Source organism: Emys orbicularis, chromosome 6 (assembly GCF_028017835.1).
Source record: "Emys orbicularis isolate rEmyOrb1 chromosome 6, rEmyOrb1.hap1, whole genome shotgun sequence".
Classification (NCBI taxonomy): domain Eukaryota; kingdom Metazoa; phylum Chordata; order Testudines; family Emydidae; genus Emys; species Emys orbicularis.
The window spans coordinates 69,824,615-69,896,703 of NC_088688.1; the positions used below are offsets into that span (position 1 = coordinate 69,824,615).

General features: G+C 40.7%; 1 protein-coding gene across 1 annotated transcript; it reads left to right on the forward strand.

Annotated features, from left to right (window-relative positions):
* Positions 1–10,158: 10,158 nt before the first annotated feature.
* Positions 10,159–60,025, forward strand: WDR36 (WD repeat domain 36). Its single transcript, XM_065406359.1, has 23 exons — positions 10,159–10,350; positions 13,191–13,218; positions 15,289–15,389; positions 15,870–15,987; positions 17,351–17,483; positions 20,694–20,751; positions 22,260–22,392; positions 23,176–23,351; positions 23,596–23,716; positions 29,102–29,167; positions 32,594–32,677; positions 36,537–36,691; positions 39,988–40,102; positions 40,735–40,900; positions 41,171–41,279; positions 42,261–42,340; positions 48,751–48,858; positions 51,261–51,358; positions 52,109–52,251; positions 52,914–53,033; positions 53,294–53,375; positions 56,456–56,643; positions 59,139–60,025. The coding sequence occupies exons 1-23, from the start codon at positions 10,159–10,161 to the stop codon at positions 59,286–59,288; spliced, it is 2,724 nt and encodes a 907-aa protein (XP_065262431.1). The 3' UTR covers positions 59,289–60,025.
* Positions 60,026–72,089: the final 12,064 nt, after the last annotated feature.

Consider the following 72,089-nt stretch of genomic DNA (forward strand, 5'->3'; position numbering starts at 1 on the left):
GTCTCCAGGAATTAAAGATTAATCTTTAATTATAGGTTATGTCATGTGATGAAACCTCCAGGAATCTGTGGAACCAGAACTGGCAATCCTACTTACCAGGTCCTGCCGGCTAAATGAATTAGCAAAGGCAGGTTGTGCGGAGCCCTGCCTTGAAGGCTTTCGCAGACTCGCAGAACTGGAGGGCTACAAGGGACCCCCAGAGGTCAGGAAGCCCAGCCCCCTGCACAGACCCTAGACCTCAGCTGAAGGCGGCTGTGCAGTTACGGGCCTGCCCGAGCTGTAGGACTGTACGGTTCCTCCCCTCCCGCCCTCGCTGGGTCCCCGCTCTCTAGCCGTGTTTTCCGGGAGAGCGGAAACCCGCCCCAATGGCTCAGTCAGTCAGTCAGTAATAAACATGCCTGGGCTCGTCCTCAGCTTTCGCGCGCCTAGAGCAAATCTGGCACGCGCGCCAGCTGCCCACTCGGGCTTTCTTCAATGACTCACGTCTACGAGTCATCCCCTAGGTGACTCCAACTTCCTCTGAAACACCGGGTCGCGCTGAGTTCTGAGTGGCGGCGGCGCTTTGACAGCCCCGCCGAGGTCACCTTATACAGCCCCCTGCTTCGTCTCTCGGCGCACACGCGTTGGAGCCAGGGGCCAGCTGCCAGCTCACTGCTGCCCCCCGCTGCCCGAGCAGCCGGGTCATTGCACGCTTACCTGTTTGTCTGGAGAGCTTTCCAGGACACTTTCAATAGCCCCAATCTTGGGACACACACTTCAGTATCTTAGGAGGGCAGGGCTGGGGGTGTCGTGGGGAAAGGATTCTGGATGGGCACAAGGGGGATTTGGGAAGGCCAAGTTGTAGGATCTCTCTCGATACACACACAGCTGCTGTTCTTGTTGATGCCATTCCATTGCTAGCTTGTTTATGCAGAGACGCTAGTGTATTTACAATTTGTGGCAAGTTTCCCTCTCTCTACGGTCAACATTTTGATTTTTTTACTGAGAACTTATTTGGACAGGAAAAGGCTGTCTGGATCATCAGACGGGGTGTGTGTGTGGGGGGGGGGGGAGTAAAATCGGTCAAACTTATTAGTAAATTAATGGCTCCGGATTGGAAACTGTTTCCAAACAGCCTATTCTCAACCGCAGGAATTCAGAAGCCCCTGAACTAGAGCCCATCCAATACACACTCTGCTGATGCTACACTCTTCCTTTCCGACCAGGCGCTATATACTGCCAATTTCTCCTCACGCTGGGGGAGTCCCCGGCATAGCGCAACAGCTCTGCACTGGACAGCAGTGTGCATAATATAGTATTGCATAGGCAACATACTCCTCACTAAATACATCTGAGCAAGACGCGTCTCCGCTGGCACACAATTAATAAAAAGGGGAACAATCAGCGAGTGTGCTTGGCTCTGTGTTCATTCCAGGGCTGCAGACAGTGTGATTACCGGATGCAAATAGACATCATCTGCCCCGTCGGCTTTTTAATTGTTACTAGGTTGGTTAAAAATCCTGCAAATAAGATTTTTCTTTGCGTCTTCGCTTTTGAACAGTGTTTGGAGGCTTGCAGGTTTAGTGGGGAAAGCACATATTGGCCAAGGACTATCCCGCTCCAATCGTGTCCAAATCTGTACTGGCTACAAACCCTTCTCTGGGGACTGCCAGGTGTCCGACTGATCTGCTTCTAACAGCATCAAGCCGAACACATAACATTTCCTTCCGGACAAAGTATATAACCCTAACTTTGATCACGGTCGTGAAAAGGCTAATGTCAGCACATTCATTATACCCTCCTCTGTGTGTATGTGTGTATATTCTTTAAAACCGACATATATTGCACCCAAATATTGGGTGTGCATCTGTCTGTCTGTCTATTCAGACATACATATGGATATTCTGCTTCAAAGGTATATGGAACAAGCTGCAATTGTTGAACTCTGTGCACTTACTGCAAGAGTTGTCTTATTTTTTATGGAGGTGTCCCCGGATTACAAACTTTGTTTGTACTACAAGATTTCTCTATTTCTTTTTAAATTACAAATTACACAACTTCATTACAATACTATGAATAACTATTTTACAGCCCAGGAAAAGAGGTGAATGAGACATCGAAATGAGCCCCAGCTATGGCATTTGAAAATACCGTAGGCGTTCAGATACATACAATATATATATATGAAGCCAGCAAAGCATTGAACCCCAGCACTGAAAATCCAACTTCAAAGAACATAATGGGTAATCATCATGTTTCTCTAGTACTCAGAACTACAAGTATCACTTGATTTACTTATTCTACAGAACTACAGCTCTTAAATTTTTAGTTTCGTTGCTGGTAATATAGTTCCTGATAACTAATGCTGGGTGTTTGTTTTGTTTTGTTTTTTTCCTTCTTGTTCTTCTTCAACAGTCCTCCTTAGGTTGATCATCTTTCTTCAGCTTGCTGACTTAGTGCTGATGTCTACTTACAATTTCAGTAACTGTAACCATGAAGCCATAAAAGATGAATTTCTTAACGTTATCTTGGTACATCTGAAAAAGGTACCGTAGAAAGTGAGTTTATAAGGTGTGGTTGTTTGTCTTACAGCATCAAATGGAAACTGGTGGTACAGTAGCTGCTTCTACAATTGTCTTTAATGTTAGTCGAAAGATACTTTTAGAAAACGCTGACTGGTAAATCTGGGACCTGAAAAGCTTAGAAGATGGTTTTCTCCAGACAACTCCAATACATTTGGAGAGGAGGGGGAAATCTTCCCCTAATTTCCCAGGGTGACATGAAGCTGTGTTGGGCAAGACACAGTCTCTCTCTCTGTGTGTATATATATAGTTGGAGGTAAGTGACATGTTTCTAAGGGCACAAGCTGTAGGAAGAAAATACAAGAGAATAATAAAAAAGTGTAAAATAAGGACAAGCCGATTTGCAAAATAGATATAAAACCAAAAACACGATGTAATTTCGAACTAAACAGGTCTGAACGCCTCTAGCTAGGACTTTGGCAGATAACCTAAATAAGCTGAGATAAGTGATGTATCTTTGAGGGCACCAGATAAGGGAAGAAAACACAACCGTATATACAGCTGTCAAGATCATTATAATTGATGTATAAAATAGATACAAAACGTAACAATACTTTAGAAAGCTCTCTGATATAAATTGTTTTGCATGACCCTCTAGTTCTATAACCGACTGTTGGTTAATTAATACATAAGATTATGATATTCTTTCTTTCTAGCTAAATGATCAGGATTCTCACGGATGCGGGGAACAAGTGAGTGTTGTGTATAGTATGTTGGTATAATAGGTCATTGCTTTCTGAAGCCGTGCAATGATGGTACCATGGAGAGGTACCAGAGGAGCCAGAAGTTTGAACTAGGTGAATAAATCCCAACATCGTTAGTAAGCGACCTTTTGTTTTTTTTAATTAATAACATATACATATATTATATATATGGGGTGGGTAAGCTATTTTGAATGACAACAACAAAACAAAAAGACTAGAAGATGTAAGGGTGGATACCCGAGTGTCTCTCGCCTCCCTCACTGCGTTAAAAGATGTAATTGGAAGCGGGAAGAAGGTAGAAATTTATGATTATTTCTTCTAAGACAGCAAGTGATTTCAGACAGCTGGTTTAGAAGGAATACGGTTAAGGAAAGAATAAGGAACAGCTGGTTTAGTAGTGCTGGGACAGCTATAATGGGTGCCATCTATCGGCTACTATGCGCCATTACCGCCTTAGCGCTGCTAGTGTATTAGTCACAATATTGCTTCTCTTCGAACATATCAGGAAGGCGAACTGCTGGAATGTATACAAAACACTATCAGATGCTGCCTAGCGGGTTCACAGAATGAGGATGTCTGGACCTTAACTCATAACATTCTGACTGCAACTTGCGCGGATTATTTCCCAGGCAAGGTAAGAACAGGACAGAACCTATAGCATGTCTTTATTTTCTTCTTGAATGTTTTGAGTAAGGTGGAGAGCGCTTATTTTCACTTTCGGAAGTCAGCTTGGGAAATATGCAAATCACTTACTACTTGACGCTGCTTCTAAAGCCAGAGGTTCTGTATTTCGCTCCTAACTTAGCTGGACTCGAAGGCAATCAAAAAAAGGCAAAGGACAATACTTCCACTAAAGGGATTATGCCAAAGATTCGTGGAGCAAAGTGAAAAAGACAGGCCCATAGACAGGGCCGGTGCAAGGAAGTTTCACGCCCTAGGCAAAACTTCCACCTTGCGCCCCACCCCCCCCAGCCCTGCGGCAGCTCCCCGCCCCCCCTCCACCCTGAGGCGCCCCCCCCCGTGGTAGTCCCCCCTGCCCTGAGGCACCCCCCCCCCGCGGCAGCTCCCCACCCCCCGGCCCGGGGATCCGTGCGGCAGCTCTGACCCAGGGGAACCCCTGGGCTGCCGGCGGCACGCTGACCCAGGGGTTCCCCTGGGCTGCTGGCAGCGCGCTGACCCAGGGGTTCCCCATGGCTGCTGGCGGCGCGCTGATCCAAAGGAACCCCTGGGCTGCCTGCCGGCGGCTCAGACTCCCTCTCCCTTCCAGCGCAGAGGCCGCTGTAAAAAAAAAAAATTGGGGGTGCTGCATTTTGGTGCCCCCAAATCTTGGCACCCTAGGCAACTGCCTAGTTGGCCTAAATGGTAGCACCGGCCCTGCCCATAGATAATTGATTCTTTCCCAGAGGTTTCATTCAGACGCAGACACCTGGTCGTCCCAGAGCACTGTTCTGCAGCACCATACCTCTCCGGTCTTGTTTACTCAAATCAGACTCTTAATTCCCTACTGGCGAACTGATGATATCAACAGTGGAAACTATAGAAAAGTGGTAAAAATATCTAAACCCATCTGAGTCCTGTCTGTACTCAGGGCCAGCTCCAGGGTTTTGGCCGCCCCAAGCAGCCAAAAAAAAAAAAAAAGCCGCGATCACGATCTGCGGCGGCAATTCGGCGGGAGGTCCTTCGCTCCGAGCTGGAGTGAGGGACCGTCTACCGCCGAATAGCTGGATGTGCCGCCCCTCTCCGGAGTGGCCGCCCCAAGCACCTGCTTGACAAGCTGGTGCCTAGAGCCGGCCCTGTCTGTACTACAGTTTCTATTGTTTCTATTGTTTATGGAGTAACACCGGTAATGAATTACGGGTCTTATTTTTGCCTGTGTAGAGGAGTCTTAGAGGAAATCTTTTTCCTTTTTAGCTTAACGGTTAAATATGTTTGACATCCTGCTATTTTCCCCAAAAATTAATCTGTAGTGTATCTTATGGCTATTATTTCCCCCCTGCTTTTCCACACATATTATGTCTGATTTCCAAGATAGTCAATCCTATCCTAGGAAACACTATTTCACTAGGATGGTGGTGAAGCACTGGAACGGGTTACCTAGGGAGGTAGTGGAATCTCCACCCTTAGAGGTTTTTAAGGCTTGACAAAGCCTTGGCTCGGATGATAGTTGGTGTTGGTCCTGATTTGAGCAGAGGATTGGACTAGATGAACTCCTGAGTTCTCTTCCAACCCTAATATTCTATGATTCTATCTTTGGGCTTGCCTTTACTATGTATATTTTAATTGGACCTTGTTAATTACCCACTAGCTGGAAGTGGTTAACACTGGGCTGATCTTTCGGGTAAACCAAAAACGATTTTTAGCACAGAACAAACATGTAGGGGAGTCCAGATTAGCCTGTGCACACGTGTTAGCTATCAATTAACTGGAAATAAAAATTCTAGTGTAGACATAAGGTTAGAAAGTAGCTAAAATCAGTAAAGTGACCATGTAAAAATAGTGTCTTCTCGCTCAGAGCTGCTCCCCTTCCACATACCGAATCACAGTTGCTTCCTTTTACTGACAAAAATAAGTTGTTTACAATTTTTCATTCTTATTAGCACGCAAAACCACTACAACTATGGGAGAGTGAACCAGGTTCTATTATGGCTCATGCATAGTAGACAGAATTAACTAAAGGACAAATAGTCTGGCTATTGTTTCAGAGGATGTGTGGGGGTAAAGATTCCTGGTCTTTACATGCAAAAGGAGGATGGATCTAAGCAGTGACAAGATCCTTTAACCCCAACCATCTACTGGCCTGCCCAGGTCTCACTCTCATCAGCTCAATGTTTATGGCCATTCAGGGGTCCCCACGTTGTGAGAGGGCTATGCCATGTGTTGGTAGTCCATCGCTGATGAGGATGACGATGCCGTGCCATGAAGGTGGTGTGTATCCCCTGCATTGCCTCCCTCTAATCCTGTCCGGTTTGTGCAGTTGAACCGCTCTTGTTCACTGCCAAGGGCACCTCCATGGTCTCAGAGACAGAATTTGCCTCTAAACTTCAGCAGCAGAACTGATTACAACTGGTGATGTATGAGCCAGAAAGAGCAGCTTGACTTTCTGAGCCCAGGTTGAGTTTCCAGCGCTGGAAGTTAGTGAGAGGGTAAAAACCTCTGTGTAAACCCAGCAATTTGTTCAATGCTGTTTTTGCAGTGTCATGTTTTAGAACATAACCACACCTTAAGTTACTGCCTGGCAGAAGTGGCTTTTAATTAAAGGTTGAGAGAAATATAATGAAGACTGATGGAAACCTTGGGGATACTTCAATGTTGATGCTCAAGATAGGGGCTGGGTTCTGTAGAAGTTTTACTGTATTTGGACTAACCTCCTGCTTGTTGTACTCATGCAAGTAGTCAAAGAGGCTGCTTACCTCACTCAAGAAAACAGGATTTGGCCTTTTGTAAGTAAAAAACAAAAGTACTCTCTTTAAACGCAGCTGTCCCCCACTGCCTCATGTATTCAGTTTTTGTGGCAACAACACAGTCCTTTCTGTACTAGAAGCTCAATACTGCTCCTGTTAAGTGACCGGCAAAATCTCACTAATTTCAACAAGTAGGATTGCACTCCTAGGGTAATCTGCTCAATATATGTTGTTGTTCAGAGTCCCAAATGCAGTTCAGCTAGCACAAGACCCATGTGCCATTTAGGTCCTATTTACCTCTATGCATGGGGTGAATTTCACCCCCAGTGAATTGTGATGTGGTGGGTTTTAATATTGTTAATTAAAGTCATTATTTTTCAGCTATGTTCCAGTGTTCATAATAATTATGCTATTTTTCTTGTGCTTCCTCTGAATGTATTAAGTTCTTATGTATCACAAAAGGAAGTTAGCATTTTAGAATGAATATTATTGGTCAAACTATTGGAAGAAACTAACAATTTAATCTGAATTATAACTCAAGATGAATATCGTCTTTGCACAAATCCTTTACAATCAGAAATGCACAGCAGACTGATAATTTTTTAGATGTAAGAAGAAACAGCATCAGTATGAAAATCACTCTTGGGGCTTGATCTAGCATTCTTTGTACAGCCAGAACTCCCACTGACTTTGGTGGGAAAACCGTTAGCCAGTGTCTTTGATCAACCCTGTAAAATGTGATTACAGTTTAAAGTATAATTCACTGATCTCTGCTCTCATGGTCAGCAGCATGTTGAATGTCAAGAACCTAGATCCAATATCCATCGAATGAAAAAGCGAAAGAGATCTCTGAGAGCACAACCATGTGAGAAGCACAGACTTCAAGAACTACGGGCAGTATTGAGGAGTTATATAAATATCAAAAAATAGGTTTTAGAAATATTTATTACCAATGATGCAAATTTGTAAAGTTGTAAATTTTACAAATGATTTTTTAATTCAAATTTTAAATGTTTTTAATTTATTTTGTAAAAACCTTTAACATACAATTTGCTAAACAAATAGCTTACAACCATAATGTAAGGATTTATTAATTAAAACAATTTTAATTTTGGGGAGGTGGTGTTCCTACATTGATTGAAGAACCCCTTCCGCATCTGTGCTACAGGATTATGCCAGCATAGCTACAGTGTGGTAGCTATGTCGTTATAGTCTGCATAGTGTAGACATGGCCCTTCTCATTATAACAGAATGCCAGCTGTGCTATAATAAAGATTGAGAACATCTTTCTGTTTAAAGATTGACTCTTAAAGTTGCTCTAAAATCCACATGCTTCTTGTAATGCTTTGAAATGTGATATGCCTCAGGTGGGTTTATGGTAGGGCTATTGATCCAAATTTGGGGGCATTCACAAAAGGGATCCCAGAGATATAACTCCCCGTCCCCTACAACCTCCCCCCCCATAGCATTTCTTAATGTTGGCAGATTTAACCAACTCTTTTGTGTAGCACTGCAGATCAAACCATGCCCCTGAATGTGCTCAAAGTGATCTCAGTCACTCAACATTTACTCCATGACACTCACTAAACCGATGGAGGAGCACCATTGAAAATGATACTCAAACTAGTCTGGTGGTTACAATAACTTTAAGCATGTGAGAGAAGACTGGTGTGCCTCTCTTCTCCCAAACCACGTACCCAAAATAGCATCCCCTCCACTATTTCCATCTTAACCTCCCCTTCCCTTTAAACCATTAGAACTTCAGAAGCCAAGTGTACCCAAAAAATGTTCTGGAAGGGTACGAGACACCATCAGGCAACCTTAATTCTGTATTAATGAAGCTTTTTCTTAGTGGATCTCTTCTCTTCCCACCACCAACCCTTCCATTTAGGGTGTCAGCCATACATCTCTACAATGGGAAATAGAGATCTTCCTTCTGAGTGGCTTGTTCTTCTTCCTGTGCTTCTATTTGTCGTCTCAAAATACATTGGTACAAAATATATTATAAAAAAAATCAGGAAAACACTCTTTCTCACCTATTTTAGGTGAATTAATATTGAAGCCCAAGAATGCATCTATTCTTTGCAGCCTGTTGGAAATTAATCTAGACTCTCTGTAACCACATTTATGGCTGCTGTATCTGTACTAACAGCTTTTGCAGCAACCACAGCTATGGCACCCACAAAAGGCTTGAGGTTCTAGGAACAGTTCCATGGGCCTTGAAAAATCCCCCGAAAGCATGAGTCTCAGGTCAAAAGCCTGAGGTTAGGCAGGTTTTGACAACCATTATTTCTTTAGTTTTCAGCTTTTCTTTTCTCTGTCACAAAGATTTGTCCATTGAAGCTATTCTGGAGCAAATATTTCTGAAGTAAATAACACAACAATAACATGCTGAGAATTAGGGTAGCCACCTGTCCATGTTTTTCCATACTTGTCCCTTTTTGGAGGTAGTAGCTGTCCTGGGAAATCTATAAGGGTGCTCAGTAAACATCACCATCTGTTCAGTTTTTTGGGCTCAGGATCATCTCGGACGTTGTGTTTTGTTTTGGCTTTTTGGTACCTCAGTGGTGGCAACCCTAGAGAACGTGATTTGTGTGAAACTAAGGGGAAAAACCATCAATCCGATCTAGATCATAAACTCCTTGGGACACCAGAGGGTGTCTAAAAACTCAATCGTACTGAGTATCATTGAATTCTTACTTCTGTGAAGGGTCCTACTAAAATCAATGGGGATGGCTCATGTTAGCATCAAACACTATGCAAGTTTGCAGGACTGGGCTGTTAGCTGCATCTCATGCAGGACGGGACACAATGTCAGTGATTAATAAATAGACTATAATCATACAAAACTGACAGATGCTTTTCCCCATGACAGCGTTGCGGCTCACTCTCCTGCTTTTTTAAAGTCTGGTAATATTTGTTGTTTTTCTCAAAGCCTCAGCTCTTGGAGTCAGGTGATGAGACTCTCAGCTTGCACCTTTAAATAAACAAGATCCGAGCCCTGGTGGCTGTGGAGCAAAGTCTGAGCCCGTCGCCTGGGACGGGAGCCCGCATTTCATTAGTCGGGATCTCAGGCGGCCCGATCTGGGAGCAGGTGGGGCTGGCACAGGACCGCGCGTAGGGACACGGTGTCGGGAGCCACGAGGATGGGCGCGCTGGAGTACGGCTCAGAGAACGCGGTGACGCGAACACTGGCTACGGCACGTGGAGCTCGACGGGAAACCAGTCGCCGGGCAGGGGGCAGCGCCTGCGCAGACGCGGTTGGCTGTGGGGGAGGGTCTTTCTGCCCCCAATCGCGGAAGGCGGAACGCGGAGCACGCAGGCGCGGGGGGGGGAGCTTTCGTGGACGCTCCGGGGCCGCTGGGCTGTTGCTAAGAGCCGGCGGCTGCCGGTGGCGCCGGAAGGGGCGGGGCAGGGCTGGGCTGTTTCCGCTGCGCGCTTGGACGGACGCGTGCTTTTGTGGGTGCGGGCGCCGGCGGCCTAGCCTGGGGGATGTCGCGTGCGGGCAGCGCGGTGCGGGCGGCCCCCGGCGGGGGCAGCGGCAGTGGCGGCAGCGCGCTCTTCTCGGGCTTCCGCGCTCTCGGCCTTTACTCCAACCACCTGCCCCACGTGCTGCGCTACCACCAGCGCCACCGCGAGTTCTACCTGCTCACCGCCGCGGGGAGGAGCTTCCACACATACAACGTGAGTGACACCCCCCCGTCGGATCATGTGGCTCCCCTCTCCCCCGCAGCGTGAGTGACCCCCCTGGGCTCCTATGCCCCCTCCTGTCCTGCAGTATGCGTGATCGCCCCAGTCCCCGCCCCACAAGCGGTACGAGCCGCGCCCCCTCTCCCGGCCCAGCTTCCTCGACCTACAAGGTGCCTTGTTTCCATTTAGGATTTTACACGGCTGTTGCAATAACTCCCCCTTCCCCCACCTCCTCACCCACTTTTTTTAAGCAGGGAAAAGTGAAAACAAAGCGTAAGTCTGTGACACCCACACTGTGTAGCCTCCTGCTCGGAAGCCCACCGCTTCTCTGTTTTCCAGGATCAGTATGGGGGCCACAGCACCTTCCTCTAGAATGATCTGTGCAGTTTTTCTTCTGTGCTGTAATGCTGACTCTCCTCAAATGCCCCACTTGGGTCACATCATCCAGAGAGTTAATCTAATCACACAAAAAGTGACTTGTAAGTAAATGAGAGTTCTTGGAATGCTTTGGAGGCAAAAAGCTACTGGGGAGAGGCTGTTCTCGGTTTGATTTTTGATAAATTGGGAGGAACTGGTGGATCATTTGAAAGTGGATGGCAGCTTGGGTGAAACTGATCATAAAATGATAGAGTTCATGATTCTAAGGCGGGGTGGGCAAACTTTTTGGCCCGAGGGCCACATCGGGGAATAGAAATTGTATGGAGGGCCATGAATGCTCACAAAATTAGGGTGGGGGTGTGGGCTCTGGGGTGGGGCTGGGGATGAGAGGTTTGGGGTGCAGAAGAGTGCTCCAGGCTGGGATCGAGGGGTTTAGAGAGTGGGAGGGAGGATCAGGGCAGGGGGTTGGGGCATGGGGAGAGGCTCAGGAGTGCGGGGCCGAGCTGCGTGGTGCAGCCCCTCACCCAGTGCCCCGGCCGGAGTGGGGCTGAGCTGCGTGGTGCGGCCCCTGACCCAGCGCCGCGGCCGGAGCGGGGCCGAGCCGCGTGGTGCAGCTCAGGGGCCGTCTTAAAATGGCTTGCGGGCTGGATCCGACCCATGGCCATAGTTTGCTCACCCCTGTTCTAAGGAATGGTAGGATGGAAAAGAGTAGAGTGAAGACAATGGATTTCAAGAAGATAGACTTTAGCAAACTCAGGGGGTTGGTAGGTAAGATCCCATGGAAAGGAAGTCTAAGGAGAAAAACAGTTCAAGAGAGTTGGCAGTTTTTCAAAGAGACATTATTAAGCGTTCAAGAGTAAATTGTCCCACTGTGTAGGGAAGATAGGGAGTATGGCAAGAGACCATCCTGGCTTAACCAGGAGATCTTCAGTGATCTGAAACTCAGAAATAGAGTCCCACAAAAAAGTGGGAATGAGGACAAATTATGAAGAATGACTATAAAAAACAACATGAGCAAAACACATGTAGGGGCAAAACTAGACAGGCTAAGTCACAGAATGAGATTAAACTAGCTAGAGATTTAAAGGGTAACAAGAAAACATTTTACAAATATATTCGAACTAAGAGGAAGGACAGGATAGCCCATTACTCAAGGAGAGGGGGAAAGACAGTAACAGAAAATGTGGAAATGGCAGAAGTGCTAAATTACTTTTTTTGTTTCGGGTTTCACCAAAATTAGTAGTGATTGGACATCTAACATAGTGAATGCCAGTGAAAATGAGGAAGGATCAGAGGCTAAAACGGGAAAAAGAAATTAAAAATTACTTGGACAACTAGATGTCTTCAGGTTGTCTGGGCCTGATGAAATACATCCTAGAGCAGTGGTCTCCAAACCTTTTGATCACGCACCCCTATCAGTAAAAAAAAAATTTGAGCACACACCCCCTGCCGCGCTGGCTCTACCATTTTTGCCGAAGCAAAAATAAAAAAGCCGCTCGGACTCCTGCCCAAACTGCCAAAGCGCAAAAAAAAAAAAAAAAAAAAGCACTCCTCCTGCTGCGCACCCCCAAGGATCCTCTTGTGCACTCCCTGGGGTATGCACACCCCACTTTGGAGACCACTGTCCTAGAGTACTCAAGGAGCTGACTGAGTTGATATTTGAGCCATTAGCCATTGTATTTGAAAACTCATGGAAGATGGGAGAGATTCCAGAGGACCGGAAGAGGACAAATATAGTGTCAATCTATAAAAAGTACCCGGAAAGATAATGGAGCAAATAAGCAATCCATTTGCAAACACCTAGAAGATACTAAGGTGATAAGGAACAGTCAACATGGATTTGTCAAGAACAAGGGAATGGTTTTACATGATTTGACAGGGTAACAAGGCTTGTGGATCGTGGGCTTGTGGAAACTTAGATTCCTGGGGAACTTTAATGGTGGAAAGGCATATGGGGACTTGGGTGCCTAAAGAATTAGATGGCAGCTGAGCATGCGTTTTGAGGATCTCAATGGCACCTAAATGTTGGATTTGGGGAATGTCTAAAGTGGTAGTTAGGTGCCTAAGACATTTGTGGATCTAGCCACCCAGCACTTTTGTACATATATACCAGCCCTGTGCAGATGTTTTGATCTCCACAGAATTTTCTTTGGATCTTGGTGTGCCTTAAGGTTAAGGACCTGCTCCATGCTGGGGAAGGCAAATCTTGTCTCCCAGATGAGATGATTATGAAGAAGTTCAGTGATTGGGAGTATGATTTGGCCCTGTGTCTGCTGGGGTTTTACACTTTGGTTTCTAGTCAGATCATGGCTCTAAAGTGCAGGAGGACCTTTTTCATGCATAGTTCTGAATTTGCAAATGCTAATGTTTCTAGATTGCTGGATTCGTATTTGTAGGAAATTCAGAGCAGAAAACTACTAAAGATCCATCTTTTTATTTATTTATTTTTTTTACAGGTAAAGAAACTTGGTATAGTTGCTGTTAGTAAGTATACAGTTTGTTCTACATCATGCAAATTACTTTTCCCCCCCCCAAACAGCTAACACATCTGTATAGACGTGAATTGTGTAATAGGAAGCAAATCTTATCTATAACTAGCTATGTCAAAGTATATTAAAATAATATTAAGGTTGTAGACTCAAGCACTTAAATGTTAGGAAATGCCAGTATTAAGATTGCCCGTGCAACCTTAATTCTGTGCCCTTGGTATGTGCTATGATAAAGTCTTTAATTAGATGATCACATATTTTTCCACAGTACACCACCCTTGTTCAGTGAATGGGTAGATATTCAAGATTTCTTAACCTACATGTAGCCCCAGGTCTTGCATAACATGCTATTGGATCCTGCTGGGCTGAGCCTGCTCACCCACACCTGGTTCACCTGGCGCAGAGGGGTAGGGCCTTGGGGTGTTTCTGGGGCAGGCCCAGCCCTTGCACTGTGTCGGGATCAGGTGCAGCCTCACTGCCGAGTCCCTGAACCCTAAACCTCCCACCTCCCCCCGGTAACCTCCCACTTCAGTGCAGCCAGTGGCCTGTGTTCCCCACTGGCATGCTGGAGCCACATTTATTTATTGACAAATAAAATTTGCAGAATTTTAAAATATTGTGTGCATAATTTTTAATTTTTTGGCGCAGAATTCCCTCAGGAGTACTCTCTGCACCTATCCACTCCTCCAAACTCCTGCTGCCCACACTCCTATGCAAATCCTCCCCCACACGATAGGTTCCTGCTCTACCTACTTGGATCAGCCTTATTCACTCCCCTTTCAGCTTCACTTCTCCCTCTGTCTCCTGCAACACCCACTCCCACCCTATTTCTCAGGCCATTTCTATAGGGACTGTTGTGACATAGCTGTGCTGCTGTAGCTATGTCGTCATAACCCCATATTGTAGAGGCAGGCCTACAGTGATGGAAGGGTTTTTTTTTTGTCAGTGTAGGAGCACAACTTCCCCAAATGATGGTAGCTATGTCAAGGAAACCAGTCTTCCATTGACCTACTTGCGTCTACACTTGGGGTTGCATCAGCTTAGCTACGACAGTCGGGGGGTGGATTTTTCATCTCTCTCAGCACCATAGGTATGCCAGCCTACGTTTTTAAGTGTAGGCCAAGCCTCATTCCTCTGCATTTCAGTGTGGCTGCTTCCTCCTCCTTACTGCCTGGGCACAAGCAGCAGGAGCATAATCTCTTCTGTGCACTCAATCTCTCTGCTCTCTTCCTGTGCCCAGTGCCACAGAAGCCTGCTGGATGGCAGGCGGAATAATTACAGGGAAAGTCCTACTCAGACTTGCAGCCCCACACTGAAGCATGCTCAGTACAGACAGAATCTGCTAACCCCACCCCCCTTCCAGATTTTGAGTCCCTGCTCCAAAGCAGGGGAGCATTAGAGCTTCCAAATGAAACCATTGTGGGGAGGAAAAATTAATATAGTCAAAACAATGTGTGATCTAGTAATCTATTCTTGGAAACAGCAGAACTGTGTTAGCTAAAACTTTTAAGAAGTAGTTAACCTGAAGCAGACGCTCAGCATGGAAAATTTCAGTCCAAATGATTTAAGGATGGCAAAGGTATTAGCCAGTGAAAGTGGGGGTTTTATAATGGGATGTGTCAAGCAACCTTAACTGTAGGCAGCGCTAGTAGCTCTCTTAAGACTTGATGACAAATACAAAAATAGTTGACACTTTTTTGTGTCACTTGTATTATATGCTCCATTTTCATTCAGTTTTCTTAAGGCAGTTCTTGGGCTGTAGGAGTCTTGGAAATGTTATTTTTGGGTAGCTTCTGTAATGTATAATGCAGACATATTTTAAAAGTTAATTCATGCCCTAACTCACAGTGTTTCCTACATATTTTCTCGTTGTGTTCACTTCTAGGAAAACATTTCTCATAATTTAGCCACTTGTTGCCCAAAGACAGTATTTGATAATCTTCTCTTCCTGACGTACCTTAATTTGTTGTTGGTAATTTGCAACCATGAATATGTTAATAAAAAATGTCTTACAACGTATCGTGAAAATGAAAATTGTCAAACTTATTCCCTTCTTTATTCATAGGTAATGCTTTATTACAAGACATTACTTGTTTGGCAGCGGACAGAATGTTGGTCTTTGCTTCATATGGCAATCTTCTCCATGCTTTTGCCCGGAACAAAGAGGTTTTTATAACTTATTTATTGTGTAATAACCAGAGACTAAGCCAATATTGATGTGTTTTCTTACTTAAGTCACTTATTCATATCAACTGTAATTTAATTTCACAAGTTTTGGGGACAATAGCCTCACAGTGCTCAGCAATAACAATGGATAAGTTAAAATAAGAAAGGTTTAAGGACAAATTCTACAATGGTTGGGCTGTGACACTTATAAAATGACTATTTCTTTATCAGAGCACTATCTTCAGGACACAAAAGTTAAAATACAATTAAAACTATGACAAAAAAGATTTGCCAAGTACACTTTCTCACAAGGAAGCTATCATAAATGAGACTTAATAAATGTGCATATTTACTAGATAAAATACAGTATAAAGTGTATTAACGGGTTTCTGTTACAGGAAGTTGCTATCGTTCAAGTAATATACTACAATATTACAATATGTGAAAAGGTTTACTGAAATGTGTACTTTGAAATCATAGGTGGTTCATATATATGATGGTCACAAAGGAGAAATTCACCTTTTGCAGCCATTTGGTGAACATGTCATCTCTGTGGATATTGATAATGTTCTTATTGTTTGGGATGTACAATCAGAAGGTGAGTCACTATTTCCTCATTCTGTAACTGTCCAAACTGTATCTGTAGTATGTGATAAAAGTTGTAAGCATTTGATAATGTAAGACAATTTGTTTAATGCTTATGCCAGAGTTCTTAATTTTCTTAAGGCAAAATAAAATGGTTGTTGCATTAATGTTTGAAATCCTGATCCTGCAGTGAGCTTCATTGGTGGACCCCTGCACCCATTCAAAGCTCCATTGACTTCGGGAGGAGAAAGGGTTGGAGAGAGGCATGTGGGTGCAGAAGTCTACTTATGCATAACTGGTATCTCTTAACATTCCCTTTGTTCATGAGAGTTGTGGTGAAAGAAGTTTGGTGTCATGTGGAGTCCTAAAATTTCTTCAGTCCCTTTATCTATGACACTGGGTATGGAATGGAAATTGCTTGCTCTCTGGGCAGCAGAAAAAGATCAAGTCCTGAGTTTTTTAGTTGTCAGTAGCCTTTCATGCTATTGAATGGATAGGTTTGAAAGGATTAGATTTTTATCAATAAATGCTGATTTCACCATATGTGCACAAACCAATGAAAAAATATTTCCATCAGTGATGATTGAAAACTTACAGATATGCAGAGTAAGAAAAGTCCTGCTTGAGAACTTCTTAGACTTTTGATTTAAGGCATTTACTTTGTGTATTTTGGCATGTGGTGTTGACAATTTGTTTTAACGGTTATAAAACTTTTTGAATCTGTCTGTTATTAAATAATTGTCTACCCCTGTTGCCTGACCCCTCCCATAGTTTCCCACAACTGTGAAAATTTAAATAGATAATAGAAAAAAATTGCTTAAAAATATTATCCATTGAAATTATAAAGTCTAATTGTGCCAAGTTTAAATAAGGTTTTGATGGCTCACTGTTAAGTGGGATCACACTTCGGTGGCTTAATTCTTTCTTTTCAAAGAATTCTCCAATTTTGGTATTGGGCAATGACTCATTAGCCTGACAGGTTCTCTTATGGTGGTCTGTGGCGTTTAACAATTTTTAAAATAACTACTACGCTTCTAAGTTGGAGTTCATGTATTAACAAGACTTTGTTATAATGTAAACAGAAGACATGATAATCAAGTGAGATGTTCTGCTCAGAAAGCACAATAAGAATACTTTATAATGATATAAATCGGTTCTGTGGGGCACTATAAAGTAAGCTACATAACTTGCCACGAGATGGGTCAGGTTCATATGAGGTTTCTGGTGCTTTCAGGGAAGAAATCCCAGTTGTGAGGACTTCTTCCCATTTGTGCATGTAAAAGATAAAATGATTATTTCTTAAAAATTTGCAAAGAATGGCTAACTTGGAATGTTTGTAATGGCAGCATAACTAACACAGTTTCTTATGTCTGCAGAAGAATACCTACAACTGAATTTTGATAAGGCTGTTTTTGCAGTTTCTGCAATTATGCATCCAAGTACCTACTTAAATAAAATTCTCCTTGGCAGTGAACAAGGAAGCCTGCAGTTATGGAATGTAAAATCCAAGTAAGATTCTTTATTCTTTAAGTACATTTCACTCTCCAGATGGAGCTATACTCAGAGTTTTAACATTTTCTAAATAAAATGATCTCTTAATGCAGGTCTATTTTTTCTAATTCCTTCAGCAGAAGAGCCCCCTCAGTGTTGTTTTCAGAAATATGGGTAATACAGTTGCCTCTCTTATGTGACTGAAAATGCTATTTTTTCAAGCCAGGATTTTTTTGCTGTGAAGTAACGGGGATTGTGCAGGTTTCTTCAGTAATATTCCTTGCTTTCATTTCCCAACCCCGACCCCACTCAGCATTTTAGCTAGTTGTCTGTCTGATGAAGTATGGCAGAGGAAGTAGTTGTAGAACTCCTCCCCCTTAAAATTGTTGTCCAGCCACTGAGTGGGCCCATGAGGAGGAGGGAGATATGCCTAGCTGAGTGTGGGGAGCAAGGTTTCGCACCTGTTCAGCTGCTGTGGGATTTGGGACTGAGCTCACTACTCAGATTATGCCTCCTTATGCTCTACTACAGTAATTCAAGGTGGGGAAGAGACTTGCTGATTGGGGGCCCTGCCCTGTTGTTGATTCAACTTGTTTTACTTTGCCCCAATTTGCCAGTACAGGCATCTGAAATTGAAAACACGTAATTGCATTGTAGAAGTTGTTGGGGTGGAGGGAGTTGTACATTCCAGTTCTCCAAAGTGCAATTTTCAAAAATGACTTCTGCACTGAGGACGCCAAGTCCCATTGACTTTCAGTAATCACATTAATACAAAAGGCCATAATTACGACTCATGGCTTTTGTAGTAGCTGGTAGTTTCTCTCTAGGGTGGTGGGCTGAGTAGGTGTTTGAATTCATATGGTAGCAAATCTCCAGGCTGCTCATCTGCACTCTTTCTGCCAAACCACAAAACTCCACTATGTGGAGTCCTCTTATACAGACTACTATGTTTTCTTCCCTCTTTCCTCCCATCCTTGCAGAGTGGAAGCTCTGCTGTATTTTAGGGCCTTCCATTCCTGTGTGAAGGGAAGCAGCATTTGGCCCTTAGACTGAAACAATATCTGTATTTGCTTGCAGACTTGCCACTGCATTGGGACATGTTTAGAATATCTTCACAGCCAGAGCTAGGAACTTAATTTTTTTAAAATAACTTAAATTCTTTAAAGACTGTGCAGGCAAAATAAGTGTTAATCAGTGACTATTGAAGGAATCCAACCCGTGTAGGGGTCAAGCATAGGAGTTTATTACGCACAGCGCTGGCGGAGTGTCACCTTGCTTATTAGGCTCAGAGATACTGTCAATCAATTGATTACAATAGAATATATAGATTTTCCCTGGGCAGGGGAAAGTGACGGGTTGGCAGTTCCACACCCCGGGATAGGTTTTGCAGCAAGACAAGATAGCACATTAGCCAATGGTTAACAGGTTACATAATGTCTCCGCCCATGGTCTCAAGTTAGCAAGTTAACATTTAATACTTTGATAAAATGTTATTAGTATAAAATAACATATTTTATACTATGTTATATATATATATATGTTGAATTCTGATTTGGGATCCATAGGAATGAAGCAACTCCTTTGATTGTCCAACAGGTACATTCCTAGGGGTTAACATAAAGAAACAGTGAAAGTGTATGGCAATAAAGATTGTCTCCTTTGTGTCCCTGGGAAAGGGAGGTGGGAGGATGCCATATCTTATACTGACACGTGCCAACCTTTCATAAACTCAAGGTAGGATCTGTGGGAAGAACGTCTTCCCTACAGAAGAAACTAACACAATAGGAACAGGGATTCTTTGTTCAATTTGAAACATAATTTTTCAGTTATTGCTTCAACATCTGGCATTTCTACTGACCAAGCATATCTTAGCAAAGGCAATGTTATCTTGTTTATTCTGCTTTCTCTTAGCTAATCACTATTTGCTAGGCCTCTGGTCTCTTGACCAAACTCTGGACTTTCGGTCTGGAAAAGAGCTGGCACAATCCATATATCAGGTTGTTATATAAAATGCCCATAGATTTTTAACCCTTCAATTATATATAGTTTTAATGAGTTTGTTCTTTTTAATTTGTTTTTATATGTATTTTAATACTTTAAAAATCTGGATTTAGTTTTAAGTTTTATTGTAATATATTTTGGTTTTGGCACAATGGCCTGTGGCTGAGTTACTATTAATAAGCTTGACTTAAGTGTTGGTACTCTATCTTTCCATGAGCTGGCTATTTCCAACTCTAGAGTGGGAGACCTCATTATGGGTGCACACACACTCTGTAAATGTGAAAATATATATGACTACAGTTCATGAGAATTTACACTTGTCATGTGATTCAAGGTTTTAGTCTCATAGCAATTACACATTTTCAATAATATCATTGCTCTTTTATTTTTATTCAGGGTAGCTATATGGTGCTGTCAATGCTGTACAAAAACTACTAAAACAGGATTAAAATAGAATTTTTTTCTTAAATTCCTTTTTAAACAAAGATAGAGTAGGTGATTGCAGTTTGAAATGAATGCACTGCTTGGGCTTGTTTCAGCATTCTCACACTTGTGTGTAAACATAATCGAGGATTATGTTTTAAAGGCCTGATGTTGAGCCACGTGCCTACTTAAATGCTTACTGATTTAGATAACCCCATGGCATCAGTGGGAGCATTTGTGGTAATCCGCACCAGTTAGTGGGTGCAAGATTGAGCCCTAAATTTGATTTAAGTGAATCTGCCTTGTAACCCAAATACCAAAAAAAAAAATTTTTGAATGACTTTTTGTATAGCATGCGAAACTAAACATTTAGTTTAATTATTTGATAACTAATAAACACAGCCAAACTTAATTTTACCAAAATATTTTTATTGGTGCTTATAGTGAAAGTACATATCCTGTCATGTCGTTTAGTCACTAATGTTACATCATGCACCTCTCATGCTTCAAGCATTCTATAATCAGGGCCTTGTGTATAATTTCCTTTGCACTCAGTTTTACCACTGCTCTGCCTGAAAATAATCTCATCCTGAAGACAGAATGCACCAATATAGTTTTCAGCTTTTCCATATAAATGATTGTATTTCCCTAATTTTTAAATTCTATAGATTTTTTTTTTTTTTTTTTAATGTATGCTGCTAGCCTTCATTCTCTGTCATACTTCTTTCTAGATGTACTTGCTAGACATTCATTTTGATGTAGGCTTTTTCTAAATGTAACTTCTAAAACACTTTCTTTTCACAGCAAACTTTTATACTCATTTCCAGGATGGGGCTTAGGGGGTGTGACAACCCTCGAACAGGTTAGTTTTGATCGTTCATTGGTTTGTAAAAGGTAAATGTAGAACAGCAGTCAGTGTTGTTTAACATTCTTGTACAGTGCTACAGGTGCATATTGTGTACAGAGAGTATAGATAATATACTATATTATCTATAGTATATTATCTATACTATAGATAATATACTATTATTAGCATACAATCTAGGGGACAAGCCCTGTAAATCCTTACTAGCTCACATAGCTTTCTTAACTGGATACTCCACTGAGTAAGGACTACTTCGGTGACTTAAGTTTTTAGGGTATTGGTGTACCGTAGGTCAGCTTATTTATGTTGCCAGTTACTTCTGAAATTCGTTGTTGTTTTTTTTTAAATCGGGGGGAAGGGGAGAAATCAAACTTTTGCCAAAATGAAAAGAACAACTCCAAAAATAAAAAACCTGCGGGCTATTACAAACAAAATAAAAACAAACTAAAAGTATGATACCAGATGGTATCCTATAACATCGGCTGCTCAAGCTTCTGCGAACAATTTTAATTTCATATACATTTATTTTTAGTGCAACATGTTCAATCTCACTTTGATGCTTTAGAATGGTCAAATGCTCAATTATAGATTAAAATAAGTGAATTGATATTATGTGGTAGGAAACGAAGTGCAAGATTTATTAAGTACTTGACTATAAGGTTAAACCATTCATTTTAGACCTAAATTTACTTGAATGTCATACATATCGGGTGTTAACTTGCTGTACCTATAACATACTGGTATAGGAAAAGCTTATGGACCATGAAGTAGGTTACACAGAACTTGACATAGCATGTTCCAGCTAAGTTTGCAAAATTAAGCACTCAAGTCAGGAAATGAGATCCACGTGCATATTTTATACTGTACAGATTTTAGTTACGTATCACAAACACACACATTGTGTAAGACTGCCTCCCTTACATAGTGCACAAGTTGGACAGTGAACGAGGAACAGATGTGAAATTTACTAGACTTATTTGAACATATTTAAGGGGAAACATTTATCTAGTACAGTTATCTACCAAAAATCTTTTTTTTTTTTTTTCTAGGAAAGTTTTTAATTGCTTAAATTTATTTCTTAAATTATTTTTATGCTAAATTAATGCATTCCCTCCCATTGGTTGCACATCCATGGACTTCTTCCTACTTCACTACACATTGTTGCTTCTGTGCACTGAAGGCTGAATTGCTCAGAATTATACTGAAATTAGGTCAAATCCAGTGACTCAGTAGTTTTATTCTTAATTTATATTGTGTAATTTCAAACATAAGTTTTTGGTTAGAATGGAGCAGAATCCCTGCCTAATTTGCTAAGAAGAAATATCTCATTTGCTTTGCAAATTCAACCTGTTCACTGAATGAAGCAGTGATGTTGTAATAAGATGTCATGTAGTTAAAGAATATATTAATGCATTCAGCAGAACTTATTTTTTAATAGGAAAAATACAAATGGATGGAGAGGAATCTGTTTAATTTCTCTCTCATCATTTAACTGTCTTTTACAGGCACCAGCAGTAGATGTAGTTGCAATAGGTCTCGTGTCTGGTCATATCATTGTGCACAACATTAAGTTTGATGAAACACTGATGAAATTTCAGCAAGACTGGGGTCCCATCACAGCAATATCTTTCCGTACAGGTAAATTCTAGCAGTTTGATTAGTCGTATATGCAGATCAAATTAAAACAGTAATATTAATTAAAAAGTAGAAAAAATAAACATATTTTTAAGGTATTGTAGGCACAAAACTTGGTTTTGTGTCTTGGGGTTTTTTAAAGTTTACAATGGCTAAAAGTAATAAACTTGTGATATTTTCTTATATAGTTGGAAAAATTGCAAATCTTGCAGGGGAATGTTTAAAATCTGTATACGGCAACATTTTACTATTTCATAAATAGGAAATAACATTCACTCAAAACAGATCAGCCTAGTAGTAGGGGTCAGAGTATTCTGCAGTACAGCAGATTTGGCTCTTGCTGCAGAATTGTGTTCTGAGATGTGTAGGCAGCACCCATTCCTGTCATTCATCTAACTCTGAAATCTAAAGATATAGCCAGTTAAATATCCACTGTGGGGTTTCGTGAATCTTCCTCTGAAGCATCTGGTACTGGCCATTGTCAGACCAAGATACTAAACTAAATATACCTGGTCTGATCTGATATTGCATATCATCTGGTCCTATTACTGATGGTGCTGTTCCATTCTCTCTCTCAAAAATTAGATCACTATGATAAATGATTGCTTTAATTTTATGTTCTATTTAGGAATGAATTTTTTCCTCTGATTGATTGTAATCTTTGAGAGAGATTTGCTTACATGAACTTTGAAAAGTTAAAATGATTGAAAGCTATAAGCAATGTATAGTAAAAAAAAATTTTGGTTTTGGATTCTCCCCTCCCCCCCCCCCCCATTTTGTGATCAGATGGTCATCCAGTCATGGCAGCTGGAAGTCCTATTGGACACATTGCACTGTGGGATCTGGAAGAGAAGAAACTCATTAGTCAAATGCGAAATGCCCATTCCACAGCAATAGCTGGTATGTCATTTGTCCAGGGAGAGCCACTTCTTGTTACTAATGGTGCTGATAATGCTATAAAGGTAAGCTTTTTTTTTTCCTGCTACTACCGTTGTGGTAAATTTATTTTTTTCCAGTGGTCCTCCAAAGTATGAATACTTGTGTAGACTGAGGTAGCTCTTTTCAGTTGCATCAGCATGTACTGTAAAACCAAAGTTACTGAACATGACAGGTTATTGTTTCTAACTACGTTATACCAATCTATTTTTTCAATAGGAGTTACTGTTATGTTTACTGATGTTCCATTTCTTTGCATTTCTTGAGCAGATATGGATCTTTGATGGCCCTGGAGGTGGTGGTCGTTTGTTGAGGTGCCGTATGGGACATAGTGCTCCTCCAACAAAAATCAGATACCATGGGCAAAATGGACAACAAATTCTTAGCGCAGGTAGAAATCCTCTGAACTTCTCAAATGTACCCATTTTGTTCTGCGCTGTTAAATAAACTTTTCAGCTTATTGGCTAGTGATAAGAGATATAACTAGCAATGTCTTTAATTTCATTTTGACAATGCGTTGCAAATTACTGTATTTAATCATTTAGGTACATTAAGCGTACTGAGTAATTCTTTGAGTGATTGCACATGTGCATTCCATGCGTGGTGTCTGCACCTAGCGCTCGGTTGTTTGTAAATTTTCCTTCAGCTGTACCTGTTGGGTGGCTTGTACTCCCTCTGCTGCCATGCACCATTGTATAAAGGGCAGAGTGGCTCCTAGTCCCACTCAGTTCCTTGGGAGCATCCGTGACAGTCATCAGAACCCTTGTTCATTACCAGAACAGTTCTTTCTCAGCTTTGTGTATGATGATGTATATAATAGAGCTAGTCTGGTAGTTAGTATAGCTGTAGGATTTTGATGTTTAAAAACCCCCCAGTTTTCCCCTCCGCCCCCCGCTTCAGGGTTCTGCTGATGGCACCAAGGTATGCCCTAGTCACTGGGCTTCAAGCACTGGGCTTCTTGCTCAAGGCCTGTGCTAGTGAGCAACTCTCACTATAGTTACCTGAGGTGCCTGGCTAAAGCAGAGTTAAAAGACTGGTGCCAGATTTGCAGGGAATTCAAGCCTAGAATGAAGAAGCATAGGGGGGCTAGGGTGAAATTCCTGCTGTTGGAGTTGGCAATCAGGCCACCATCGAAGCTGGCCCGGTCTGACTTGGTGCTGAGTACTGCAGCTTCAGTGAGAAGTGCACCTCCAGCATTATTGGAATCTGGTCACCAATCTCTCATGCCTGTGCTAAGAAAGAAGACTTCCAAAGAGGCTCAGAGCAGGGGAAGATCTCTACCCTTAAAGTCTGGTAAGAGGGGTGAGAACATGTTGAATTGAGTGCATCTGAAACCTAAGCACTCCTCTCCCAAATCAGTGCTCAAGTCAGCACAGTTGGTTTCAGTGCTGCACCGTCAGCTTCATTGTCACCGTAAGAAGATACCACCTCAGTGCCAACTACCCTGGAGGTGCTTGAGGCAGCAAGAAATTTGCTCTGCCTCTTGGTACTGGTGTCTCCATTGGTACAGGACTGGGGTCCCTCGGCACCATTGTCCCATCCGTTACCATCTCCAGCAGGCCAACCTGCGATACTGAAGTTGCCTACTTCCTAGTCAGTCCATTCGTACCCTGCAAGGGGAACCTTGCAATGATGATGACGCTCCATCTATCACTAGGTTCTCAGTACTGGTCCCTGGTATTGACTGGATGAGCAACTTAGAGATGGGATTTTATGTCTCACAAGCCTGAAGCAGGACCTGTCAGTCCCCTCGGGGATCCTCTCTCCCTGCCTACCATTGAGACCCCACAATGGGAGTTGCCAAGAAAATGTGGCTAGGTCACTGGGGTCTAGCCTTGTACCAGTAGCCATTTTGGGACGCTTTGGGGTTTCCCCAGTTTCCAGATCTTCCCCCTCACTGTGCCTATTCAGTGCCCTGGGGACAGGGTTGCGCATCGTCTGGGGACAGCCTGCGCACTGGTCTGCTCTGTCTGCAGGGTCCGGTTCCAGGACCAGAACCAAACATCAGGAAGAGGTCCTAGAAGCCAGGAACAGCCTGTAGGAGAGCTTCAATCTCCTCACTCTTGGCTTTCTCTTCGTCCTATTCAGATGATGAGGTTTCTCTGGATGAATTTAAAGTCTGAGGAGTTGTGAAAGAGTGGCTGCAGACTTGGGCATGCAGGTCAGGGAGTTCTCCTATAACTTGATTGACATATTATCAACTGTCGGTCCCTCCAAGTGGCTCTGCCAATTAATGAGGCAATACTATAGCCTATAAAGCCTCCATGGCAGATCCTGTTATCGTTGCCTCCCACTTCAAAGAGAAAATACTATGTGCCCACCCAATGTTTTGAGTACCTTTATACACACCCACCTCTGGGGTCATTAGTCATGGCAGCTAATGAGAATAGGTGACAAAGACATCAGACTGCCGCCCCCAAATCAAAGGACACAAAGAGAGTGGACTTATTTGGCAAAAAGATTTATTCCATGGAGGGTTTGCAGCTGTGTATTGCTAACCAACAGGCTCTGCTGGGGTGGTACAGTTTTAATTTATGGGGCTCCATGTAGAAATTCGGAGACCTACTTCTGGAGATGGCTAGGCAGGAGTTCTTTTCTCTGGTCAGTGAGGGCAAATTAGTCGCAAGAACATCACTGCAGCTAGGACCATGGATTTTGCGGTTGCCAAGTAAAAATTCTCCTGGTTAGTCTTCTGATGTCCCCTATGAAGTCCAGAATACTATTCGGGACTTGCCATTTGAGGATACTTCTCTGTTCTCAGACCAGATGGACAGAGTGTTCCATGGCTTAAGGACTCTAGAGCCACCTTAAAGTCCTTGGGTTTGTACATAGTGCTTTCTGACTGGGGGAAGATCTCAACATTGAGAGACACTGATTTCCCTGCCCCCTTCTTCCCCTCCCCCCATCTGCTCAACGTGACCTGTCAAAAAAGAAGTCCAGGGGTTTTAGGTGCAAGCCTTGCCCTGCTGCTTCAGCTCCAGCTTGGGCCCTTTGGTACTTCCTGGATGTCTTAAGCAGTCGTTTTGATGGCCCTGTTGAGGTTGCCATGCCATTCTCCATCACTCCAAATCCATATCCCCCACCTTTGCAAACAGTCTGTCTCACTTCTTCAGTGCTTGCTTCTGAACTACTTCGGACCTGTGGGTTTTGAACACTGTGGAGGTGGGATTTACTCTCCAGTTTGCTTCTACCCCTCCCTCACAACTTCCCTCCCTGCCCCCTTCAGGGACCACTCTTACAAGGAGCACCTCTTCCAGGAGGTACACTCTCCCCTTCAGTTGGAAGCTGCAGGGTAGGTTCCATGTGATCTCAGAGGGAAGGGGTTTCATTTCCACTATTTCCTCATCCCAAAAGCAAAAGGGGGGGAGGGAAAGAGGATCTCAGACCAATCTTAGACATGTGTCAATTCAACAAATTCTTGAAAAAGATAAAGTTCTTCAAGTAGAATTCCTATGGGCACTTCACTCTAAGTGCACTTGCACCCCAGGCGCCTTTGATTGGAGATTTCTCATAGCAATGTCCATTTAGCCCACACGTGTGTTACCCAGCCTTGTGTTTTGTGCCATTGTTACATAGCACTGTGTGGGCAAACCGCCCTCAGTTCCTTCTCAACCACCTCAGCCTGAGATTGAGCCTTTGTAGTTGTCCATGTTGAGTTTTAGCTCAACTGTGTCCCCTTAGCTCTTTTTGTAGTTGGTTTATTATAGTTAAGGCTACGTTTTAGTCACAGGTATTTTTAGTAAAAATCATGGACAAGGTTATGGGCAGTAAACAAAACTTAACGGCCCGTGACCTGTACATGACTTTACTATATACCCCTGACTAAAACTTGAGGGGGAGGGCGGCGCACGGCCCAGGATCCCCACCGGTGCTGGGTGGGGGGGTGGCAGGGCCGGCAGGCTCCCTACCTGGCTCTTCCTCCGGGGCTCCCCGGAAGCAGCGACATCCCCCTTGCTCAGCTGCTGGCACAGCTCCCATTGGTCGCGGTTCTCGGCAAATGGGAGTTGTGAAGCCAGCGCTCTGAGTAGAGGCACGGGACAGCGTGAGGCGGGTTTTAGGCAGTACTTACCTGGGGGGCGCCCCGGAAGGGGCACCATCCCCCTCGCTGAGCTGCAGGCACCGCCCCCGCAGCTACCATTGGCCTCGGTTCCAGGCGAATCGGAGCTGCGAAGCCAGCGCTCTGGGCAGAGGCAGTGTGCAGAGCTGCCTGGCCATGCCTCCACCTAGCAGCTGAGCGAGGGGGATGTCACTGCTTCTGGGGAGCCCACCACCCAGAGCCCGCCTCACCCCGTCCTGTGCCCCAACCCCCTGCCCCCTCCCAAACCCAAACTCTACCGCTGCTGGGGGCGGGGTGGCCCAAGATTGCCCCAGCAGCAGCCGGTGCGTCTGGTGCCTGAGCTGCCCCTGAGCCAGGCATACTGGCCGCTGCAGAGGTCATGGAAAGTCACGGAATCCGTGACTTCTGTGACAAATCCACAACCTTAATTATAGTTAGTAAGTAGTAGTAGTTTAGTTTAGAAAAAATATAGCTAGCTAGCTAGTTTCTCCCCTCCTGGGCATTTTACTTTACTGGGAGGGTAAGCCTGGTTTTCTGAGTTTCACACATTGCCTTTTGTGCCAGGCGGCAGTCCCAGTGAGTGATGGGCACTCCCTGTGCATCTGTTGCCTTGGGGAAATCTCACATTTCCCAAAAGTGCAAATTTCTGTCTGGCATTAAAATTTAGGGTCAGAAAAAAAACAGGGAGCTCAAACTTGGACACTTCATGATGGAGAGTTCGCAGCACCTGGCTTCTGACCCAGGCCAGGGGACCTACCTGTACCCTGTCTCCGAATAAGTCTGGTGCCTCCGAGCCACACTCCTTGAGGGTATCTAAGAGGAAGACCCAAGATTCTTCCCATAAGATTCCCAAAGACTGTCCCTTGAGTTCTCCAGGTTGGGATTCTCCCTTTAAGAAGTTGTGGTCTCTGACTCCAGCCACTTTGGCACCCATTGCTCTCCAACCTGGTATGAGTCTGCTAGTTCCTCAGGTACCAAGGGCACTGTTAGACCTAAAGACTCTAAAGTCTGGGGCTCAGACAGGTCATTGGTCTGTGGGGAATCTTTCAAGCACTTATGTCTTGGTGCAGAGGGACTGGGCTCCCCGCCCCAGACTCCTGTCATACAACCCTGGCTTTCTTAATACAAGCCGTCCTGCACATAACCTTCCTAAGTCCCATATACACCCCTGGTCTCCCCAACCCCAAAATTGCCACTGAATCCCCACTTACTCGACTTGCTCCCCTGCTCCCGAAATAACCTTCTCCTGTAATGCCCATCCCCCTGCCTTGTATGGTCCCCACCCCATGCAGCCTTGCTTTCGCTCATCTCTGCTCCTTCTTTTTATCTTTTTTTTTCCCCCCCCGGCTGGCAGAATTGGTTTGGTTGATTTGTGTACCTTAACTGTGTTTTGATGCCTTAGCCTGTTTTGGTTTCTTTAAAGGTTAGCTTTTACTCATTTCCTGGGTTTGTAACACTTGTTTTGGGATAACTGTAAACTTGTGGGGGTTTTTGGTTTTTTTTACTCATAAATTTGTGCTTTTAACCCTAACTCCAGGTTGTTTTGTTTTTTGTCTGGGTTTATTGTATATCAAGATTTGGACATAAACTGCTTGACTATTCCTGTAGCATTCTGGTTTATCATTGTTCAAATGTCTGTTTTTGATCTTTGTGACTTGGGCATAAGCTGATATTGTTATGGATAGGTATTTAGTTTTCTTTTTCTTAATATTCCATCAGGTCAGGATGGAACCTTGCAGTCTTTTTCCACAGTGCATGAAAGGTTCAATAAAAGTTTAGGACGTGGTAAGTAGTACAACGAATGTACAAATGAAAGGAATAAAACATTTTTTAATTATGTAAAAATATAGTATTAAAAATGACATGACTTTGTACTTTCCTATTTGTGCAAGTACCAAAGCATATCCTGTAGGGCACGGTGAGCTTCAGGACACATTTTACATACAGTACATGTGACTGAAGTGTCTTTGTGTGGTAGTATAGTTAAACACTTTAAATTAATGAGAATTAATTTGCTAAAGACTGACTTTTTAGAACTATATCATTCTACTATGGGAAATAATTCCCCATTTTTTTAATATGAATTATTTTGTATTAGTGGAGTATAGAATAGTAGGCATTTTTTCTGTTTTAATTTTTTACATATTTAATATTAAACTTTCTCTCTTCCCCCTCACCCTTTAGATTGTATCTCTTAAATCTGGCTGTCCACTTCCTCTTCTCACTTTCCAACAACACCTCGCAGCTGGTTGGGTGGCTTTCAAGCATATTTTTTCCCTGGTGGGACTACATTTTGGGAGTATGTTGTGTTCTTTATTTAGCCTCTTAACAAAAATAATCTTGAAAGTAACCTCTGCTGCATCTGAGGAACTTGCTTTTCCACTAATTGAAATGATATAATGGGGTTACAAATGTGCATAGATAAAAATAATTGTAAAAGTGGTCCTCTGGTGATGTCATAAATTTGTTTTCTGGGGAATTTGTAATACTTGTGATATCTAAGTACATTAATAAGCTAAGCCTTACAACATCCTGAGAAACGTGAAGTATTCTCTAAATTTTACCTAAGAGGAACTGAAGTTCAAAGATTAAGACTTTGCTACTCTCTCACAGGAAATTCAGATTTCTTGACTCCAACTCTTTCGTGTTAATCACTAGATTGTATTTCCTACTCTATTATAAAAATAGTATATGACATTTCTGAAAAGATCTAAGATACCTATCACACAGAAATGGCATTTAAAAAAAGTTAGTTGCAGAGTCAAGCACTCAAAAGTTAGGAAATGCCAGAATTAAGCTTGCCTGTGTAATGTTTGTTTGGTCCCCTTTTGTATATGTATTATGATACCCGATCGCATGCTATATTTCTCCACAGTACCTCTGCCTCATTAAATGCACAGAATGGATGGCGCTTACTGAATGAGCTTCTATTCCATATTTTGTTTTCTCCTCACTGAATATGTGGCCTTCGGCCTTATTTACTGCAGACTATTCAAAGCCTGCTCTGAAGACAGAAGTATTAATTTCCTCATAGACTTTTCTGTGGTGCTCATCCCTATAGTATCTGAGTGTTTCACAAACATGAATCAATTTTCATAGCTCCCCTGGGAGGTGAGGGGGTGGCATTATTCCCTTACAGATGAGGAACTGACGCACAGAGATAGTGAGATCAAAAGCATCCACTAATTTTGAGATTCCTAGGCATGATATTTCAGCACATATATATTTAAAGCTCAGTTCCCATTGACTTCAGTTACAGCTGTGTGTGTTGAGCTCCAGGGTCTCAAGTCAGACTCCCAGGAACACATAGTGACCACCTGTAAAAAGTTTGGTTTATGTGGCTTGTCCAGTATGATACAGACTCTGTGACAGAGGCAGGGATAGAATCAGTTTTTCCAGGGAAGCATTCAACTGCCTTAATTATGAGACTGTCCTTTCTTTTCCTGAAGTTTCCTGCCTCCTTTACTGCACATCTTTCAACTACAGCCACTGCAACAAAGAGTACAGGAATGCTACAGAACACATCTTCATTCACTACACAAACCTGATTCATTGCCAGAGCACTATCCATCTGGTACACTGAATGATAAATAGTATGTGATCATGTCATTAAAGACTGTATTCTAATGCATATGCACACAGATGTTGAATTATTTCCTAACTTTCCACTGCTTGACTCTGCAACCTTTCATGCTGTTTTAATGTAGGTTTTTTGCATGTAATCTACTGGCTTTTTAAAAAGCAAACTAGAAAAAAATTAGAAATGCTAACACATGAAATCATACTGATCCCTGCATGGTTCAACAACAGGATTTGGACCTTTAGATCAACAGCACAGATCTCTGCCACCTGAGTGAATGGAGTAATTGATTATATTGGCTGGTCTACCATTACTAAGGGGTTTGGGGTACACTTTGCCAGTGGGTTTCAGAGATTTACTGACAGGGAGGAATATTGAGGCTTGTGAATCTTGCGTTCAATTCCAGGTTCTGGAGTGGAGATTGCAGTAGTAGAGAGCCTTTTGTCCCCAGTCTCCCAGGAAGCCTGACCACACAACCCTCTCCATGGCTCCCAGTTCCAGTTGCTTTCGCTTTCTCCTCTCTTCCCTGCCGCCAGCTCCTTGTCCTAGTATACTTCATCTGTCCTCACCACTAGTCCAGCTCTTGTTCCCTCTGCACTGGAGTCGGGCTGCTACTTCATGCTGTTTGTGGGCTCCAGCAGGGAGATCATCAAGAGCACAGGAGAGAGAAGCTCTCTGCTCTTGGTTCCAGTGCCTGCTGCCACAGCAGCTTCTGGCTGCTGAAAGGAGCAATTGGAGGGAAAGTCCTGATTCAGCCCTTTTGCCATGGGCTGGATTGTGCCCAATACAGACTCTCTCTTCTGAGAGTTTAGGTGCCAAACTCTTAGAAGTTGCTACTGAGCATGTGTGAATTATTTTTTCAAAGGCTTATAACTTGGCCAAATTTGGTGAGATTTTACCAGGAACAGCAAAAGGCGCATCCCAAACACAAGAATGGTCTGACCCAGTATGACCAATGGTCCATCTAGCACAATATTGTGTCTTCCAACAGTGGCTGGTGCCAGATGTTTCAGTGAGAATGAACAGAACAGGGCAATTTCTTGAGTGATCCATCCCCTGTCATCCAGTCCCAGCTTCTAGCAACCAGAGGTCTAGGGACATCAAGAGCATGGGATTGTGTCCTTGACACCAGGGTAACAGCCCCCCTGCATGCTAAATTTCAAGTCCTGATTCCAAAGCATGGAGGAACTGGAGCTTCTCAGCAAAATGATTGGAGGAATTTTTTAACATGGGCAAAACAATTTTTTCCTCTAATCTCAATCTCCGAAATGGCTGAATGGTTTGTGCTGAAACTTTCCCAAACTGTTCCATCAGAGGCGGGCATTCAGTATGAAAAATCTTACCCTGAGCAGTTAGTGTGGCAGAATTTAAGCAACTGAAAACAAGGTCTTTATAGTGGGAAGTGCTGGACAACTTTATAAGCAGTGCTATGAGTTTTATCTATTAGACTTTAATGTTAAAAGTTTCAATTTATACATTTTAGAAATGTTTTTTAAACAAAAGATTAATGTATTCTATATTTTTACTGTGACCTTTACATTTAGTAGATTGTCTATACCTTAAGGAAAGTTTGTGGCTGCGTATATTTTTAACTGACTGAGAGTTGCTGACATTTTTCTGGTATTTTAAAGGGTCTATAAACAAAAAGAAATCAAAAAGGAAAGGTCTTCAGTATGATACAATGGCCCTTCCACCTATTACTGCATTTGCAACAGGTAGGTAATATTTTATGTCATATGTAGGAGAGGAGTCGTCCCTCTGCTCACAGTAACCTGCTTCTTCATTTTTACATTTTTGGTAACATATTCATAAATTTACTAATTTATCAGAAACCCTAATTAATCTTTTTGAGGAGATATATTAGAATGGTACAGCTCTTTATATACTGAACTGTGACTAGCTGGGTAAAAAGGTGGCATTTTTATATAAACTGTTCCCTCTGAGTACTCTCATTAGAGCTTCAGACTCAATACGGGTGTCTAAGAGTGAACTGGATTTTACTCTGGCTCATGCATCATCGGAGATGTTCACTAAATTTTGATTGCAGGATCTTTATTGTTGGTGATACACAAGTCAGAAACACCTTAACTTTCTTTATATTTTCACGACTGAGTTTATAGGATTAGCTGACAGGGGGACCAGCTGGGAGAAATTGCTAGTGTAAGGAAATAGCTATTTGTGATTAACACGTGTTCATGGCATAGTTAAATTCTTACTGTTACTAATGTGTGTATCCTGCATTGTCAGTAAAATTGTATGTAGATGAACGTATGCAGAGAAATATTTCATTATTTTTTGATAGTGCCTACAATATGATGATTCTCAAACTGGATTTTTTGTTTGTCATGTTAATACATTGGAAGGATTTTCTCCTTAAGATTAAGGCCCCAAAAACTCATCCTCTTGCACCAGAAGCAAAAGCAATTGTAGTTGCAATTTCATTTTAACAATGTCAACACATTAATAGCCTACATATTGTAAAAACAAATGTTCAATTATAATTTGTGTAATTTTAAAGCTTACATTTTGGGTGTTCATATATTACAGGGGTCGGCAACCTTTGAGAAGTGGTGTGCCAAGTCTTCATTAATTTAAGGTTTCGCGTGCCAGTAATACATTTTACATTTACAGGGGCCGGCAGACGGAACCCCAGACCGGCAGCAGGGGTTCCGTTCATCCAGGCAGGCAGCGGCAGCCGGGACCCCGGCTGGCAGCAGAGTGCCACTAAAAATCAGGTTGCCGACCCCTGATATATTGCATAACACACACACCTGGTTTGGCTCTTTCAATAGTAATTGTTACTCATTGTTTCTGTAATTGCTATCATAGGGCTATATTCAATGTCCTTAAGTTCCATAAACTTGTTGACCTAGTTGGCCATTGGTGCAGGTCTTTCAAGGGTGTTAAAATATTTAAAATTCATCTGATGTAGAATGTGCTCTAGTGGATAAAGTTACTGGAGTGGGAGCCAGGAGACCTGAGATCTATTCCTAGCATGGTTATTGACCTACTGTGTGACCTTGGGCAAATCACTCCACATCTCGATACTTCTGTTTCCCTTCCTGTGCATTTTTCTTGTCTATTTTGGTTATATTGTTTGACTATACTTGCGGTTCATTATTTAAAATGTTCCAGACTAAATAACTGAACTTAGCCAAATTTATTGTCTAGAGACAAAGCAGTACAATACAAAAAGGAGACATGCGTACCCTCCTTCCAGAAGCAGATTTTTGCAGCATATTCACCTTACACAGAAGGTGTGCTTCAAAGATGGCATTTCAGATAGTAGTATTTATAGTATGACTTGACAAGTTACAAAACTTCACACATCACTTAAACTCTAAGTTTAACCTATTAGTTTGTGCTAGCTTTGTCCTTGGTTCCTCTTACAATTGCCCTTATTTTGTTTTGAATACTACATTCCAAGTGTTAAGTTTAGGCCTTACTATAGGTTGTCAATTTCAATTTTATTTTAAATAGGTCTATTTTTTTAAAAAATGAACTTGTATTTAATTTAAATAAAGTTGGAATTTTAATTTTTTTAATTTATTTTTATCCACACCGCTGTACCTACTTCCTAACTGAACTTGGTACAAAGTATTTATGCATTTTTGCTTTGACAGATTTCCTATTTTTCTAATGCCAAAGCTGACTTCAGCTTTGCAAAGTGTTGTGGGGTGCTTGACATGGGTCAACAGAATTGTGGGAAGAGCAGACTACATTCAGCTAACATAATTTCCCAACACCAATACATATCATACATATTATATTAATACCATGCACATAATACCTATTAATGTGATGTATATTATGCCCAACATATATGTATTGGATAACCGTTATAAGCTCTTTGGGACAGTGGTGGCCTCATACTATGTGTTTTGTACAGCATCTTTCGCAGTTTGGCTTTGATCTCAGTTGGGGTCTCTAGGTGCTACTGCAATAGAGAAAATTAATAATAAAATCAAATTGATGAACTTTCACGTCTTGTTTTTGAGAGAATATAGGGATGAGATGCCTACAGACAATGCACCCTTACCTTGTTGGTGGGCAAAATGAAAATCTTATCCTCCAGTGAGTTATAGATATTTTTTTAAAATATTACTGGTTAAATTAAAAAGTGCAAACCACTATCGTATTAAACGTTTGGGGGGGATGTATTATAGAACTTTGTACCTCCAGTTTTCCTGTTCATGTTCATGTCCAGTCCAGTTAGGTAGGGACAGAAAGTTACTGTCTGACTCAGCCTACTTGGAAATAAGGTGGTAGTCTTGTTCCATTTCCTGGTGAACAAATATCCATGACACACAAATGACCACAACAGTTGGCTTTAATTGGGTCCTTTGGTAGTCTAAGGCTATGTCTACTCTACTGTGGTAAGTCTACCTAAGTTACACTACTGTAGCTGGAGTCGATGTAGTTTAGGTTGACTTATTGCGGTGTCTACACCGCGCTGGGTCGACTTACCTTAGTCCTCTTGTTCTCTTGGGTACCGGAGTCTACTGGAGAGTGCTCTGCAGTAGATTTCAATCTCCGGGGCTTTTAACTAGCAGTTTTCAGAAGCATGAATTTCACTTGGCTTTTCTTTTATTTCAGTGTACAAAGTTGTGCAGACTTATTGTTCAGTTAAGCCTAGTAAAAGGGTTCAGCAATGTGGATAAAAATCTATTAAAAAAAATAAAATTCAATTTTTTATTTAAATTAAATATCGGTTGGTTTGTTGTTGTTTTTTAAATAGATCCATTTAAAATTAAATTGAAATTGACAACCTATATTAAGGCCTAACTTCTTATAATCTATTAATTATTTAGATTGAAATACAAAAAACAATATAAAGCAGTACATGTTTGCTGCTAAGTTTTAAAGAAATTGAAACTACTGAACTGGTGGAAGTTACTTGCTAAGTGTCTGGAACCAGAGTTTGTTCAAGTGCTAACCAGTTTTTGACAGCAGTAACCTTGTCTGCAGGTGAAAAGAGAATATTTTCTTCATTTTGGTTTATTCAACTAGTTCAGTTCGATGGTTCTTTCAAAGTTAAGAAACCAGTTGGGAGTTGAAAAAGCAGGAAAGCTTGGATTGTTTTTTGTTTGTTTTGTTTTTCTCTTCAAAGGTATGAATAAAAACTTGCTGTGAGAGATTGAAATCTACTAGTTCTAAAATCTTGAAGGATGTAGTGATCAGAAACAATCAGCTCAATTAATTAAATACAACAGATACTTACTTTTGTTTAATAAATCAGTTTTAAATGCAAAACATGTTTTGATAACTTTTTAAAATGTATCCAACACATCCTGGTGTACAGAATGCTCACAAATCTAGATTGTGGCAATTTATATCCTAGTGGTGAGAATGTAGCTTCCTTATGTGGTTCAGGTTTATTAAAATCTCCAAAAATATTTTTAAATATTTTTTAGCAATGTTTACTCTAGCTTTTTTTTAACTTAGCCTTTTGTCTAGTTAATGAAAATATAAAATTGCAATGGCTTTTGGAACTAATTTTATAAATTGTGATGTAAGAATCTCTCTTACTTCAGAATGTCAGTTTCTAGAGTAACAATTTGGATTGTATTACAGAGATAGCACGTCAGAATGACTGGGATGGGATCATTGCTTGCCATCAAGGTTATATAACTTGTACAACCTGGAACTACCAGAAAACTTCCATGGGAGCCCATAAACTGAAACCAAAAGCATTCAGCAAAAACAAGCCTCTTGATGTATATGCAACAGTAAGTTTGGTTTTGGGGTAATCTTATTTCTTCAATATTGTGGCATGGCTGCTAATTTGCTATCCAGTTGCACAGCAACTGAATACTAAAAACCAAGAAGTATTTGGTAAAGATCTAAATAAGCCTTGCAAAATTCTACTTCTTAGCTACATTGGGGTTAATAATTTTTTATAAGTGAATAAAATAATAAAGTAAATGCTGACTATTTCAATCTTATTTATCTTGAAACTCCAAGTTATCTAAAATTGTCTCCTGAATTAGAAATACACGGGGGAGGAAAACAAATTTTAGTTTTATGAGCTCCAATTATTTGAAGATTTGTAGATTCTCCATAGACATTTAAATAGTCAAGGTGTACCTTTGTTCCTCTCACTTTCATCTGTTTATGGTGGGAGAGAAGATTTTGTGCCCGGGCTGGTAAACTGTCGTGACAGTTTTGTATGGGTATGTTAAGCAATATTTTCTCAAGATTAACACCTTTGAAAATGATAGGTACAGTAACTCTTCGCTTAACGTTGTAGTTATGTTCCTGAAAAATGCGACTTTAAGCAAAACAATGTTAAGCGAATCCAATTTCCCCATAAGAATTAATGTAAATGGGGGCGGGGTTAGGTTCCAGGGAAATTTTTTTCACCAGACAAAAAACTATATATTCTATAGATATACACACAGTATACGTTTTAAACAAACAATTTAATACTGTTCACAGCTATGATGATTGTGAAGCTTGGTTGAGGTGGTGAAGTTAGAGGGTGGAAGAGGGAGGGATATTTCCCAGGGAATGCCTTGCTGCTAAATGATGAATTAGCACTCGGCTGAGCTTAACACGTTGTTGTTGTAACCTCTCACACAAGGCAGCAGGAACACGAGGGAGGGGAGACAGCATAGCAGACAGAGACAGACCCACACCTTGTGTGTGGGGGAGAGAGAGGGAGATGCACACTGCCCCTTTAAGTAAGATGACCCACTCTTAAGTGCATTGTCTTTTTAAGTGGATCAGGAAGTTGAGACAACAGATGCTGCCCCAAGCTCTCTGTCTCTCTCCACCCGTGTCGCTTCCCTCTTCTATATGGAGAAGGGGTAAGTGGGGTGCAGGATCAGGGGGGAGGGGGACACCCTGACATTAGCCCTCTCCCCCTTCTACCTCCGCACAGCAAGCAGGAGTCTCTGGGAGCAGCTCCAAGGCAAAGGGCAGGAGCAGCACATGGCAGTGCGGGAAGGGACAGCTGAACTGCCGATTGATAGCCTGCTGGGCGGCTGCAGCACAGGGAATTTAGGGGAACGGGGAGCTGATAGGGGGGTCCACCCTGGTTCCAAGCCCCCACCAGCTAGCTGCAACAGGCTGCTCTTCCTGCAAGCAGTGGACAAAGCAGGCGGCTGCTAAACGACCTTAGAAGGGAGCATTGCACAACTTTAAACGAGCATGTTCCCTAACTGATCAGCAGCGTAACAACATTAACCGGGACGACTTTAAGTGAGGAGATACTGTATGTTTCTAAGTTGCATGCAAAAAAAGTACATTGAAAGAATGTTAAGGGCGCAGAGTCAAGCACTCAAAAGTTGGGAAATGCCACATTTAGGATTGCACATGTAATCTTAATTCTGCCTCCTTGATATCCAACCTGTGCACTGAATAAGTACATGTACTAAGTCTGGTTGGAGGGAGCCCTTCTCGATGCTCTGTAGTCTGAGCCTATCGGAGTTGGGGAAGCTTCTGCCCCATGTGGTGCCCCCAGAGGAGGGAAAGTGAGGCTGGTGTTGTGTGCCTGGTCCAGAGAAAAGTGTGGTTGGAGAGTAGAAGTGGGCCCCGCTCCTTACTCCTCTTTCCTCCACTACTTTGGCAGCTCCCAGATGTTCCAGTATGGGTGGGTGTTGGGGAGTGTAGCTGCTGCTTGGGTAGAAGCATAAACCCATTTTAGAAGCTTCACATTAAATGTTGGCATCCTGCCAAAATAATAATTTCCTGAGGAACCCAAGTGAGAGAAGGAAAATGGTGATTCTTTCTCAAAACAATTTATATCGTGGCTACATCTGAGTGGAATTTCATGGGACAAAGAAAAGGCACTTCTCTAGTTAAGGGCATTCTCCCTGCCGAATTTCAAAGGTCTGCTGCAAACTATGGAAGTGTAAGGGCTTCTCAAAGAAAAGGTCTTAATCCTTTATAATGGAAAAAGTTAGGCAACCTAAACAGGGATTGCTGGTACTCCTTCTATAATGACTTCCCTGAACTTCGTTCAGAATAAATTTTTTATTTTCTGTTTTGTTTTCTCTTATGCAATATCACTGATCTCTGCCCCTAGTTAATTCTTTTCCATTTGGTAACAGGAATTTGATGGTAGTTTGAGGTAAATGCATATAATAGTTCTATCAGCAAGAATAGCAACCAAAATACAGAGTGCTTAGTACAAGTGAGTGTGAAATCTTTTCCAATTGAATAAGTAAATATATTGCTAAGCAGCTAGATTAGGCTTCTTTAGACATGGATAATTTAGACAAGAGAATTCTTTGTATATATTGAAGGGGTAATCAGTGGTACATCAGGAAATTTACAAGTTATCCCATTATAGGAGAATAACTAGCTAACTATGGAATTTGGTGGTGGTACAGTGGGTATAACTATTAGACTGGATTGTGGGTCTTGGATTGTGTCTGTTCACACACATGTATCCAGACCCCTCTTTGTGATGTCTCTTCCTTCTTAAGTTCTGGGTTGAAAGATCTAAAATGTAAACTCTCATCTCTTTTCTGCATGCATCATAGTTGATTGTTTTCAGATACTGTTACTCCATTTCTAGCACCAAAGTACGGTGGCAGCAGACTTTGAAGTTAACTTCCCTAACATGTCCTTTTGTGCAATGGAGGGCTAATCATATAGATTTTGTTTTTTAGGTTACACTGATCATATCATATCAGGCATTAAGATGCATGGGACTAATGATAAATGTTGTTTACAATTAGGTGGCTATGAGAATGTCACTAACTTGTTCATTTGTGTACTCTCATCTTCATTGCTTAGTCTTTCTGCCATGTGCTCATTTTTATCATAACTTCTCTCAAGAAAGCAAATATAGCTTTCCTTTCTGTGTGGGAGAAGATAAACCATCATTTATGTTGTTAATGTTAAAACCACAAGAGAATTGTAATATAGAGATTTTGAAGATTTTCCTTTCTCAATATGAGGTGCTTTGTAACTGCTGTAGATCGACAAGCACATTTACAATTAAATATATTTTTTCTTTGCTAATGAGCTATGTGTTTTATGTTCCTTTCTCATTTTTTTCCCCCTCCCTTTAAAGGTAGTTGACATTACTACATGTGGAAACTTTGCTGTAATTGGGCTTTCAACAGGACATGTAGATGTATACAACATGCAGTCTGGCATTCACCGAGGACATTATGGAAAAGAAAAAGGTGAACTTTTTTTTTTAATTACACCCTAAGAGAATAGCTGCAAATTGAAAGACTTTTATTGTAGTTTCTGGGTGCAATGCAGGAATCTTGCTATTGAAGCAACAGGTGGCTGTGATTACTCTACTCTACAGTTAACTTGTCTTTTATTCTCTCTGAGTGAAGGACAACAACACTCCCGCTACTGTGGATAGTTGTGGAGTTGGCATCTAGTTAATTTTAAGTAACATAAACTAATAGGCTACTATTAACATAGGCTAATATTCTGCTTTGTGTCAACAACATGAAAAATTGTTCAGTTAAAACCTTTTGAATTGCCATCTTAATCTTGTTCTTAGCATATTTTTTTGTATATCTCATTATGTCACACTAATGCTTAGTTATCTGTACCTTAATCAATTAAACAGAATTGGCCTGTGCACACATGGAAAGCACTGGTTAAGTATATAAACGTATAATATTCAAGTTATAGTTGTCAGGGGGCTTTACTATTGTTTGTCCGATACCTTCCTCTTGTTTAAATCTGTCTTTAGCTCTGAAGGGACCTAGATTCCCCAGTAATTGGCACTATGTAGGTACCTAAGATAGGTGTAAAGCCCTGAAATGTAATTTATTTTTTTTCTTTTGGATTAAAGCACATGAAGGTGCCATTAGAGGGGTAGCAGTGGATGGATTAAACCAGTTGACAATCACAGCTGGAAGTGAAGGACTAATTAAATTCTGGAAGTTCAAGACCATGGACCTAGTTTACTCTGCAAATCTCTCTTCTTCTCCAAGTGCAATGCTGCTTCACAGAGACAGGTGAGAATCTAAAACTATTTCAGTTGCAGCTTTGATTGTTTTGTTGTAGTCTTAAAGACCATGACAAAAATGTCTTTCATTTCCTAACATTTTAAGCTAGAAATCACTGTTAGTCCTGCAAGGAGCTTTTTATATTGCAGAAGAAATGGAAACTTGTCTTGCTTAGGAAATTTCAGTAGAACATAAAATTTTGTCGGGTAATATTAGGATATGCTTGTCTGTTTTATCTCTGAATATTAATTGCCAATATATACTACTAATTCTTTCCAGTGGTATTCTGGGAATTGCCTCAGATGACTTTGGCATTAGCGTTTTGGATATAGAAACAAGAAGGATCGTCAGGAAGTTCTCCGGACACCACAGCCAGATTAATGACATGGTGAATGTATATACTGTACATATTTGTGTGCTCACGATCTGCAACAAAAGTTAATTCAATTTGAGGGTGATAGATTTGTTGTCTGTATATAACAGATAATAAAATATAAATGTGTGTTTAAGTTGGATCCCTTCTTGTTGTGTTCAGCTGCAGAAGCCAAAAAATTCAGGGTACCCCTTTGGAAACTGCAACCATACATGTGTATATGTCCTCTTAAGAATTAATGTAGCTTGCTGATTAAAATGCTCAACGTTCAAATAGTAAATATAGAAATTTTAGCTCACCCGTACAGACTTGTAATTTTATTGTAATTTTATTACCAAAGGACAGATAGACATTCATTTTTTAAACTAAAACCTTATTTTTTGTTCTTAATCAAATGAAAATTTAGAAGTAATATAACAGATATTTGAGGCCACACTGGTGTTATTGAGGGCAGCAACTGGGACGCTATCCATCTCTTCAAAGTCTATATTGGCACAAGAGATTCCCTACAAACCAGAAGTATAAACAGTAGTTTTAAGCATCTATTGTAACATAGCTATATTTGTTTATTATACAGCACATAAGAGTGACATGCTGATGTGCATTAGATATTTGTTTTCAAAATGCTGTCAGGATTTGTATTAAGTTACTAATTTATTCCAAATACCAAGAGATGAGTACATCTCTGATGTTGACGTCTTATGTTTTTATATTTTTTTCTTTTACATTTTGTGGTGAATATCTATCTGTGTGCACAAAAGTGAGGGCCCACAAACATAATATGGGTCACTGCACTTATACGGTATCCTGCTACACCCTTGCTTTTCTAGCCTTAGGTCTCCTGTGATCAGAGACTATCAGTTTTGTTGTGTGGACAAATGTCTGCCTAGGACTGGGATGAAACTATCAATGCAATCTTCTCTTATGAACTAAAGCAGGATGTGTATGCTCTAAAATACTTATTTAGATATATTATTATTATTATTATTACTATAGACTTTCAGTCCCGATGGCCGTTGGCTAATAACTGCATCAATGGATTGCACCATTAAGACTTGGGACCTCCCATCTGGATGGTAAGTCAATTTAAGTACTGTAGAAGAGCGCTCTTACTTGCATATGAATTCCATGCATTAAACCACAAAAAAGACTTGATGCATTGACGATTTCCCATAAACCTACACTAATTTAAAAAGTTGATATTCGTTGAACATTAGTATTTGAAACTGACTTGTTTTGTCTGGCATTAGTAATTTTTATAGCCATTTTACGAAGCTCTTGTAAATGGAAATGTATAGTAGAAAATTACAGTATAGGCAGTGTTTGAAGCCTGACATTGAAATTGTGAACAATAGGACTTCTTGGTTTTTTACTTTCAAGCACATGTACAACTGAAAAGGTTAAAAGGTCAGTTTTACTTTGATAATAAAACCACATAACCTTATGTTCTGCTTTCCTGAATGGTGCTTCATGTCAATGCAAAACACTTTGTAAATTCAAAAGCATAAAATGACTGTCTGTTATCATGTCTGTAGTATCAAACACTAGGTTAAGATCGCAAATCAACTTTAATTTTCCATTTCTACTTGCTTATAAACTTCCCGAAAATTTCTCCTCTGCTCAAAAATGAATATTCTGCCCTGGATGTTCAGTTTTGGTTGAGAAGTACACAGTATAATTCAGGAGGTGGGAAAGATGTGCACAAAGGTGACTTCAGACCCCCTTTGTGCTTTCCTGATTTGGGCTGATACCTCAGGGCATGTCTACACAGCAAAGAAAAACCCATGGCTGGCCTGACTCGGGCTCACAGGGCTCAGACTATGGGGCTGTTTCATTACTGTGTAGACTCCTGGGCTTGGGCTGCAGCCCAAGCTCTGGAACCCTCTCACCCCGCTTACAGCCTGAGACCAAAGTGTACACAGTAATGAAACAGCCCCATGTCCCAAGCCCCTTGAGCCCAAGTCGGGCCAGTCACAGGTTTTTCTTTGCTGTGTAGACATACCTTTAGTGGAGCTGGGTCCCAATTGCTCGAAGGTTTGCATTGTTCTGTTGCTATGACAGTATTAACTGAAAATTATTTACTTTATGAAGGCTTTCATTTAAAGTACATGATGTGAGTTGTATCACAGAAAGATTGGTCAATAGATTGTTGAAAGTCATGCCTCAAGTTAGAGACCAAAAGATTAATGGATGAATTAAATTTAGAACTTCTCTCCTCAAAACTGTTATAGATTCTTAATGTTGATTTCATTTCTTATTAAAGAAATGACTTGGAAAAGCATATGATAAAGTTTAAAGGCAATCTAAGACCGTCAATGCACTTGCCTTGAGTGTTTAGCTTGTTTAACATTTGCATCTGTCACTGTAGTACATAGATGCTATTGTATTTTATAATATATATTGGAGATAGGAAGACAACAAAATAACTCTAGCAAAATTCTTGTTGATATGGAATCGACATGACATATTCTGTCTGAAAAAAATTAGGGTAATTTATCTTGCTTGGAATTTAGAGAGATGGTTTTGCTCTTGTTTAGGTAGAGCAGTGATGCTCATTAAAAATTCAGCTGCAGGTCTTACTTTCCCTTAGTATGATTAGGAATATGAGCTATTTTAGACATACAAAAACAATTGCTAACTTTGAAGCTCTACTTAAGAAAAATCATAGATTTTATTTGATTCAAAAACATCAATCTTTTACAAGTTATGATACATCCGTTTTTAGTGTGCACTCTATCCACTCATTGAGCACGTGGTGTATAAATTCTCTTGAAATCTGAATGATGTTTAAATGGTCTCCTTAAATTTCACAGAAATAGATGATCCATCTGTGCTTGATTGTATGTAATTTAATTGATGTCACTGTATGCAAATTTCTCTTCTTACTCAGTGTAGCTTGGACAGGCAAATTAACAGGAGTACTTGTGGCACCTTAGAGACTAACAAATTGATTTGAGCATAGGCTTTCGTGGGCTACAGCCCACTTCATCGGATGCATAGAATGGAACATATAACAAGAGTGTATATCTATACATACAGAGAAGATGCCATATCAGCGCTAAGAGGCTAATTAATTAAGGTGACCTATTATCAGCAGGAAAAAAACTTTTGTAGTGATTATCAAGATGGTCAATTACAGACAGTTGACAAGAGATGTAAGGATAGTTATCATAAGGAAATAGATTCAAGTAGTGTAATGACTCAGCCATTCCCAGTCTCTGTTCAAGCCAGAGTTAATGGTATCTAATTTGCAAATCAGTTCAAGCTCAGCAGTTTCTTATTGGAGTCTGTTTTTGAAGTCTTTCTGTTGCAAAATTGCTTATGCTCAAATAAATCTTATTAGTCTCCAAGGTGCCACAAGTACTCCTGTTCTTTTTACGGATACAGACTAACACGGCTGCTACTCTGAAACCAGACAAATTAACGTTAATTTACATGCCCTGTACTCATAATCTGGGTTATCTTTTTAACTCTCTCTCTAGCCTTGAATTTTTTCCTGGTGATCTCAGTATGCACTAACACATCCTTCTGCCCCTCCCAGCCTAACTCATCAGACTTACGTTTCCTTTTTGAGTGCTTATGGATTCTCTCCTTGCAAGAGACAGTGGTTTTATACAGGCCTCTGTGGGGCTTCTTTTGTTCACCCCCCATATCCACTGCTATGCTTCTGCTCTTGTGCTGCTGAGCAGCTCTGTTGGAAATCCCGTGACCTGGCTGACTTCCTCCATTACAGATTTTTTCTCTCCTCCTTCAGTTCTGCCATCTTCCTTGCTAAACAACTCTACTACCACAACTTAATTAAATCTCACACCCACAATCCCAGATGCTTTTTTGTTACCTTTGGCTCACTGCTCAAACCCTCTGCTCCCCATATGCCCACTTCTCTCTCCACCCAGGATCTCTCTGATTTCTTCCAAGGGAAGTTTTGACAAAATACAACACGAGGTGACTTCCCCTTCCTACAGCTCCTCTCATCTTTCTCCGCTGTCACAGATGGAGAAGTTTCCCTTCACTCGCTCCAGTGGCCCCATCACATCTCCTGATCTCCCTCGTACCCACTCTTGTCCCTTCCCTTTTGGCTCTTCCCTTCACAATACAAACATGTTCTAGACTCTCAGAAATGTAGGACTGTAAGGGACTTTAATAAGTCACCTGGCTCAGTCTTCTGCACTCAAGGCAGGACTAAGTAATAACCAGACCGTTCCTGACAGGTGTTTGTCTAACCCAGTGCTCTCAACCTTTCCAGACTACTGTACCCCTTTCAGGAGTGTGATTTTTGTCTTGCGTACCCCAAGTTTCACCTTACTTAACTACTTGCTTACAGAATCAGACATAAAAATACAAAAGTGTCACAGCACACTATTACTGAAAAATTGCTGACTTTCTCATTTTTACCATATAATTATAAAATAAATCAATTGGAATATAAATATTGTATGTACATTTCAGTGTATAGTATATAGATTAATATAAAGTCATTGTCTGTATGAAATTTTAGTTTGTACTGACTTCGCTAGTGCTTTTTATGTAGCCTGTTGTAAAACTAGGCAAATATCTAAATGAGTTGATGTATACCCTGGAAGACTTCTGCATATCCCCAGGGGTATGCATACCTCTAGTTGAGAACCACCGGTCTAACATATTCTTAAAAACCTCCAATGACAGAGATTCCACAACCTCCCTAGGCAATTTTTTTTTTTATGGTTACCTATCCCGTCAGGAAGTTTTTTCTTAATGTCCAACTTAAACCTCCCTTGCAATTTAAGCCTATTGCTTTTTTTCCTGTCCTCGGACATTAAGGAGAACAATTTTTCACCCTCCTCCTTTGTAACAACCTTTTATGCACTTGAAAACTATTATACTGTCCCCTCACAGTCTTCCCTTTTCCAGACTAAACAAACCCATTTTTTTCAATCTAGACATTTGATCACTCTTTTTGCTCTCTTCTGGACTTTCTCTAATTTGTCCACATCTTTCCTGAAATGTGGCACCCAGAACTGGGCACAATACTCTAATTGAGGCCTTATCAGTGCAGAGTAGAGTGGAAGAATGACTTCTCATGTCTTGCGTACAACATTCCTGCTAATACATCCCAGAATGATGTTCGCTTTTTTTCCAACAGTGTTATACTGTTGATCATATTTAGCATATGATTCACTATAACCCCCCGACCCCCTTCCGCAGTATTCCTACCTAGGTAATAATTTCCTATTTTGTATGTGTGCAATTGATTGTTCTTTCCTAAGTGGAGTACTTTGCATTTGTCCATATTGAATTTCATCCTATTTACTTCAGACCATTTCTCCAGTTTGTCCAGATCATTTTGAATTTTAATCTTATCCTACAAAGCACTTGAAACATCTCCCAGTGTGGTATCATTCACAAATTTGAAGTGTATACTCTATGCCATTATCTAAATCAATTTTGAAGATATTGAACAGAACCAGTCCCCGGACCAATCCCTGCAGGGTTCCACTCGATATGCCCTTCCAGCTTGACTGTGAGCCCTGATAACTACTCTGTGGGAACAGTTTTCCAGCCAGTTATGTACCCACCTTTATAATAACTCCATCTATGGGGAGGGATAGCTCAGTGGTTTGAGCATTGGCCTGCTAAACCCAGGGTTGTGAGTTCAATCCTTGAGGGGGTCACTTAGGGATCAGGGGCAAAATCAGTACTTGGTCCTGCTAGTGAAGGCAGGGGGCTGGACTCGATGACCTTTCAAGGTCCCTTTCAGTTCTATGAGATAGGTAGGTATTTCCCTAGTTTATGAGAAGGTCATGTGAGACCATACCAAAAGCCTTAATAAAGTCAAGATACACCACATCTACTGCTTCCCCCGGATCCACAAGCCTCATTACCCTGTCAAAGGAATGGTTTTGTTCTTGACAAATCCATATTGACTGTTACTTGTCACCATAGCATCTTCTAGGTGTCTACAAATTGACTGCTTGATTATTTGCTGCATTATCTTTCTCGGTACTGAAGTTAAGATGACTGGTTTTGTAATTCCTCGGATTGTCCTTATTGCCCTTTTTATACATTTGCACTATATTTGCATTCTGCCAGTCCTCTGGAATCTCTCCCACCTTCATCTCACTCTTCTCTTCTCCCCCCCCCCCCCCCCCCCGATCCTGAGCATCTGTAGTTCCCACTGATATCGTGCTCCAGCTGTGACCTTCTACACTTCCGAAAATCTGACCCTTGGTGACTCAAGTTGGGCTTTCAGAAAATAGAGAAACACAGTGGCCACCTGTAAAAACTTTGGTTTAAGTGACTTGCATAGCATCACAGAGGACATGTGTTGCAGAGCCAGGGAAGGAACCTTGTTCTCCAAATGTCATTAAGCTGCCTTAACCAAAATCATCCTTTCTCTTCCTGCAGACCCGTTTCATTCACTTCACATCTTCCAATTACTGCAGTAAATGAACCAGGAATCCTATAGTAAATGGATTTGTTCACTACAACACTGATTCATTTACTAAGCACTGTCTCTCCTACACTATATAGAGTAAAGAGTTTTTTTATTTCAAAGTGTCTTTGCATATGAAGAAATGCTCATTAAAATAATAACTTCAAATTCCTTGCTTAGCAGGGAGTTTCTTGCCATACTGTGCAGATTTTGAATTTCAGGAGAGGTTGTGGGAAGTGGTGTATACACTGTTAGGGCCTGATCATGTGTAACTTATGTAGGATCAAAAATATTAGTCTTGGGAGACACGTGCTGGTGTGACCAATTAAAACTGTATAATGAGTTTATTATAGGGTGATAGACTGTTAAATTAAACTGATATTGCCTATTTAGTTTATTTCTATTTTCTTCTTCATTATTGTCAAAATAACAGTTGTAGTTGGGGTTTTTAGAAAATACAAAATCCAATGTTTTATTTTAATCTATTACAAAAAACCCAAAACATTGAATTTTCCTCTCCAAGTTATGATGGGAGAAAAATGAGAGAATACAAGTACAATTGAGGATGCTATGCTGATTTTAATGTTTAGTTGGGAGACACTAACAAACAGTGCTTTTGTGCCGTGTAAGGTGACACAAGCTAGCAATCAGTGGCAGTCCATTGGTGGGAGCATGGGGAGGTGAAAACAAGATGGGAACCTAAAAACAGTGTGTCTATATAGATCTAACTGAAAATATAAAATGTACTTTCTTGACCCTAAAAACCAATTTAGTAGTAAATCTGTGGAATTGGCTGTGGAGAAATGGTTTCTTGACTTTCACAAAATATGTAAAACTGTGTGTAGGGGGCACTTAAAACTTTATTATACTGCCTCAGAGGTGACTTAAAGTAATAAAGATTAGTAAGTGGTTTTAGTGTCATCCACCTGCTAAAATACACACAGTTTATTGGATTATTTGAAAAAATCTAGTTTGTATGTATGCTTCCATAATCTAAGTGCAAATGTGAAAGTTAAGAAAATGAATTCATTGCCCTGTATATAATTCTTTTTGTTTGTTTGTTTGTTTTCATAGCCTCATAGATTGTTTTTTGTTAGACTCAGCAGCTATCAGCATTTCTATGTCTCCTACTGGAGACTTTCTAGCTTCATCACATGTAGATGATCTTGGAATTTATCTATGGTGAGTACATAATACATTTTAACAAATATTCAGAAATCTACCTATTTGGACATAGAATTATGGAAATTGGAGCTGGGAAAAGGCCTATTAAATCACCCTATCCTTCTACTGCAAATTAAGGATTGTTCCTTTCAGTATATTCTCCATTGTTTTGTCTTTTCCAGTTCAAAACTCTCAAAAGGCTTCTGTTCTTAGGGGGACAGTTCTACCATTAAATATCTCATGATCTAGACACTTTCCTAACAATCAGCTGATATTTTCCTTTTTAAAAATTTCTCCTCACTACAGCTTAGTCTCAGGAGGAGAAAGAGGAGCAGAAAGCCCAGCAGCTCAGGATGGTTCCACTCCCTCCTTCCCTGTCCTCTCCAATGGAAGGCGCCTTTGCTTCTTCCTTCCTTCCTTGCAACACCCCGGAAAGGGAGAGAGGGGGTGTCACGGAGTCCCTGGGCGATGCTCTGGAGCTGCTCCCCACAAAGCCAGTCAGGACTTTGGGGAGCCTCCTCTCCCATAGAGCAGACTGTCTTCAGGGCAAGAAGCTCACATGGCTTCACCTCCTGGGTCTCTCCTGGGAGCATTCAGCATATGCCCCTCCGTGCGCTTCCCACAATGAGTCTGCCCAGGCGGGGTCCTGGGGAACCCAGAGGTCCTGCACGCACCCCCACTTCGCAGTCAGACGTGACTCTCAGCCAGCCAGTAAAACAGAGGTTTATTAGATGACAGGAACACGGTCTAAAACAGAGCTTGTCGGTCCAGCGAACGGCACCCCTCCGCCGGGTCCATTCTGGGGTCCCGCGAGCGTAGGGTGACCAGATGTCCCGATTTTATAGGAACAGTCCCGATTTTTGGGTCTTTTTCTTCTATAGGCTCCTATTACCCACCACCCCCGTCCCGATTTTTTACACCGGCTGTCTGGTCACCCCACGCGAGCGAGACACCCCCGTCTGCCCTCACTCCTAGTCCCCAGCCAGCTCCAAACTGAAAACCCCCTCCAGCCCCTCCTCCTCTGGGCTTTGTCTCTTTCCCGGGCCAGGAGGTCACCTGATCTCTTTGTTCACCTTTAGCTATTTCCTTGCAGGGGGGAAGGGCCCTGTCCATTTGTTGCTAGGAGATAGTGTCAGTGATTTATGCACACTGGCCTTTATTCCACCTCCTAGAGACTTAAGAAATGCATAGGGGAAACTGAGGCACCCACATAGTATTCAGAGGAAACATTAAGAACAGTCCCACTTCGTCACAGGGGGCCCTGCTGCAACCCGTCCCCCACCAAGCCTGGGAGGAGGAGGGTGTGGAAATGAAGGAGCTATAGGAGGACCAGACGAGAGGGGCTGAAGAGGGCAGAACAGATGTGAGAGCAGAATTGATGGGCGATCTGGGGGTGACAGGATTGCCTGGGGACAAGACTTGATGAAGGGACTGGGGAGACATGATTGATTGGGTGGTTTGGAGCAATAGGAACTGCTGGGCAGATATAGGGGTGGTGATAGACTTCCTCCCTGTTTTAGGTGACTTTAAAAACTGCCAATATAACAGTACTGGCAAACTCTCCTAGTGCAGATTCAGTATATACCGGCAAAAAGGTCCTTTTGATCATTACAGCTTATACCGTTTCCTGGAGTGAACTAAGCTAAACCATTCAAATGGACTTAATTTTGCAGGTGTAGCTGTGTCTCCACTAGGGCTTTTGCCAGTATAGCTAGGTTAGCAAAAAATTATATTTTAATCATCATGACTATGCCAGTAAAACATTTTAAGTATAGATTAGGCCTCATTTGTCACAAGCTTCCCTCACACATATTTCTGCTGGTCATAGAAATTGGAGGAATAATTGATATTTGATGATGATCATAATAATAATTAATCATAATATGGGAAATCCTTGTACAAGGAGTGTAAATGTAAAGAACTTTACAAACATTAAGCCTAAAAACAGTCTCTTCAGGTGGGTGAGTCTAACTTTTAGAGATAAACTGCAAAGATTAAGTGAAATGACACAGTAAATCAGAGCCAGAAATCCCAGCTCTTGTCCTCTGCTCAACATAATAAACACACATTCTAGAGAACGAGAAATTTAAAATGTGCTGCAATTTACATGGTAGTAGAAATAATGCCATTTGTAATAATGGCTTGTTATTCTTGAAATGTGCTTTTGCTGCATGATTGTTAAAAGCATGGAAGTTATTTTTCACTTGTACCAATATTTTACAGAAGACTTTTTCCAAGTTTTGAACTTTGTGTTAGTTTTTGTAGAGATGAGTGAATCTAACTTTGAGAAAGAAAGTCAGTGATTTGTCATATCGTAGTAGTATCAGAAATTTAAAAAACACTGTTTAAAATAATTGTCCACATGTTTGTCTGAAAAAAATTCGAATGTTTTTAATATGTCATCTGTCTCAATTATTCAGGTCTAACCGTTCCTTGTATTCGCTTGTCTCTTTACGGCCACTTCCAGCAGATTATGAGCCTTCTGTAATAATGCTTCCTGGAACTTGCCCTGCACAAGGTAATCATGGGATGAAAGAGGCTTATTCCTAGTTGTGTAATGAACCTCAAATAGCAGACGTTTAATTTTCTCAGTGTACAATTCAGTATTTTCGACCACGAAGAAATTCATGTAACAGGAAAAATTTGCTTATAATTAAAATAAGGACTCTTTACTACTACCTCTGGGGAAATTACTGTTTTAAAATGTAGCACACTAACCTTAGTCACTAAAATTAGTTCCTGCTTCTGGATCACATGACTTGCTCAGTCACACGGGGAGACTGAGGCAGACATAGGGACAGAACCCAGATCTCCTTAGAGTGCATTAATGATAAGACTATTTTTCCTTTCATGTATGTAATTCTATGCATATTTGTCTATGAGCAATTCTATAAATATTGTACACACTTCAGTAGATGAATAGAGTCTAAAGATTATCAGCAGAGTCCCATAATTAGTAAACATTTCTCTTCCCCTTCTCTCGGTTGCCCCGTCTGCTTCTCCACACACACAGACCATAAATTAGTTTGCTGCCATAATATATATTTGGATTATCAACAGCTACTCTGAAAGGCACATGTAACTGTGCTAGCCAATCACTTTTGTTATTTTAATATATTACACAGGCAGTAACATCAGATATTTGAGTACAAAGTATTTAAAATGATCTCCATAACTCAAATATATTTTCATGTAAACGTCCTACATCAGTGCTGATACAACTTGTTTTGGTTTACATGTGTTTATAAATGAAATTTGTCTCTGAAAGATGTGGACATCACAGGAGATGAAGAAACAAGCGATGAAATGATAGACTATAATTCACCAGAGCAATTGGAAGAGCAGCTAGTGACCTTGTCGTCACTGTCTGAATCAAGATGGAAAAACCTCCTCAATCTTGATGTTATCAAGGTAATATTACATGCACACCTCATACTGAAAAAGCTTTGATTATTGTGGCTTCTGGGCCAGATCTTGTGGTCCTATCCCATCTACTTTGGATAGTTCTGGTAGCACAAGACAGACAGCTGACTTAACCAGTTGCCTTAGGACTCCTCTGGAGTGGAGGGACTCCTTGGGTGGTGTAGGAATTGCATAATGACTCTTGCATCACCACCTCAGCCACTATGGCCACTACACTGGCCTGTCTGAGGGCACTTTCCAGTCAGACCAGCTTAAACACCCCTATGAATCTGCTCTATGTTGTGTCACCAGACCTGTGTCTGGAAGGGAGGAGAATGGAAAGTGGCATAAAGACAGCTTTACATGCCCTCCATTAGCTGCATCAGGCATAGAAGAGCTTGTCCAAAAGACCCTCCCTCTGTCTTCAATATTACTTTAGGATTTTTCATTCAGAAAATCTGTAATGCATTTCATAATGCCTGGGACAGTTTTGTAGATGTACTCTCAAGAGTCTTCCTAACGTTAATCAATAAAATATTTCCCAAATATCGAAGTGTTTTGTTTTTCTAAACAGTCCTGATTATCTTCCCAATAAGGATTTCTTTTTTAAATCTATAAAATCAAAAACTTTTATGATAAACCTGATGATTTTAATTCAAATGTTTAAACAGAAAAAGAATAAACCAAGAGAGCCACCGAAAGTTCCCAAATCAGCTCCATTCTTCATCCCAACAGTTCCTGGCCTCATACCGCGATATGCTGCTGCTAAGCAAGAAAATGATGGACAGCAGGTAAAGATAAAACTGAATAGAGTTTTGAATATTTTGTATGTTTTTCCCTGCATATCCCAGGCATAATTTTATTCACAGGGCTTTTAAAGTTTGTCAAAACAGTTTTTCAGCGCCAACTGTTTATATAGAATGAATTTATATCCAGATTCTTCAAATGCTTTGTCCTATCCATGAAAAATATCTCCGTAGGATGTGAAAGTATACATTGTATATTGGTATATGCTCCAAGTGATGTGTATGACCTTTTTTGTTTTGTTTAGTCAAAGGTAGTAAACCTTGGAGTATTGGCACAAAAATCTGATTTCTACGTTCAACTTGAAGAAGCCTTGAGCAGTAATGAGTGTAAGTCAATGTGTGAAATTTCATTCAAGTGTAACGAACTATTAATATTGGGATGAATGTTTGAGTTCTGATGAAGAATTAGTACGTCATGGAAAACAGTTCTAGCATATATTTGCAAAGACAGCAGCACTAGGCAAACCGTGTTAACAGTTAAAAAATAAATAAAATATAACCACTACATGAGAGAATGAGATTGACTTAAAGATAATATGCTGCGATACCTTGAAACTTACGATGATCTAACACTGGTCTGCAAGGCAGGCAGTAAATGCTTAATGTAATGTCTGCACGTCTAATGCTGATGATTCTTTAGAACTATCTAAGCAATACCTTTTTATTAACTTTTATTGTGAATGGCCTGCTCACCATATTTCAGACAATTTAAGGCTTGTGATCTCTTCTTGATAATTTAAACAGAAATAATTGGTTATAAAAAATAATCCTTTGGATAACTTAACACTTGGTGCATTTTGAAATTGAAATGCTTTGAAACACCTGTAGAGATTCATATACTTGGTGGATTCATTTGTTTGTTTAAATGGTGCCTCTGCAGAGCCACTTTAAAATAGGATTTTAGAAGCAACTGTTAATTAAAAAGAGCAGAGCTGGAACGTCAGTAGATTGTCATTGGAGACTTGTTTGCAAGCCAGCTTTGCTAAGATTTCTTCTGCTGCTGCTTAGACCCTTCAAATAAGGTTTCTGAAGTGAGCCAGCTTATTCTGACGTTCTCCTTCGTTTGAGTGTGAATCTCAGATTTAACACTGGGTATAAATGAAATTTGCAGACAACATAGACTGGCAATTTAAAGTAAAGCAGGCCCTGATAGGGTTGCAGAGTGGTTTCCATTGTAACAATTTCTCCTGTTTTTACATGCTCTCAACTTTCACATTTTGGGTTATTTTTCATGCTTTGTTTGTCCCAAGCTAAGTTTGAGTGAAAAATTTTCAGTAGTTTGAATTATGGGAGAGTAAAACAAAAGAAGTCCTTTCCATTTTTTTAAAACAAACTATGCACCCTTTAGGACCAAGTTCAGCAAAAAGAACTTAACATCAAGTTCTGGAGTAAATCACAAGCATGAAGAAAATGTCACGTTTTTAGTCTGTGCCATTTTGCTGCATTCTAAAATAGTCTGCAAACTTGATTTTCACTTAACACATGTTTGTATTTTTCTGTTGCAATGATAAAGCTGTCAGTATGAAAACAGAGGTGCTGCTGTCCTGTCAGCCAGTTTCTACAGAAAACTGTCTCCAGCCAAGTACTGAGCTTCATCCTCCAGGCACTTTGCTTGTGGAATTTCCATAGATTTCAAAGGGAATTCTGTGTATGGAGTGACTAAGGAATCAGGCCTAGTGCAACTGGGTGGTGAGGATGGGAGTGGTTTGGAGAGGGCTATTTCCTCACACCCCTCTACCAAGGTCATTATTGCCCAGCCTGGTTATTTCTTACTGCTTTAAGAAAATTGAGAATTTTAGTTTAAAGGAACTATCAGAATTAGTAGTCTCAAGATTTATCCATCTTTTTTCCTTCCTCTGGTGTCGGTAGGTACATTTTATATAGCATATTCTATCATTTGGTGACTGACACTTTTTGGTTTAACGTTCCCTGCCATAGTGCTAGTTGGTGATAAAACATAAGATAAAATTAGGTACTTTTTTATATCCTGTTCTGTATACAAGAACTGCTATAATCAGCTGTTACAAACTGATATACATTTTCATGCAGTGCATTTAGTATCTCAATACACAGCACTATATTGGATCTTTTCAAAGCAGCTGTATAGATAAGTGTAAAGACTTTTTGAACAGTTACAAGTATTTTCTGAATATTAACTCTGTAAATATGTTGCATATTTGTATGCTTTTTTTGTTTAAGAATATCTCTGGAAATTAGATGCTGCATTTTACCAGCACTATATTAATGTGACTTTTTTACAAATAAAAATTAGCTTTGTGGTTCTTGCCTCATATGTAGCTACTATAACACTCTATATTGTTTGTCAAAACACTTTACAATCTAATGAAATTAAATAGGATATCTCCATTAATATTTATTTATCTCCTAGAACTAGAAGGGACCTTGAAAGGTCATCGGATCCAGCCCCCTGCCTTCACTAGCAGGACCAAGTACTGATTTTGCCCCTGATCCCTAAGTGACCCCCTCAAGGATTGAACTCACAACCTTGGGTTTAGCAGGCCAATGCTCAAACCACTGAGCTATCCCTCCCCCCAAGTTGTAGTCTCTTCTCAGTAACTTCAGAAACTCAAACTCTAATAGAATACAAAGAGTATTTAAGATCACTAGTTTATGAACAGTTGCATTAGAAGTTGATCTTGTCATCAGCTTTTACTTCTGAGTTTCAAAAGAAGCATAACTAGAGGTAGCAAAAATCAGGTAGGATTATAGTATTTGGAAATAGTTGGTAAGAAGAGTAATGAAGAGAAAAGAACACTTAAAATTACAAAGTGGCCATCTTTCTGTCACCACACTGGGGGAAATTAATCACTAGCAAAAGTAATAACTGTTGAAAAAGCATTATAAAACTTTGATTAAATAAATAATTGCATGTTTTACTTACTTAAATAAAGGCTTATCTCAACCAAAGTGCTATTCAACTCACATGTCTTGGTATATATTGAATTAACAGCTTGAAAGTGGCAGTTTGCACTTTTTCTTATGCCAAGAATTAATGGTTAATTAATGGTTAATGATAAGCTGGTGGTTAATGATAAGACTAAGTTGTTAATGATAAGCTGTACAACACTTCGAAGGCACCAAAGTCAGAAGGCATAAAAAATGTTCATGAAGATACTATAGGTAGTCCTTAGGGCGAGCCAAATCCATACTACTGATGATGAGATTCAGATACTACTTCCTCTCAATATGTGATAGAATAGTAATTGCAGACAGAGATGGCATTCTGAAGAAACCAAAAAGAAAAAAACCCAACAAACTAAGAGATTCATCCAGAATGCCACCAAATAGCTGTTCAAAGATTTTGAAATATTTTTTTTCGTATTGAGCATTTCTATGTCACTTCATTGCAAAAGTTTAACTGTTTCTTTTTTAATGCTTTAACACAGATAAATCTCCACTTAATATTCTAAAGGAAATGGGACCATCTAGTATTGAGACAGAGCTAAGAGGCTTGGCTCCAGATGCTGGTGGCTCTGTAGAGGTGATGAAAAGCTTTTTGAGACTGATTGGGACAATGTTGAACACAAAGTGTGACTTTGAGCTGGCCCAGGCATATCTTGCATTGTTTTTAAAGGTAACTATATATGTTTTTATACAATTTTTGTTACTGCTGCTGCTTCTTATTATACCATAATGGTACATGGCTCTGTAAAATAGATAAAATCTGCCCAACAAAAAACAGTCCTGCTTTGAAGAATTTATCATCTTTTATGGTGATGGATTCTGGTTTACCAAAATGATTTACTGTATCTATTGACTAATATGATAACCCTAACATGACCTTAGTCTTAACAACTTACATGAAAAAGTAGAGATGGTGGCAAAGACAATACTAGCAGTTTTTAAAAAAATCATTTGAACACGATTCATTGCTTGTGATTATTTTGGTTTTTTTCCAATTTGCCATTTGAATATGACTTGGTGCTTTTCTTAACCAACAGTTACTTAAAATGTAGTTAAATAACTGTTACCTATATTTTTGTGAGGATAAACATTTGATTGCATTTGTTCTTTTCACCCTGGGAGTTGTAGTTTTCAGCTTGCATCTTAGCCTGCTGATTTTGAGAAACTATGATTTAAGCACCAGTGGGCTAACATTGAATGTACTCCAGGAGGTGTGAAGATTACCAAGTTGTCATACTTTTTATCATGGCAATAGGCACTCTTTTAAACAGAAGTGACTTTTTAGTAAAATGGTTCTTAAAGTTATCTAATGATAGAATGTGTAGATTCTGCTAGTTGAGAGACTGTTTTTATTGTACTATAGTGTAGGAAAGGAATTACAGTTACAACTTTTTTAAATGTTCTCTTTAGATTCACACACCTGTGAGAGTGTCCATTTAATCGAGGCAGTTTAGTAATCTTGCAGAGATTAAAATTTAAGGGAGAGGGAGCTATTTAAAATTAGTTAGGCTAGAGAAATATAAACATACTCTTTATTTAGAGTCAGGGGGGGATTTGTATTTCTGTGATACTTGAGCACTAATATATTGTAGAATTTAGGTAGAACAGAAATTCCAAGCTCAGTGTGACTGATAAATTTAACTGTATAAAGAAAAGTGAACAGGCCCAGTGGTACTGTTGCTTGGTGTGTTGATTGTATATTGATTACATTACTGATTTAGTTTCTCCAGTTAGCACTTTGAAATTTGGTAGGTTCTTATCCCAAGATCAGGCCCCATATTAGCAGAATTACTGTTCAGTTGGGAGCCCCAATGTGTATCGTTGCAACACTCAGACTTAGGAAATCACACTGTATTTATAATAGTTAGCAAAGTCACAAACACTGTAACCCAGCATGGCAAAGACAACACAGAATGAGCTAAGCATCCATATACTTATACCATCTCTTGCAAAACAATCTGAAGTGTTGGTGATCATGGTGAGCAGGAACATGACAACTATCATCAGTGGTGGTCATTCTGGCATATCACCCCAGGCATATAGGTTGGGATACAGCTTTTCTAATGTTATACTGACACCACTATCCCTAATGCATATTCAATAGGGATTTCAGCCCCTCTTCCTCATTTGTAATTCCTTGCCCTACTAATACTGTGGTGCCATTCTCCCATAGGTTATTAATTCTTTTACCTAAAGTTTATTACCATGGTAAACAAATTGACATGTATGCTCTTCTTGTGGTCAGATATCTGTTGATGTCCCCAAATTAAAAATATCCCCAGCTGGTGTAAACTAGCATCTTCAGTAGTTTGCAACATTTGTGATTATTACAAAACAATAATCAAAGCCTTGTGCCATCTTGTGATGTAAGGTCACTGTTAGTTTACTTATGTATGCTAACTTATTGAGCAACTACTCCTCCTCAGGCTATAAGGCCGTATATTTATGCTAACTGCTTAAGCTACCCTTATAGGGCTAGGCCAATCAGTCTCTTGTGTTTCTGCTATCCATTCCTTACTCCTTTATTGTTTACTTACTATATAACTATGACTACTGCATGGGCTACAGTATAGTAGTGGTGCAGTATGCTACTCTGCATGGGATTAAAGTTTGTTTCTGAACTCTGTCCCTTGCTCCAGGTCAGCATGTGCTAACTGTGTGAAGTCACTATGCTCCGCCCCTAGATAACAGGAGCGTGCCTGGCATCATTCTTCTTGCATTAGTCAGTAAAGGGTCATTTGAATAAGCAATGCTGATTGCCTTCAGAATGCTGCATCCAGCCTGTCTGTGCCAGAGGGAGACTGGCTGTGATGCAGGATGTTGAGGAAGAGCAGAATTACTCCCTGGGAAAAAGATGGGAGTGTGCAATGAGCATATCTTTTCATTCATATATCTGGTTTGGCATTGTGTCTGACAAAATTTGCTGCCTTCTCCTAGCTAATACATATATAGTAGTAGTAGAATAACTGATGGTAAAAGGGGTCTGACAAAATAAATTCAATGTAATGCTGTCTTTATTAAAAGAAAATAACATTACTTGCTTTACTTGGGGCATCACTCAAAGGAAGATGTGGATTGAATAGAAAAGTTGATCCCTCCTTTTCCCCCCCCAAAAAAAGTGTGATCATTGGAATTTAAATAATTGACTACTTGTCTTCATTTCAGTTGCACCTTAAAATCCTTTCCTCAGAGCCAGTCTTGCTGGAAGAAATAGCCAAAGTGTCAACCCAACTAGAGGAAACCTGGATCCATTTACAGACTCTCTTCAATCAAAGTCTGTGTGTGTTAAATTATATGAAAAGTGCTTTGTTATAATGTGCCTTTGTTCCTATTTAAGAATACTAATGTTGGATAAAATCCTCTCAGATTGATGGTACTTTTAACATTGCAGATAAGTTTCTGATTCCAACAATACAGCTTTTGTATGTCTTTGTTAAATGATACAGAATTAAATATTTATTTAGCTCATTTAAATTCATTGTCAAAATTTGAACTTACAAAATTTTAAAATGTAAAGTGCCCCACTAAATGACTGCTGGAGGCAATGTAAATTATTTTTAAAGATGAATAAACATTAAGGACAAATATAGCGTAGCAAATATATATTCTCGTGACCAAAAACATATAATGGGGCAACAAATTATGAGAGAGAAAGCAATAAACCTGCCAGTCTCTGTGTATAGAAAATACTTTGTGTTTGTTAGACTTATGCTATAGCTTAAAAAAAGCCATTGCTTTAACAAATGTTAACTGTGAGTTAAAACAGTGATACAGAAACTGCACATCTCCGTGAAGCCAAATAGTCATTGTCATGACTAAGTGCTTGCTAAATCCAATTTGAAGAAACTAGTTTGTTTTCACACTCTTGTAAATTGTGTTCTTTTTATTCAAATCCTTTTTACTCAAGCAAAGATTGCCAGCTGTAATATCAAACATAGAATGCAAATGATAAATTTTTTTACATGTATCAAGTTTATTATCTTGAAATTTTGTGAGACTCCATTAGTGATAATGGGGGATAAAAGCATTCAGATTGATGTTCATTGTTAGCAGCACTGAATGTTAACTATGCAAATGAATATTACTCTCAGTAAAAAAAAGATACCTTGTTTTTTCTTTCAAAGAGAATCTTGAATTTTAAAAGGGTCTCTTTCAAATGCTGCTGGTTCAGAATACTTCTAGAAGCCCAAGAATGCTTTGCTGTTGGACAAGTTAGTTAGTTCATTCTGTTTCATGCACTACAGATAGAAACATTGTCTCACTGAGTAGCTGGTGTGTATATGTAGTTTAGAAAAAATTCTGATTAGAAGGGGCTGGTGCCCACGTAAGGCTATGATTTGGTCATGGAGGTCACAGAAATTGTGAATTTCAATACAGTCCATGAAACAGAGTGGTGGTGCGACCTGTGCGCGAGGGTGCAGCACCACTCAGATTTGGCCCATCCATCCCTCTATCTCCATCTGTGGAGGGACAGATGAGCCAAACCAGAATGGCGTTGCGATCCCATGCACCAGGTCGCAATGCCCGGAGCTGGGACCAGCCCTGCAGGACAGGAGCCACTGCTTTCGGGTTAGTATGAGTTCACTCTCCAACACCCCTCCAGTCCCCGGTCCCAGGCCTCACCTTTCAGTACCCCCTGGCCTTACCATGAATTTTTTCCTCACATCTCTGCTGTGAAATTTTATGCAAAATTTCTGTGCCAAAATTCTAATCTTGTGTATATACCATATGACACCATAAGAATGAAACAGAAGTAAACTGGTTAATTGCCATATATGCATAACTTTTCATTCCACTATATCACAGACCTCAGTTCCATTGTTTTCTTTAAGTAATCTGTTCTAGAGCAACTCATGCTTATTTATCAAAGTGCGCTATACTACCTGATGCAAGCTCTGCATTAAATTTTCAGGGTAGAGGAGTGGGGGAGAGAAGCGTGTGTGTGTGTGTGTGTAAATATATATTGCTATAGCAAGTTTGCAAAAACGCGTTTTAAAAAAAACCAAGAAAAACAAATGTAAATATTTTACAAAATTCAACTGATATTTTTCTCCTCTGTGTTCTTATTATACTGGAGGCAGTGACCTGAAATGCTGCCAAATGTCAAAGCATCCCTTCCTTCAGCCAGGAGAGGGTGTAGTGTTCATACTTCAGAAGGTATGACCTCTACAAAATAAATTGGCTGTCAGGGGATATTTGAAGGAATATGGCTGCTCTTATTTGGGATTTTAAAAAAAGAATTGACCTCTGCACTGGTATCTGGGTGAATTTCACTTAAAATGTACATGTGTAACAGTAATTGCCAACTTTTACTAAAAACCCATGGTGAACAGAAAAGCTTTTTATGGGCCACAACCAGATTTTGGAATTTCCTGTGTGACAGGTAATGAACTCTGAATGTGAAAAGCAGCAGAGGAGCTGAATTCCGTGCACTGCATTTTGTTCTGCCCAACTGTAAGAGAAACATAAAATCTTGCCTGAAAGAGGAACTGATTTTTTTTCAAGTATTCTTTTAAATTTCCTATTTATAATTGAAAACTGGCCATATATTCTGATATAGACATGGGGTCTTGGTGTAAGTAATCCTGCAAGGTGTGGAGTATCTCCTGAAATACAATGAACGTCCTCAGCTCACTTTAATGTTATTGGCAAATAAGAGTTCAGCAAGTGGCAAGATTAGCCCCAGTTTTTAGTTATGCTAGTTCTGTTTTTCATCTTAAAATATGTTTGGTTACTTAGAAATATCTAGATATAGTTGGTGTGATATGTCTAGAGATATATAGGATTATACAGCAGGAACTTAAGCTGTACTTCAGAAAAGATTTTTAAGTAGAATTACAATTAAACTCCATAGTTAGGCTTTTGCATACTTAACACAATTCAGTTAAGTCACTCAACTCATATCTAAGCCTAGTAATGTTGCAGCAGTGTACGGTTATATGTCAAATTAAGTAGAGGGAACTTAATCTATGGTGATCTAGCAAAAATTTCAGTACTTCAAAGTTAGCTAGAAATGTAAACTAGAAACCAAAGGCCTTTCTTGTTACTCATCGTGGGGAGACTTAATTGTGGACACATTTGTGGGCTTGGTATAGAAACAGTAGTATGTGCAATCCATTTCTAACTGAATCTGATTTGAAACAATCCTTAAATAGCAATGAAGAAAAGTATGCTTGGCCCAATTGCTCCTCATTCAGTCTCCTTCCCCTTCCTGATTAGTATTTCAACTCTATGAACTGCTGATCTTCCGTTGTCTGTCTGTCCTTTTTGGAAAGAGACCTTCCATCCTACAACAACCCTGGCAGTGCCTTATTCCTCCTGCACAATCGCTTCCATGATTCCTTTATGTGGGTAGGGCTTCAGACTAGCTGCTATTCCATCTCCCGGGAGAAACAAGTCCTGGTCTGCCTTGGAAGCCATTAAAATGACAGTTGCCAGGGGAAATCCACTTGAAAGAGCTTTGTCTCTAAAAGTTAATGAAAAGAAATAAAATCTGTTTTAAAACTGAAAGACCAGACCAATGGCAGAAAAGGTTTAAAATATTTTCTTGCTGCCAAAAGTACCAGTACATCTAACTATAATATTACAATGTGCAACTGAACATGTCAGTGGAACATCATTAGAACAATGGCAATACAGCTGCTGAACTAGAAGTACAATAGTGAACCTGTATTTTACTTAGACATACTTTAATAATAAAAAAAAAAAAAAGTGAGGGAGTGGATGATGACTCAAAACAGCAGCAGCAAAAGGATTGGGAGATTTTCACGTCTGTTGGTAATCTAAATTACCTGGGCCTGCAGTTGCACCTGCCCAGTTCTCAGGCAGCCAATGAGTGCATCTCAGCCACAGCAGAACCACTTGATTGGCTAAGGTAGTCAGGTGGCTTACTCTTAAACCCAGCAGCTGCAGAGGATCAGTGACTGCTCAATGCACATGCCCATGGATTCTCTGCCTCCCTGCGTTTGTTTTGCTTCAACCCCTGTTCCTGTGCTACTCCAGCCTAGACCCTGCCCTGTGCCCAGCCTTGTTCTAGCCTTGCTCCTGTCTTGGAACTAGCCCAGCTTTTGCCTTCTCTGACTTCAGGTAATCCAACTGCTGAGCCTTGGCTGTTCTCTGGCTCTAACTCTCGACACTTGGCTCTGGCATTTGGGACTCTGACTTTTGGCTCCGATCCCTGGTTCTGACTGTGCTTTGCTTTAGCATTTGGATGCTAAATTCACTTAAACTGAAAGTATATTTTACCAAAAAGCCATGAAAGTCAGCCTTTTTCCAATCTGCCTTTTGGGTGGGTGGTTTGTTTTCATTTTTAAGTGCTGCTTACTAAAGCATTTGTTTGAGGCAGTGCTTGCTTGTTTCTACATATGGTGCCTACTTTGGTTGATTCATGTAGTTATTCACACAATTTTTCAGGCTGGATGGAAACAGTGAATACTGTGGTTGAGGGTCTGGTCCTTCTGGAAAAGAATTGATGTGATTGGTCAGGATCTGGTGTACTCTACGGTTCCATAACTGCAGAGTTTACTTCAAAATACACCTGGATGGAAAATTATACTTCAGAATCCAAGCGCTCATTTGAAAACAAAGTCTCTAGCCTCCTGAGTATGAAGGCAACCTAAAAATGTGAACTAGATGTGATAGTGTTGTTTTCCTGATTCTACTTACAGCCTCTAATGAGTTCAGAGTTGTGAACTGCCCCATTCACTGTATGGAATTTTAACCCTGAAATCTAAGGAAGTCAGTCTAAAAGTCAATACTGTCTTTCATTTTTGATCGTTTAGCACAAACATCCAGCTAATATATTTGTCCCAAGCTTCCCCATATCATTGTCAGTTGTGACATCTTTCACAGTGTAACAGCTTCCATCCTGACAATTTCTGTGCTGTAGATTTGAGTTGTCAATTCACATTTACTTTTTTCAACATGCATAAGGAGACAGCATAAGACATTAATATTAAAACATCAGGCTACTGGCCTGATTATAGTGCATATTTTAATATTTAATTCATTAGGAAAAAAGCTGTTTTTAAAGTTGTGCAGCAGCTGCATTAAAATCTTAGTCTCCTGTGCCACAGTACTAGAGAACCCAGAGACTTTGCTCCAGAATTTAGATCCAGTTTGCCTGCAAGTTTTAATTAAAGTTATAATGTTGACAGTTCAAATCCGTTTTGCGGACAATGTGTGCGAGGTGGTAGCTAATTTTCAACGGCCATTATAATAAAAACAGCCTTTGTATTTATAACCATGACTAATTTATCAAAAAGGAAATTCAGTCTAACTTCGTCGTTGACTAACCTGCTGTCGCCTTGCCAGTTTAAAGTTGTTACAAAACCATCCGTGGTCGGCACCTCGGCTCTTAAAATGTGGCTTGTATCAAATTACATACATACAGTACATTGTCTGTACAAATGTGCATGTATCAAAGTGGTGGAACAAATGTGCAACAATGAGAAGGCAGGGGTAAACGTATGTTACCTGCCCGTGGTCCCATTAGGCGTTCTCATCTCTCCCGCCTATTTTAATCTCGTTTCTAAATTGTGTGCCGTATAGACTAAGCTTAAGTTCTCTTACTAGTTGTATTTTGGAAACGTAACTCTGCGCTGACATTTTCTAAACAATTTAAAAAAATTGTTAGCATTAATATTAAAATACCATTGACGTGATGGCAAGTAGTTCACCGCCACGGAAACAAAAGGCATGGACAGCCAAAGAAAAATTGGAAGCTTTGGACAGACTGAAATCAGGAATGAGCCAAGCAAAGGTCTCAAAAGAAGTAGGACTGGGGGAATCAACATTAAGAAGGTGGATCAAAGATGAGAAATTACGATCAATGCTAGTTGAACTGGATGAAAGTGAAGGCCTGGAAAGGAAGCACCTAAACACTGCCCAGGATAACCAACTAGATAGAACAGTATTTACGTGGTTTACCCAAGAACGCTCCGACGGCACGCCAATTTCCGGTGACATTATAAGGAAACAAGCGGAGAAATTGAAGAAGGATCTTGATTTTTAGATCCTCAGGCGAGGACGCTTCTGCACATCAAGGTAACAAATTTAAAGCTAGCAGTGGATGGCTTAATCGTTTTTAAAAAATGTCATGGCATTGGGCAAGTCACAATTTCAGGAGAGACGCACTCCACACATATAAAAGCTTGTGACGAATACCCGCTAAACTTACAAGAGATCATCATCGATGGTGGCTATGCTCCGGAGCAAATCTATGACGTTGATGAAACCGGCTTATCTTACCATATGCTGCCAGATAGAACACTTGCTTCTAGGACCGAATAACAAAAGGCCAAAGGTTTTAAGGTGATAAAAGAGAGTGACAATACTTTTCTGTGTGAATAAAACCGGTTCACATAAACTTAAACCTCTGTGCATAGGCAAATCCAGGTCACCTAGGGCTTTCCACCATAAGAACTTGGATTCGCTTTCATTCATTTATCCCCATTCAAAAAATGCCTGGCTGACATCGGATATTTTCGAGGAATGGTTTAATAAATATTTTGCACCAGCTGTCTGGAGCCACCTATGCAGACAAAACCTGGAGCCAAAAGCATTGCTCCTACTTGACAACTGTCCTGCCCATCCCCCAGTTGAGACCTTAACCAGCAAAGACGGGAAGATAAAGGTGAGCTACCTTCCTAAGAACACAACATCCAAAATACAGCCCCTCGATCAAGGCATTATAGTCATATGTAAAATGAACTATCGTAAAGCCTTAGTAAAGAAAACTGTTGAGGACAACAGTAGCATAACGGATGTAATCAAGAAATTGAATTTGCTGGATGTATTTAACTTAGGCGAGACTGCCTGGCTAGAAGTCACTCCGTCAATGATAGAGAAATGTTGGCATTGTGGTCTCAAAAGCGCTTCTGTCACTGAAAGCGACGACAACCAAGATGAGGAAGAAGACTAAGATGAGAACAACTTTTGAAGGTTTTACAGAAGAGGAGGCCATGGAGGCAGAACAAGTCTACAGGGAACTTATGGCTCAAAGTGGGATAGCTGATGTTCAAGAGTGGATGGAGGTGGATGCTGTGTGTCCAACCTATGAACGACTTACAGATGTAGATATAATTCATAATGTTGCCCCTCAACCACCTGGTGCCTCAGAAAATGTGTCTAACCCTGAGGATAGTGACGAAGAACCCTCGGAGCCACCCCACAAAGCTGCTGATGCGGTTGTAGGGTTAGATATTGGTCTTAAGTGGCTAGAAAGCTAGGATGTGGATAGACTGCAAATACTGCAGTTAAAATCCATAATTGACCTGGCGAAGAAGGCGGCTCACAGTAGCATGAAGCAACAAAGTATAACAAGTTTTTTTTAAATTAAAAAAAATTTTAAGGAGTGCATCTTAAATAAGAAAGCATCTTGTACACCAAAAAAAGTATTAACTTTTTTATCAGTGTCTCTAAAACGTGATTACTTTACCTTTTTTAGCTTCATTTTAACCTTTTCTATAAGTAAAAACTCCCATCTCCAAAATGTTTTCAAACTATTTAATAGTTAACAGCTCATATTACTTAACAAAGTGCCCCATGCTCCTATTTGCTAAAATACCAAAACCCTTTTTTACAACAACTTGTAAGAATTAAAAGTGTTTTCTGATATTTTATGTGAATTTTGCATTTTCCTAAGCATTACACGCAGACCAAACGATTGATGTATGATGAAACCTAGCCCACGTGGTTGCATTTAGCAGTGTTTAGTACCTGTGTTGTTAATACACTGTATCTTTTAAGTAAGCTTATAAAATTGTTGTAATTAAAGAAAGGAGATACAATTTAACCATTGTAGAACAGATTTATTTACTGCATACACTGTGTTAGTTCTAACAAAAATGATTTGCTGACTATTAATAACGGAAATGCTTGAGGCCAAAGCAAGTTCGATATAATGCAGTTTCACCTATAACGCAGATTTGGAAAAGGGGGGTAAACAGTGAGGTGGCAAAATTTGCAGATGATACAAAACTATCTTGAGTAATTAAGTCCAAAGCAGAGTTACCAAGGATCTCTCAAAACTGGGTAACTGGGCACCAAAATGGCACATGAAATTCCATGGTGATAAATGCAAAACACTCCACACTGGAAAAATCCCAACTATACATACAAAATGATGGGATCTAAATTAGCTGTTACCACTCAAGAAAGATCTTGAAGTCATTGGGAAGAATTCTCTGAAACCACCTGCTTAGTATGCAGGAGGAGTCAAAAAAAAGCTAACAATGTTAGTAAAGTGTTAGGAAAATATTAGGAAAGGGAGAGATAAGACAGAAAATATAATACCACTATACAAATTCCTGGCATGCCCAAACTCTAAATACTGCATGCAGTTCTGCTTGCCTCATCTAAAAAAAAATACCCTTCTCTGTGCCTTTTCCAATTCTAATGTAACAAGAATGATTAAGGGTATGTAACAGCTTCCAAATGAGGAGAGATTAATAAGCCTGGGGCTTTTCATCTTGGAAAAAAGATCACTAAGAGGGGATCTGATAGAGGTCTATAAAATCATGAATGATGTGGAGAAAGTGAATAATGAAGTTTTATTTATGCTTTCATATAACACAAGAACTAGGGGTCACCCAATTAAATTAATAGGCAGCAGGTTTAAAACAAACATAAGGAAGTACTTCTTCACATAACACACTGTCAACCTGTGGAACTCATTGCCATGGGATGTTGGAAAGGCCAAAACTATAGCAGGGTTCTAAAATGAATTAGATACGTTCATGGAGGATAGGTCCATCAATGGCTATTAGCCAAGATGGTCAGGGATGCAATCACATGCTCAGGCTGTCCCTAGCCTCTGATTGCCAGAAGCTGAGAGTGGATGACAGGGTATGGGTCATTTGATGATTGCCTGTTCTGTTGATTCCCTCTGAAGCACCTGGCATTGGCCTCTGTTGGAAGACAGGATAGTGGGATAGCTGGACCATTGGTCTGATCCAGTATGGCTGTTCTTAATTGGCACACTTATTGGTAGTTATAAAAAATGGAAAGAATAGAACATGCATGGAGACTGAATTGCCCTCTCACCTTTAGGTAAGTGATGAGGCCACAGGAATACGCTTGCATGGCCAATCCCCATGCAGTGCCTGCTTTGTGGATAAATGACTTCACTCTGTTGTGCTTTCTATCCAAGCACCTTTTGCAGCACTAAACTTACTCAATTTGGGGAAAAAAAGTTTCCAAATCTATACTGAAAAATATATTAACATTTGTTGGGCTGGGACCACAACAGTGGTAGTTCTTTAGAGACCAAAGTAACATGTTAAATCCTGTTCCATGTACCCCTCCCCCAAACAAGAGGAAAATGAGTCCACCAGAATTCTAACTTCCCACGTTGTATTGCAAACTGGTGGATTCTAAATGAGATCACTTTTTCTGGTTATTTTTGCAACATTCTGTCCAAATGTTTGTAATGTAGTTGGTTGAACAACTTCTAACTTCCTACCTATAAGAGAAAATGTCTTCATAAGACAAATCCTGCTAGTTTATGTTCCTACAGTCCAGAGGCAAAGGGCATGAAAATCAGTGAATCCATATGAGTGAGAGAGGTCAGTTGTCCAATTTACCATTATGTAGTCTTTGACTCACTTACAATACATGTCATCAAGTGACATTTGCTTTTATCTTGGTATATTATCAGAATGAGCTGTTGCTTTAATCATGTATTACAAAAATATATCATAGAGGTGTTGCTGTGCTAATTATTTGACTAATCTTCTTTAGATGTGCACCAATGTGATGCATTATTCAAAAGATAATGGTGCTCCCTATCAACTCCGTATAATTACAGAACACAAGTCATCCAAATTCCCACACGCTGAAAGATGTTTTTGGCAACAAATGGCAATAAGAGTGCTAACAATTGGAAATGGCATGTGTGATGGGGCGGCTGCCCCTCAGTGGCAGAAAAGGGGTAAAAAGCAGCCCTAGGGAGGCTGTGCTAGAGGCAGCCTATCAAAGAAGGGCTGCAGGGAGCAGCCAATCAGGGTCAAGCAGGCCTATATAAAAAGGGAGCTGCAGGGCAGAGGAAGGTGGTTCTCTGCTGGGAGCCCAGGGAGGAAAGACTGTCTCTGGAGGGCTGAGAGAACTGCCAGCACCCTGGACAGAGCAGTGCTGCTAGCAGGAACTGGGGGTGGGGGGGGAGAGAGAGAGTCCTAGGTGGCTGCTGGGGTTTGCAGGCTGAGGCCCGGAGGCAAGGGCAAAAAGGATGCTGGGGCCAGGAGGAAGTGGCCAGACAATTTGCTGCAGTAGCCACTAAGGGAAGTGGCTGAACAGCGGACTGCAGGTCCCCCAGAAGGGTGGGGGGCACAGTGTGTGGCATGGCCCCAGGGCTGTGTTGCTGAAGTGGATGCCGTAGTCCTTGGAGAGATGTGGGTCCTAGAGCAGGAGTGATGGCGGTGAGGCTCCACCTGAAGAGGGCACACTACCCTGCAGAGCTAATTCCCAAGACAACCAACAGGAGGTGCCAGAGTGGTGAGCGGCCCCCGTTACAATATGATGTGGCTTTTGTGAGTGTTTAAAATGGTCCTATGCTAGAAAACAAAGGTAATTACTGTCTGGCAGCATTTATTCATTCATTTTATGGTTCATTTTGAACATAAATTGCTTGAGTGTAGAAGATGGGGGGGGGAATCTATTTGGAAAAAGCTGAAAGCTATCCTAATCAAAACAAGATGGACAGACACAGGTAAATGCCAAACAAATAAAAAATGTAAGCACCAGTAATCATAAGACCAAAGTACATTGAAACAGAATAAGGCTTTTATTATTGGCAGAGATTTTTTTTTTTAAGGGACCTTATTTTCAAAGATGCTGAGCAACTAGAATTCCCATGGACTTATTTGAGTTGAGAGTACTCCATACCTCTTTAAATATATAAAAAAAGAAATTTCAGATTGCATTAGCCCTTTTGACCACAGCATCACATTGGGAGACCATGTTCAGCTGATTGCAGATGACACAGAAATTAGTGGGTAAACTATCATTAATGATTTTGTTTCCTTCCAGGTCATTGATTAAAAATGTTAAGTATCACAAAAAGAACAGGAGTACTTGTGGCACCTTAGAGACTAACAAATTTATTAGAGCATAAGCTTTCGTAGCTTATGCTCTAATAAATTTGTTAGTCTCTAAGGTGCCACAAGTACTCCTGTTCTTTTTGCGGATACAGACTAACACGACTGCTACTCTGAAACCTGTCATTAAGTATCACAGAAACACACTTGCTAAATGATGACTTCCCATTTACAAATACATTCTGAGGCCTGTCAGAAAGCTTTTAATCTGTTTAATGTGTGCTATATTAATTTTGTATTGAGAGACAAGTCCATGTCAAAAATGATGCCCAGGTAATAGGGCTGAATAAGGCAGGATAGTGGACAGAGAAAGGTGGCGGCAGAGAGCTTGTGGGAAAAGCCTAAGAGCTCTGGTTTAGCCATGTTGAGTTTGAGCTGATGGCTAAATATCTGCAAAGGGATGTCAGAGAGACAAACTGAATTTTTTGTGTGGACAGCAGGAGACAAATTTACAGTAGAGGTAGATCTGTGAGTCATCAGTGTAATTGATTTTGTGTTTGTGAATGAGACTAAGGTGTAGAGGGAAAGAGAAAGGAACAAAGATGGAGCCTTATGGAACTCCCACAGAAAGTTGGAGAGGGTGATGAGGAGGATCCTCCAAAGGACATGCTGAAATAGTGAATAGGGAGGCAGGAGGAAAATCAGAAGAGCACAGATTCATGAAAGCCAAGAGAGAACAAGATTTCAAGAAAACAGCATAGTCCAAAGTGGCTGACAAGGTCAAGGAGGATGAGGATGGAGTACTGGTTCTGAGCTTTAGCTAGGAAGAGGTCATTAGAAACTTTGGCAAAAGTAGTTTCAGTGGAGCGTGAGAGGCAGAAGCCATATTGGAAAGGATCCAGGATGGAATTGGAGAGGAACTGCAGACAGTGATTGTAAACAGCATGTTCAATGAGCTTAAAGATGAAAGGGAGAAGGGGCGGTAGGTGGAGTGGCAAGTGAGGTCAAAGGTTGTTTTAAGACGGAAGAGACTAGACAATGCTTGTATTGTGAGGGGAAAGAGTGAGAGGAGAGTGAGAGGTTAAGGGGAAGAGTAAGGGAGCATGAGGGTGAACAGGAGATGGGATGGAGTCATGGGGCAAATGGAGGGGTTAAAGGAGGAGAGCAACTGAGAAACCTTTACCTGTGACAGAAGGAGATCAGCATTGTAGGAGGGGAAGGGGAACAAGAAGGCAAGCTAAGGGGAGGGGAAATATCATGTCACATTTTCTCAATTTTCTCTTGGAAGAAATCCGCGAGATCCTAGGCGCAGAGAGAAGTGGAGGCAGAAGGAGGGGAGTGTTTGAGTAGTGAGACAAAGGTGCTGGGACTGAGGACATGGGATTCAATTAAGTTAGGGAAGTGTTATTGTTTAGCTTGGAAGATGGCAGAATTGAAGGAAAAGCGAACAAATTGTAGTGGAGGAAATCAGCCCGATCACAGGACTTGCATCAGAGATGCTCCACAGTGCAAGAGCAGGGTGGAGAAGTGGATGTTGGGTGTAAGCCAGAACATGGGTTTGGCAGGCAGACCTTGTGATGGGGGGAGAGGAGTAAAGGAGTCAAGGATGGAGGAGAATCACAACATACTAATGGAAGAAGGGGAAGGACAGGGCTCAGTGCAGTTGAAAAGTCATTAGCATTGATGGACTGAATGTCACAGGCTGAATGACAGGGCATGTCGGGGGAGTGGGGTGGCTAGTGGACTATGTTGAAAGTCAGCAGGTGGTGGTAGAAGAGGGGGATCTCAGCAACATAGGAATCAGAGGAAGAGCAATACTTGGCAAAGACCAAGTCAAGTGAACGGCCCTTTTAGTGAGTGGGAGAGTTGTATGAGGGCTGTAGGTCAAACGAAGAAATGAGGGTGAGGAAAAGTGCATCTGAGGGGTCAGCTGTGTCGTCAACATGGAGACTTCTGTGGCATAGGAATTCAAGAAGGATTGAGTTAACCTCTAATTGTACTGGGTAACATTTCACAATTACTACAGTTTTGAATGACTTTGCTTTTAATAACTGACTGTATGAACGGTAAATTAAAATGATAA

Excerpts from the sequence above, each read along its gene's own strand:
- WDR36 (XM_065406359.1), top strand. The coding sequence starts at position 10,159 with ATGTCGCGTGCGGGCAGCGCGGTGCGGGCGGCCCCCGGCGGGGGCAGC. Across the intron at positions 15,390-15,869 it reads CTTTTGCCCGGAACAAAGAG|GTGGTTCATATATATGATGG; the intron begins GTTTTTATAACT and ends TTGAAATCATAG. Across the intron at positions 56,644-59,138 it reads ATCTTGCATTGTTTTTAAAG|TTGCACCTTAAAATCCTTTC; the intron begins GTAACTATATAT and ends TCTTCATTTCAG.